We start from the raw sequence: 72,089 nt of genomic DNA on the forward strand, positions 1-72,089 counted from the left end.
GAAGTGTTCCGGGTGATTTCGGAGAAAACCGGAGTGCCGGAGGGTTACCGAAACCCCAGGGAGAAGTAATGGGCCTTATGGGCCCTAGTGGAGAGAGAGAGGGGCGGCCAGGGTGGGCCGCGCGCCCCCTCCCCCTCTGGTCCGAATTGGACTAGGAGAGGGGGGGCGGCGCCCCCTTTCCTTCTCCCTCTCCCACTTCCTTTCCCCCTCCTAGTAGGAGTAGGAAAGAGGGGAGTCCAACTCCTACTAGGAGGAGGACTCCTCCTCCTTGGCGCGCCCTAGGGCCGACCGGCCTCCTCCCCTTGATCCTTTATATACGGGGGCAGGGGGCACCCCTAGACACACAAGTTGATCCTTGTGATCGTTTTCTTAGCCGTGTGCGGTGCCCCCTTCCACCATACTCCTCGATAATATTGTAGTGGTGCTTAGGCGAAGCCCTACGACGGTAGAACATCAAGATCGTCACCACGCCATCGTGCTGACGGAACTCTTCCCCGACACTTTGCTGGATCGAAGTCCGGGGATCGTCATCGAGCTGAACGTGTGCTAAAACTCGGAGGTGCCGTAGTTTCGGTGCTTGATCGGTCGGGTCGCGAAGACGTACGACTACATCAACCGCGTTGTCATAACGCTTCCGCTGTCGGTCTACGAGGGTACGTAGATCACACTCTCCCCTCTCGTTGCTATGCATCATCATGATCTTGCGTGTGCGTAGGAATTTTTTTGAAATTACTACGTTTCCCAACAGTGGCATCCGAGCCTAGGTTTTATGTGTTGATGTTATATGCACGAGTAGAACACAAGTGATTTGTGGGAGATATAAGTCATACTGCTTACCAGCATGTCATACTTTGGTTCAGCGGTATTGTTGGATGAAGTAGCCCGGACCGACATTACGCGTACGCTTATGCGAGACTGGTTCTACCGACGTGCTTTGCACACAGGTGGCTGGCGGGTGTCAGTTTCTCCAACTTTAGTTGAACCAAGTGTGGCTACGCCCGGTCCTTGCGAAGGTTAAAACAACACCAACTTGACAAACTATCGGTGTGGTTTTGATGCGTAGGTAAGATTGGTTCTTGCTTAAGCCCGTAGCAGCCACGTAAAACTTGCAACAACAAAGTAGAGGACGTCTAACTTGTTTTTGCAGGGCATGTTGTGATGTGATATGGTCAAGACGTGATGAGATATAAGTTGTTGTATAAGATGATCATGTTTTGTTGAAGTTATCGGCAACTGGCAGAAGCCTTATGGTTGTCTCTTTATTGCATAAGATGCAAGCGCCAAATAATTGCTTTACTTTATCGTTATGCGATAGCAATAGTTACAAGAGCAATAGTTGGCGGGACGACCGTGTGATGACACATTGATATAGATCAAGATGATGGAGATCATGGTGTCATGTCGGTGACGATAGAGATCATGACAGTACTTTGGAGATGGAGATCAAAGGCGCAAGATGATGATGGCCATATCATGTCACATATTTTGATTGCATATGATGTTTATCTTTTATACATCTTATTTTGCTTAGTTTAACGGTAGCATTTTAAGATGATCTCTCATTTATTATCAAGAAGTGTTCTCCCTGAGTATGCGCCGTTGCGAAAGTTCTTTGTGCTGAGACACCACGTGATGATCGGGTGTGATAGGCTCTACGTTCAAATACGACAGGTGCAAAACAGTTGCACACGCGGAATACTCAGGTTATACTTGACGAGCCAAGCATATACAGATATGGCCTCAGAACACGAAGACCGAAAGGTCGAGCGTGAATCATATAGTAGATATGATCAACATAGTGATGTTCACCATTGAAAACTACTCCATCTCACGTGATGATCGGACATTGTTTAGTTGATTTGGATCACGTGATCACTTGGATGACTAGAGAGATGTCTGTCTAAGTGGGAGTTCTTAAGTAATATGATTAATTGAACTTTAATTTATCATGAACTTAGTCCTGATAGTATTTTACAAATTATGTTGTAGATCAATAGCTCGTGTTGTTGCTTTCATATGTTTATTTTGATATGTTCCTAGAGAAAATTGTGTTGAAAGATGTTAGTAGCAATGATGTGGATTGGATCCGTGATCTGAGGATTATCCTCATTGCTGCACAGAAGAATTATGTCCTTGATGCACCGCTAGGTGACCGACCTATTGCAGGAGCAAAAGCAGACGTTATGAACGTTTGGCTAGCTCAATATGATGACTACTTGATAGTTTAGTGCACCATGCTTAACAGCTTAGAATCGGGACTTCAAAGACGTTTTAAACGTCATGGACCATATGAGATGTTCCAGGAGTTGAAGTTAATATTTCAAGCAAATACCCGAATTGAGAGATATGAAGTCTCCAACAAGTTCTATAGCTAAAAGATGGAGGAGGATCGCTCAACTAGTGAGCATGTGCTCAGATTGTCTGGGTACTACAATCGCTTGAATCAAGTGGGAGTTAATCTTCCAGATAAGATAGTAATTGACAGAATTCTCTAGTCACCATCACCAAGTTAGTAGAACTTCGTGATGAACTATGATATGAAAGGGATAACGGAAACGATTCCCAAGCTCTTCGTAATGCGGAAATTGACGAAGGTAGAAATCGAGGAAAACATCAAGTGTTGATGGTTGACAAGACCACTAGTTTCAAGAAAAGGGCAAAGGGAAGAATGGGAACTTCAAGAAGAACAGCAAGCAAGTTGCTGCTCAAGTGAAGAAGCCCAAGTCTGATCCTAAGCCTGAGACTAAGTGCTTCTACTGCAAAGGGACTGGTCACTGGAAGCGGAATTACCCCAAGTGATTGGCGGATAAGAAGGATGGCAAAGTGAACATAAGTATATTTAATATACATGTTATTGATGTGTACTTTGCTAGTGTTTATAGCAACCCCTCAGTATTTGATACTAGTTCAGTTGCTAAGATTAGTAACTCGAAACGGGAGTTGCAGAATGAACAGAGACTAGTTAAGGGTGAAGTGACGATGTGTGTTGGAAGTGGTTCCAAGATTGATATGATCATCATCGCACACTCCCTATACTTTCGGGATTAGTGTTGAACCTGAATAAGTGTTATTTGGTGTTTGCGTTGAGCATGAATATGATTTGATCATGTTTATTGTAATATGGTTATTCATTTAAGTAAGAGAATAAATTGTTGTTCTGTTTACATGAATAAAACCTTATATGGTTACACACCCAATGAAAATAGTTCGTTGGATCTCGATCGTAGTGATACACATAATCATAATATTGAAACCAAAAGATGCAAAGTTAATAATGATAGTGCAACTTATTTGTGGCACTGCCGTTTAGGTCATATTGGTGTAAAGTGCATGAAGAAACTCCATGCTGATGGGATTTTGGAATCACTTGATTATGAATCACTTGGTGCTTGCGAACCATGTCTTATGGGCAAGATGACTAAAAACACCGTTCTCCGGTACTATGGAGAGAGCAACAGATTTGTTGGAAATCATACATACAGATGTATGTGGTCCGATGAATGTTGAAGCTCACGGCGGGTATCGTTATTTTCTGACCTTCACGGATGATTTAAGTAGATATGGGTATATCTACTTGATGAAACATAAGTCTGAAACATTTGAACAGTTCAAAGAATTTCAGAGTGAAGTGGAAAATCATCGTGACAAGAAGATAAGGTTTCCACGATCTGATCGCGGAGATGAATATTTGAGTTACGAGTTTGGTCTTCAATTAAAACAATGTGGAATAGTTTCACAAATTCATGCCACCCGGAACACCACAGCATAATGGTGTGTCCGAACGTCATAACCGTACTTTATTGGATATATTGCAATCTATGATGTCTCTTACCGATTTACCACTATCGTTTTGGGGTTATGCATTAGAGATAGCTACATTCACATTAAATAGGGCACCATCTAAATCCGTTGAGACAACACCGTATGAACTGTGGTTTGGCAAGAAACCAAAGTTGTCGTTTCTTAAAGTTTGGGATTGCGATGCTTATGTGAAAAAGCTTCAACCTGATAAGCTCAAACCCAAATCAGAGAAGTGCATCTTCATAGGATACCCAAAAGAAAATTTTGGGTACACCTTCTATCACAGATCCGAAGGCAAGATATTCGTTGCTGAGAATGGATCCTTTCTGGAGAAGGAGTTTCTCTCGAAAGAAGTGAGTGGGAGGAAAGTAGAACTTGATGAGGTAACTGTACCTGCTCCCTTATTGGAAAGTAGTTCATCACAGAAATCTGTTCCTGTGACTACTACACCAATTAGTGAGGAAGCTAATGATGATGATCATGTAACTTCAGATCAAGTTACTACCGAACCTCGTAGGTAAACCAGAGTGAGAGCTGCACCAGAGTGGTACGGTAATCCAGTTCTGGGGGTCATGTTACTTGACCATGACGAGACCTACGAACTATGAGGAAGCAATGATGAGCCTAGATTCCGCAAAATGGCTTGAGGCCATGAAATCTGAGAAAGGATCCATGTATGAGAACAAAGTATGGACTTTGATTGACTTGCCCATTGATCGGCGAGCCATTGAGATTAAATGGATCTTCAAGAGGAAGACAGACGCTGGTAGTAGTGTTACTATCTACAAAGCTAGAATTGTCGCAAAAGATTTTCGACAAATTCAAGGTGTTGACTACGATGAGAGTTTCTCACTCGTATCTATGCTTAAGTCTGTCCGAATCATGTTAGCAATTGCCGCATTTTATGAAATCTGGCAAATGGATAAACAAAACTGCATTCCTTAATGAATTTATTAAAGAAGAGTTGTATATGATGCAACCAGAAGGTTTTGTCAAATCTAAAAGGTGCTAACAAAATATGCAAGCTCCAGCGATCCATCTATGGACTGGTGCAAGCATCTCGGAGTTGGAATATACGCTTTGATAAGTTGATCAAAGCATATAGTTTTATACAGACTTACGGTGAAGCCTGTATTTACAAGAAAGTGAGTGGGAGCACTACAGCATTTCTGATAAGTATATGTGAAAGACATATTGTTGATCGGAGATAATGTAGAATTATTCTGCAAAGCATAAAGGAATGTTTGAAAGGAGTTTTTCAAAGAAAGACCTCGGTGAAGCTGCTTACATATTGAGCATCAAGATCTATAGAGATAGATCAAGACGCTTGATAAGTTTTTCAATGAGTACATACCTTGACAAGATTTTGAAGTAGTTCAAAATGGAACAGTCAAAGAAGGAGTTCTTGCCTATGTTACAAAGGTGTGAAGTTGAGTAAGACTTAAAACCCGACCACGGCAGAAGATAGAGAGAGAATGAAAGTCATTCCCTATGCCTCAGCCATAGGTTCTATAAAGTATGCCATGCTGTGTACCGGACCTATTGTATACCCTGCCTTGAGTTTGGCAAGGGAGTACAATAGTGATCTAGGAGTAGATCACTGGACAGCGGTCAAAATTATCCTTAGTGGAATAAGGAAATATTTCTCGATTATGGAGGTGACAAAAGGTACGTCGTAAAAAGTTACGTCGATGCAAGTTTTGACACATATTTGGATGACTCTAAGTCTTGATCTAGATACATATTAAAAGTGGGAGCAATTAGCTAGAGTAGCTCCGTGCAGAGCATTGTAGACATAGAATTCGCAAAATACTTACGGATCTGTATGTGACAGACCCGTTGACTAAAATTATCTCACAAGCAAAACATGATCACACCTCAGTATTCTTTGGGTGTTAATCACATAGCGATGTGAACTAGATTATTGACTCTAGTAAACCCTTTGGGTGTTGATCACATGTCGATGTGAACTATGGGTGTTAATCACATGGTGATGTGAACTATTGATGTTAAATCACATGGCGATGTGAACTAGATTATTGACTCTAGTGCAAGTGGGAGACTGAAGGAAATATGCCCTAGAGGCAATAATAAAGTTATTATTTATTTCCTTATATCATGATAAATGTTTATTATTCATGCTAGAATTGTATTAACCGGAAACATAATACATGTGTGAATACATAGACAAACAGAGTGTCACTAGTATGCCTCTACTTGACTAGCTCGTTAATTGAAGATGGTTATGTTTCCTAACCATGAACAAAAGAGTTGTTATTTGATTAACGGGATCACATCATTAGAAGAATGTTGTGATTGACATGACCCATTCCATTAGCTTAGCACCCGATCGTTTAGTATGTTGCTATTGCTTTCTTCATGACTTATACATGTTCCTATGACTATGAGATTATGCAACTCCCGTTTGCTGGAGGAACACTTTGTGTGCTACCAAACGTCACAATGTAACTGGGTGATTATAAAGGAGGTCTACAGGTGTCTCCAAAGGTACATGTTGGGTTGGCGTATTTCGAGATTAGGATTTGTCACTCCGATTGTCGGAGAGGTATCTCTGGGCCCTCTCGGTAATGCACATCACATAAGCCTTGCAAGCATTGCAACTAATGAGTTAGTTGCGAGATGATGTATTACGGAACGAGTAAAGAGACTTGCCGGTAACGAGATTGAACTAGGTATTGAGATACCGACGATCGAATCTCGGGCAAGTAACATACCAATGACAAAGGGAACAACGTATGTTGTTATGCGGTCTGACCGATAAAGCTCTTCGTAGAATATGTGGGAGCCAATATGAGCATCCAGGTTCCGCTATTAGTTATTGACCGGAGACGTGTCTCGGGCATGTCTACGTTGTTCTCGAACCCGTAGGGTCCGCACGCTTAAGGTTTCGATGACAGTTATATTATGAGTTTATGAGTTTTGATGTACCAAAGTTAGTTCGGAGTCCAGGATGTGATCACGGACATGACGAGGAGTCTCGAAATGGTCGAGACATAAAGATTTATATATTGGACGGCTATATTCGGACACCGGAAGTGTTCCGGATGATTTCGGAGAAAACCGGAGTGCCGGAGGGTTACCGAAACCCCCGGGAGAAGTAATGGGCCTTATGGGCCCTAGTGGAGAGAGAAAGGGGCGGCCAGGATGGGCCGCGCGCCCCTCCCCCTCTGGTCCGAATTGGACTAGGAGAGGGGGGGCGGCGCCCCCCTTTCCTTCTCCCTCTCCCCCTTCCTTTCCCCCTCCTAGTAGGAGTAGGAAAGAGGGGAGTCCTACTCCTACTAGGAGGAGGACTCCTCCTCCTTGGTGCGCCCTAGGGCCGGCCGGCCTCCTCCCCTTGCTCCTTTATATACGGGGGCAGGGGGCACCCCTAGACACACAAGTTGATCCTCGTGATCGTTTTCTTAGCCGTGTGCGGTGCCCCCTTCCACCATACTCCTCGATAATATTGTAGCGGTGCTTAGGCGAAGCCCTACGACGGTAGAACATCAAGATCGTCACCACGCCGTCGTGCTGACGGAACTCTTCCCCGACACTTTGCTGGATCGGAGTCCGGGGATCGTCATCGAGCTGAACGTGTGCTAAAACTCGGAGGTGCCGTAGTTTCGGTGCTTGATCGGTCGGGTCGCGAAGACGTACGACTACATCAACCGCGTTGTCATAACGCTTCCGCTGTCGGTCTACGAGGGTACGTAGATCACACTCTCCCCTCTCATTCCTATGCATCATCATGATCTTGCATGTGCGTAGGATTTTTTTTGAAATTACTACGTTTCCCAACACACCACGCCGTCGTGCTGCTGCTGGACGGAGTTTTCCCCAACCTCTCCCTCTCTCCTTGTTGGATCAAGGTGTTGGGGAACGTAGTAATTTCAAAATTTTCCTACGCACACGCAAGATCATGGTGATGCATAGCAACGAGAGGGGAGAGTATGATCTACGTACCCTTGTAGATCACAACGGAAGCGTTGACACAACGTAGAGGAAGTAGTCGTACGTCTTCTTCCCGATCCGACCGATCCAAGCACCGTTACTCCGGCACCTCCGAGTTCTTAGCACACGTACAGCTCGATGACGCTCCCCGGGCTCCGATCCAGAAAAGCTTCAGGGATGAGTTCCGTCAGCACAACGGCGTGGTGACGATGATGATGTTCTACCGACGCAGGGCTTCGCCTAAGCACTACAACGATATGACCGAGGTGGAATATGGTGGCAGGGGGCACCGCACACGGCTAAGGAACGATCACGAGGATCAACTTGTGTGTCCTAGGGTGCCCCCCTGCCCCGTATATAAAGGATCCAAGGGGGGGTGCGGCCGGCCTAGAGGAGGGCGCAGGAGGAGTCCTACTCCTACCGGGAGTAGGACTCCCCTCCCCGTTCCTTGTCCAACTAGGAGAGGTGGAGGGAGAGAAGGAAAGGGGGGGACGCCGCCCCTCCCTCCTTGTCCAATTCGGACTAGGGGGAGAGGGGGCGCGCGGCCTGCCCTGGCAGCTCCTTCCTCTTCTCCACATTAGGCCCATGAGGCCCATTAACCCCCCGAAGGGTTCCGGTAACCCCCCGGTGCTCCGGTTTTATCCGAAACTACCCCGGAACCCTTCCGGTGTCCGAATATAGTCATCCAATATATCAATCTTTATGTCTTGACCATTTCGAGACTCCTCGTCATGTCCGTGATCATATCCGGGACTCCAAACTAACTTCGGTACATCAAAATGCATAAACTCATAATAACTGTCATCGTAACATTAAGCGTGCGGACCCTACGGTTTGAGAACAATGTAGACATGACTGAGACAAATCTCTGGTCAATAACCAATAGCGGGACCTGGATGCCCATATTGGCTCCTACATATTCTACGAAGATCTTTATCGGTCAGACCGCATAACAACATACGTTGTTCCCTTTGTCATCGGTATGTTACTTGCCTGAGATTCGATCGTCGGTATCCAATACCTAGTTCAATCTCGTTACCGGCAAGTCTCTTTACTCGTTCCGTAATACATCATCTCACAACTAACATATTAGTTGTAATGCTTGCAAGGCTTATGTGATGTGCATTACCGAGAGGGCCCAGAGATACCTCTCCGACAGTCGGAGTGACAAAACCCAATCTCGAAATACGCCAACCCAACATGTACCTTTGGAGACACCTGTAGTACTCCTTTATAATCACCCAGTTACATTGTGACGTTTGGTAGCACCCAAAGTGTTCCTCCGGTAAACGGGAGTTGCATAATCTCATAGTTATAGGAACATGTATAAGTCATGAAGAAAGCAATAGCAACATACTAAACGATCGGGTGCTAAGCTAATGGAATGGGTCATGTCAATCAGATCATTCAACTAATGATGTGACCTCGTTAATCAAATAACAACTCTTTGTCTATGGTTAGGAAACATAACCATCTTTGATTAACGAGCTAGTCAAGTAGAGGCATACTAGTGACACTCTGTTTGTCTATGTATTCACACATGTATTATGTTTCCGGTTAATACAATTCTAGCATGAATAATAAACATTTATCATGAAATAAGGAAATAAATAATAACTATTATTGCCTCTAGGGCATATTTCCTTCAGTCTCCCACTTGCACTAGAGTCAATAATCTAGTTCACATCGCTATGTAATTAACACCAATAGTTCACATCTTTATGTGATTGGTTCACATCTTCATGTGACTAACACCCAAAGGGTTTACTAGATTCAATAATCTAGTTCACATCGCTATGTGATTAACACCCAAAGAGTGATCATGTTTTGCTTGTGAGAGAAATTTAGTCAACGGGCCTGCCAAATTCAGATCCGTATGTATTTTGCAAAATTCTATGTCTACAATGCTCTGCACGGAGCTACTCTAGCTAATTGCTCCCACTTTCAATATGTATCCAGATTGAGACTTAGAATCATCTGGATCAGTGTCAAAAACTTGCATCGACGTAACCCTTTATGACGAACCCTTTTTGTCACGTCCATAATCGAGAAACATATCCTTATTTTACTAAGGATAATTCTGACCGCTGTCCAGTGATCTACTCCTAGATCACTATTGTACTCCCTTGCCAAATCAGTGCAAGGTATACAATAGATCTGGTATACAACATGACATACTTTATAGAACCTATGGCCAAGGCATAGGGAATGACTTTCATTCTCTTTCTATCTTCTGCCGTGGTCGGGCTTTGAGTCTTACTCAACTTCACACCTTGTAATACAGGCAAGAACTCTTTCTTTGACTGCTCCATTTTGAACTACTTCAAAATCTTGTCAAGGTATGTACTCATTGAAAAAACTTATCAAGCGTCTTGATCTATCTCTATAGATCTTGATACTCAATATGTCAGCAGCTTCACCGAGGTCTTTCTTTGAAAAACTCCTTTCAAACATTCCTTTATGCTTTGCAGAATAATTCTACATTATCTCCGATCAACAATATGTCTTTCACATATACTTTATCAGAAATGTTGTAGTGCTCCCACTCACTTTCTTGTAAATACAGGCTTCACCGCAAGTCTGTATAAAACTATATGCTTTGATCAACTCATCAAAGCGTATATTCCAACTCCGAGATGCTTGCACCAGTCCACAGATGGATCGCTGGAGTTTGCACATTTTGTTAGCACCTTTCGAATTGACAAAACCTTCTGGTTGCATCATATACAACTCTTCTTTAATAAATCCATTAAGGAATGCAGTTTTGTTTATCCATTTTCTAGATTTCATAAAATGCGGCAATTACTAACATGATTCGGACAGACTTAAGCATCGCTACGGGTGAGAAGGTCTCATCGTAGTCAATCCCTTGAACTTGCCAAAAACCTTTTGCGACAAGTCGAGCTTTGTAGATAGTAACACTACTATCAGCGTCCGTCTTCCTCTTGAAGATCCATTTATTTTCTATGGTTTGCCGATCATCGGGCAAATCCATCAAAGTCCATAGTTTGTTCTCATACATGGATCATATCTCAGATTTCATGGCCTCAAACCATTTTGCAGAATCTGGGCTCATCATCGCTTCCTCATAGTTCGCAAATTCGTCATGGTCTAGTAACATGACTTCCAGAACAGGATTACCGTACCACTCTGGTGCGGATCTTACTCTGGTTTACCTACGAGATTCAGTTGTAACTTGATCTGAAGTTTCATGATCATCATCATTAGCTTCCTCACAAATTGGTGTAGGTGTCACAGAAACCGGTTTCTGTGATGTACTAATTTCCAATAAGGGAGGAGGTACAGTTACCTCATCAAGTTCTACTTTCCTCCCACTCACTTCTTTCGAGAGAAACTCCTTCTCTAGAAAGTTTCCGAATTTAGCAACAAAAGTCTTGCCTTCGGTCTTGTGATAGAAGGTGTATCCAATAGTTTCTTTTGGATATCCTATGAAGACACATTTCTCCGATTTGGGTTCGAGCTTATCAGGTTGAAGCTTTTTCACATAAGCATCGCAGCCCCAAACTTTCAGAAACGACAACTTTGGTTTCTAGCCAAACCACAGTTCATAAGGCGTCGTCTCAACGGATTTTGATGGTGCCCTATTTAACGTGAATGCAGCTGTCTCTAATGCATAACCCCAAAACTCTAGTGGTAAATCGGCAAGAGACATCATAGATTGCACCATATCTAATAAAGTACGGTTACGATGTTCGGACACACCATTACACTGTGGTGTTCCAGGTGGCGTGAGTAGTGAAACTATTTCACATTGTTTTAACTGAAGGCCAAACTCGTAACTCAAATATTTTACCTCTGCGATCATATCGTAGAAACTTTTATTTTCTTGTTACGATGATTCTCCACTTCACTCTGAAATTCTTTGAAATTTTCAAATGTTTCAGACTTGTGTTTCATCAAGTAGATATACTCATATCTGCTCAAATCATCTGTGAAGATCAGAAAATAATGATACCTGTCGCGAGCCTCAATATTCATCGGACCACATACATCAGTATGTATGATTTCCAACAAATCTGTTGCTCGCTCCATTGTTCCGAAGAACAGAGTTTTAGTCATCTTGCCCATGAGGCATGGTTTGCAAGCATCAACTGATTCATAATCAAGTGATTCCAAAAGCCCATCGGCATGGAGTTTCTTCATGCGCTTTACACCAATATGACCTAAACAACAGTGCCATAAATAAGTTGCACTATCATTATTAACTTTGCATCTTTTGGTTTCAATATTATGATTATGTGTATTACTACGATCGAGATCCAACGAACTATTTTCATTGGGTGTGTAACCATATAAGGTTTTATTCATGTAAACAAAACAACAATTTATTCTCTTACTTAAATGAATAACCATATTACAATAAACATGATCAAATCATATTCATGCTCAACGGAAACACCAAATAACACTTATTCAGGTTCAACACTAATCCTGAAAGTATAGGGAGTGTGCGATGATGATCATATCAATCTTGGAACCACTTCCAACACACATCGTCACTTCACCCTTAACTAGTCTCTGTTCATTCTGCAACTCCCGTTTTGAGTTACTAATCTTAGCAACTGAACTAGTATCAAATACTGAGGGGTTGCTATAAACACTAGCAAAGTACACATCAATAACATGTATATCAAATATACTTATGTTCACTTTGCCATCCTTCTTATCCGCCAATCACTTGGGGTAATTCCGCTTCCAGTGACCAGTCCCTTTGCAGTAGATGCACTTAGTCTCAGGCTTAGGATCAGACTTGGGCTTCTTCACTTGAGCAGCAACTTGCTTGATGTTCTTCTTGAAGTTCCCATTCTTCCCTCTGCCCTTTTCTTGAAACTAGTGGTCTTGTCAACCATCAACACTTGATGTTTTCCTCGATTTCTACCTTCGTCAATTTCCGCATTACAAAGAGCTTGGGAATCTTTTCCGTTATCCCTTGCATATCATAGTTCATCACGAAGTTCTACTAACTTGGTGATGGTGACTAGAGAATTCTGTCAATTACTATCTTATCTGGAAGATTAACTCCCACTTGATTCAAGCGATTGTAGTACCCAGACAATCTGAGCACATGCTCACTAGTTGAGCGATCCTCCTCCATCTTTTAGCTATAGAACTTGTTGGAGACTTCATATCTCTCAATTCGGGTATTTGCTTGAAATATTAACTTCAACTCCTGGAACATCTCATATGGTCCATGACGTTCAAAACGTCTTTGAAGTCCCGATTCTAAGTTGTTAAGCATGGTGCACTAAACTATCAAGTAGTCATCATATTAAGCTAGCCAAACGTTCATAACGTCTGCATCTGCTCCTGCAATAGGTCCGTCACCTAGCGGTGCATCAAGGACATATTTATTCTGTACAGCAATGAGGATAAACCTCAGATCACAGATCCAATCCGCATCATTGCTACTAACATCTTTCAACACAATTTTCTCTAGGAACATATCAAAATAAACACATGGAAGCAACAACGCGAGCTATTGATCTACAACATAATTTGCAAAATACTACCAGGACTAAGTTGCATGATAAATTTAAGTTCAATTAATCATATTACTTAAGAACTCCCCACTTAGATAGACATCCCTCTAATCTTCTAAGTGATCACGTGATCCAAATTAACTAAACCATAACCGATCATCACGTGAAATGGATTAGTTTTCAATGGTGAACATCATTATGTTGATCATATCTACTATATGATTCACGCTCGACCTTTTGGTCTCCGTGTTCCGAGGCCATATCTGCATATGCTAGGCTCGTCAAGTTTAACCTGAGTATTCTGCGTGTGCAAAACTGGCTTGCACCCGTTGTAGATGGACGTAGAGCTTATCACACCCGATCATCACGTGGTGTCTGGGCACGACGAACTTTGGCAACGGTGCATACTCAGGGAGAACACTTCTTGATAATTTAGTGAGAGATCATCTTATAATGCTACCGTCAATCAAAGCAAGATAAGATGCATAAAGGATAAACATCACATGCAATCAATATAAGTGATATGATATGGCCATCATCATCTTGTGCCTGTGATTTTCATCTCCGAAGCACTGTCATGATCACCATCGTCACCGGCGCGACACCTTGATCTCCATCGTAGCATCGTTGTCGTCTCGCCAATCTTATGCTTCCATGACTATCACTACCGCTTAGTAATAAAGTAAAGCATTACATCGCGATTTCATTGCATACAATAAAGCGACAACCATATGGCTCCTGCCAGTTGCCGATAACTCGGTTACAAAACATGATCATCTCATACAATAAAATTTAGCATCATGTCTTGGCCATATCACATCACAACATGCCCTGCAAAAACAAGTTAGACGTCCTCTACTTTGTTGTTGCAAGTTTTACGTGGCTGCTACGGGCTTAAGCAAGAACCAATCTCACCTACGCATCAAAACCACAACGATAGTTTGTCAATTTGACTCCGTTTTAACCTTCGCAAGGACCGGGCGTAGCCACACTTGGTTCAACTAAAGTTGGAGAGACAGTCGCCCGCAAGCCACCTATGTGCAAAGCACGTCGGGAGAACCGGTCTCGCGTAAGCGTACGCGTAATGTTGGTCCGGGTCGTCTTGTCCAACAATGCTGCCGAACCAAAGTATGACATGCTGGTAGGTAGTATGACTTATATCGCCCACAACTCACTTGTGTTCTACTCGTGCAAATAACATCAAACCATAAAACCTAGGCTCTGATGCCACTGTTGGGGAACGTAGTAATTTCAAAATTTTCCTACGCACACGCAAGATCATGGTGATGCATAGCAACGAGAGGGGAGAGTATGATCTACGTACCCTTGTAGATCGCAACGGAAGCGTTGACACAACGTAGAGGAAGTAGTCGTACGTCTTCTTCCCGATCCGACCGATCCAAGCACCGTTACTCCGGCACCTCCGAGTTCTTAGCACACGTACAGCTCGATGACGCTCCCCGGGCTCCGATCCAGCAAAGCTTCGGGGATGAGTTCTGTCAGCACAACGGCGTGGTGACGATGATGATGTTCTACCGACGCAGGGCTTCGCCTAAGCACTACAACGATATGACCAAGGTGGAATATGGTGGCAGGGGGCACCGCACACGGCTAAGGAACGATCACGAGGATCAACTTGTGTGTCCTAGGGTGCCCCCCTGCCCCCGTATATAAAGGATCCAAGGGGGGGTGCGGCCGGCCTAGAGGAGGGTGCAGGAGGAGTCCTACTCCTACCGGGAGTAGGACTCCCCTCCTCGTTCCTTGTCCAACTAGGAGAGGTGGAGGGAGAGAAGGAAAGGGGGGGCGCCGCCCCTCCCTCCTTGTCCAATTCGGACTAGGGGGAGAGGGGGCACGCGGCCTGCCCTGGCAGCCCCTTCCTCTTCTCCACATTAGGCCCATGAGGCCCATTAACCTCCCAGAGGGTTCCGGTAACCCCCCGGTGCTCCGGTTTTATCCGAAACTACCCCGGAACCCTTCCGGTGTCCGAATATAGTCATCCAATATATCAATCTTTATGTCTCGACCATTTCGAGACTCCTCGTCATGTCCGTGATCATATCCGGGACTCCGAACTAACTTCGGTACATCAAAATGCATAAACTCATAATAACTGTCATCGTAACGTTAAGCGTGCGGACCCTACGGTTCGAGAACAATGTAGACATGACTGAGACAAATCTCCGGTCAATAACCAATAGCGGGACCTGGATGCCCATACTGGCTCCTACATATTCTACGAAGATCTTCATCGGTCAGACCGCATAACAACATACGTTGTTCCTTTGTCATCGGTATGTTACTTGCCCGAGATTCGATCGTCGGTATCCAATACCTAGTTCAATCTCGTTACCGGCAAGTCTCTTTACTCGTTCCGTAATACATCATCTCACAACTAACATATTAGTTGTAATGCTTGCAAGGCTTATGTGATGTGCATTACCGAGAGGGCCTAGAGATACCTCTCCGACAATCGGAGTGACAAAACCTAATCTCGAAATACGCCAACCCAACATGTACCTTTGGAGACACCTGTAGTACTCCTTTATAATCACCCAGTTACGTTGTGACGTTTGGTAGCACCCAAAGTGTTCCTCCAGTAAACGGGAGTTGCATAATCTCATAGTTATAGGAACATGTATAAGTCATGAAGAAAGCAATAGCAACATACTAAACGATCGGGTGCTAAGCTAATGGAATGGGTCATGTCAATCAGATCATTCAACTAATGATGTGACCTCGTTAATCAAATAACAACTCTTTGTCTATGGTTAGGAAACATAACCATCTTTGATTAACGAGCTAGTCAAGTAGAGGCATACTAGTGACACTCTGTTTGTCTATGTATTCACACATGTATTATGTTTCCGGTTAATACAATTCTAGCATGAATAATAAACATTTATCATGAAATAAGGAAATAAATAATAACTTTATTATTGCCTCTAGGGCATATTTCCGTCACAAGGCGCGGGAGACGTCACCGGCTGCACGTGTGTTGAACGCGGAGGCATCGTTGTTCGGTGCTTAGATCAGAATCGGCCGCGATCTGAATCGCTTCGTGTACGACTCCACCGACCGCGTTCTTGCAACGCTTCCGCATCGCGATCTTCAAAGGTATGAAGATGCACTCCCCTATCGTTGCTAGTAAACTCCATAGATTGATCTTGGTGATGCGTAGAAATTTTTTAATTGCTGCAACGATCCCCAAAAGTGGCATCATGAGCTAGGTCTATGCGTAGTTTCTATGCACGAGTAGAACACAAGTTGTCGTGGGCGTCGATTTTGTCAATTTACTTGTCGTTACTAGTCTTATCTTGATTCGGCGGCATCGTGGGATGAAGCGGCCCAGACCGACCTTACATGTACTCTTACGTGAGACTGGTTGCACCGACTGACATGCACTAGTTGCATAAGGTGGCTAGCGGGTGTCTGTCTCTCCCACTTTAGTCGGATCGGATTCGATGAAAAGGGTCCTTATGAAGGGTAAATAGAAATTGGCATATCACGTTGTGGTTTTGGCATAGGTAAGAAACGTTCTTGCTAGAAACCTATAGCAGCCACGTAAAAATTTGCAACAACAATTAGAGGACGTCTAACTTGTTCTTGCAGCATATGTTGTGTGATGTGATATGGCCAAAAGGATGTGATGAATGATATATGTGATGTATGAGATTGATCATGTTCTTGTAATAGGAATCACGACTTCCATGTCGATGAGCACGACAACCGGCAGGAGCCATAGGAGTTGTCTTAATTTATTATATGACCTGCATGTCAATGAAAATGCCATGTAATTACTTTACTTTATTGCTAACCGTTAGTCATAGTAGTAGAAGTAATAGTTGGCAAGACAACTTCATGAAGAAACGATGATGGAGATCATGGTGTCATGCCGGTGACGATGATGATCATGGCGCCCCGAAGATGGAGACCAAAAGGAGCAAAATGACATTGGCCATATCATCTCACTATTTGATTGCATGTGATGTTTATCATGTTTTTACATCTTATTTGCTTAGAACGACGGTAGCATAAATAAGATGATCCCTCATTAAAATATCAAGAATTGTGTTCCCCCTAACTGTGCACTGTTGCTAAGGTCCGTTGTTCCGAATCACCACGTGATGATCGGGTGTGATAGGTTCTAGCGTTCGCATACAACGGGTGTAAGCCAGATTTACACACACAATACACTTAGGTTGACTTGACGAGCCTAGCATGTACGGACATGGCCTCGGAACACGGAAGACCGAAAGGTCGAACATGAGTCGTATAGAAGATACGATCAACATGAAGATGTTCACCGATGATGACTAGTCCGTCTCACGTGATGATCGGACACGGCCTAGTTGACTCAGATCATGTATCACTTAGATGACTAGAGGGATGTCTATCTGAGTGTGAGTTCATTAAATAATTTGATTAGATGAACTTAATTATCATGAACATAGTCTAAAACTTTGCAATATGTCTTGTAGATCAAATGGCCCATGCTAATGTTGCCCTCAACTTCAACGCGTTCCTAGAGAAAACCAAGCTGAAAGACGATGGTAGCAACTACACGGACTGGGTCCGTAACCTGAGGATTATCCTCGTAGCTGCCAAGAAAGCATATGTCCTTGAAGCAATGCTAGGTGATGCACCTGTTTTCCCAGCAACTCAAGACGTTCTGAACGCCTGGCAGTCGCGTAGTGATGATTACTCCCTAGTTCAGTGCGGCATGCTTTACAGCTTAGAACCGGGGCTCCAAAAGCGTTTTGAGCAGCACGGAGCATATGAGATGTTCCAAGCGCTGAAAATGGTTTTCCAAGCTCATGCCCGGGTCGAGAGATATGAAGTCTCTGACAAGTTCTACAGTTGTAAGATGGAGGAGAATAGTTCTGTCAGTGAGCACATACTCAAAATGTCTGGGTTGCACAACCGCTTATCTCGGCTGGGAGTTAATCTCCCAGATGATGCGGTCGTTGACAGAATCCTTCAGTCGCTCCCACCTAGCTACATGATCTTTGTGTTGAACTTCAATATGCAGGGGATGGAAAAGACCATTCCTGAGGTATATTCAATGCTAAAATTAGCGGAGATGGAGATCAAAAAGGAACATCAAGTGTTAATGGTGAATAAAACCACTAAGTTCAAGAAAGGCAAGGGTAAGAATAACTTCAAGAAGGATGGAAAGGGAGTTGCCGGGAAGAAGCCAAAGCATGGACCCAAGCCTGAGACTGAGTGCTTTTATTGCAAGGGAAACGATCACTGGAAGCGGAACTGCCCCAAGTACTTAGCGGATAAGAAAGCCGGCAATACCAAAGGTATATGTGATATACATGTTATTGATGTGTACCTAACCAACGCTCGTAGTAGCTCCTGGGTATTTGATACCGGTGCGGTTGCTCATATTTGTAACTCAAAACAGGAGCTGCGGAATAAGCGGAGACTGGCGAAGGACGAGCTGACGATGCGCGTCGGGAATGGTTCCAAGGTCGATGTGATCACCGTCGGCACGCTACCTCTACATTTACCTACGAGATTAGTTTTAAACCTCAATAATTGTTATTTAGTACCAGCTTTAAGCATGAACATTGTATCTGGATCTCGTTTAATGTGAGATGGCTACTCATTTAAATCTGAGAATAATGGTTGTTCTATTTATATGAGAGATATGTTTTATGGTCATGCCCCGCTGGTCAATGGTTTATTCTTATTGAATCTCGAATGTGATGTTACACATATTCATAGTGTGAATGCCAAAAGATGTAAGGTTGATAATGATAGTCCCGCATACTTGTGGCACTGCCGCCTTGGTCACATTGGTGTCAAACGCATGAAGAAACTCCATGCAGATGGACTTTTGGAGTATCTTGATTATGAATCATTTGACACGTGCGAACCATGCCTCATGGGCAAAATGACCAAGACTCCGTTCTCCGGAACAATGGAACGAGCAACCAACTTATTAGAAATCATACATACTGATGTGTGCGGTCCAATGAGCATTGAGGCTCGCAGTGGTTATCGTTATGTTCTCGCCCTCACTAATGACTTGAGTAGATATGGGTATGTCTACTTAATGAAGCACAAGTCTGAGACCTTTGAAAAGTTCAAGGAATTTCAGAATGAGGTTGAGAATCAATGTGACAGGAAAAATAAAGTTCTTATGACCAGATCGTGGGGGAGAATATTTGAGTCACGAATTTGGCACGCACTTAAGGAAATGTGGAATTGTTTCACAACTCACACCGCCTGGAACACCTCAGCGTAATGGTGTGTCCGAACATCGTAATCGCACTCTATTAGATATGGTGTGATCTATGATGTCTCTTACCGATCTACCGCTATCATTTTGGGGTTATGCTATAGAGACTGCCGCATTCATTTTAAATAGGGCTCCGTCGAAATCCGTTGAGACGACACCGTATGAATTGTGGTTTGGGAAGAAACCTAAGCTGTCGTTTCTGAAAGTTTGGGGATGTGATGCTTATGTCAAGAAACTTCAACCTGAAAAGCTCGAACCCACATCGGAAAAATGCATCTTCATAGGATACCCTAAGGAAACTATTGGGTATACCTTCTACCTCAGATCCGAAGGCAAGATCTTTGTTGCCAAGAATGAATCCTTTCTAGAGAAAGAGTTTCTCTCGAAAGAAGTGGGAGGAAAGTAGAACTTGATGAAGCATTGCCTCTTGAACCGGAGAGTGGCGCAGCTCAAGAAAATGTTTCTGTGGTGCCTGCACCGACTAGAGAGGAAGTTAATGACGATGATCATGAAACTTCAGATCAAGTTGCTACTGAACTTCGTAGGTCCACAAGGACACGTTCCGCACCAGAGTGGTACCGCAACCCTGTCCTGGAAATAATGTTGTTAGACAACGGTGAACCTTCGAACTATGAAGAAGCGATGGCGGGCCCAGATTCCAACAAATGTCTTGAAGCCATGAAATCCGAGATAGGATCCATGTATGAAAACAAAGTATGGACTTTGACAGACTTGCCCGATGATCGGCGAGCCATAGAAAATAAATGGATCTTCAAGAAGAAGACGGACGCGGATGGCAATGTGACCATCTATAAAGCTCGGCTTGTCGCTAAGGGTTATCGACAAGTTCAAGGGGTTGACTACGATGAGACCTTCTCACCCGTAGCGAAGCTGAAGTCCGTCTGAATCATGTTAGCAATTGCCGCATTCTATGATTATGAGATATGGCAAATGGACGTCAAAACGGCATTCCTTAATGGTTTCCTTAAGGAAGAATTGTATATGATGCAACCAGAAGGTTTTGTCGATCCTAAGAATGCTAACAAGGTATGCAAGCTCCAGCGCTCGATCTATGGACTGGTGCAAGCATCTCGGAGTTGGAACATTCATTTTGATGAGATGATCAAAGCCTTTGGGTTTACGCAGATTTATGGTGAAGTTTGTGTTTACAAGAAAGTGAGTGGGAGCTCTATAGCATTTCTCATATTATATGTGGATGACATACTATTGATGGGAAATGATATAGAACTCTTGGAAATCATAAAGGGCTACTTGAATAAGTGTTTTTCAATAAAGGACCTTGGAGAAGCTGCTTATATATTAGGCATCAAGATCTATAGAGATAGATCGAGACGCCTCATTGGTCTTTCACAAAGCACGTACCTTGACAAGATATTGAAGAAGTTCAATATGGATTAGTCCAAGAAGGGGTTCTTGCCTGTATTGCAAGGTGTGAGATTGAGCACGGCTCAATGCCCGACCACGGCAGAAGATAGAGAAAAGATGAGTGTCATCCCCTATGCCTCGGCCATAGGGTCTATTATGAATGCCATCCTGTGTACCAGACCTGATGTGAACCTTGCCGTAAGTTTGGTAGGAAGGTACCAAAGTAATCCCGACATGGAACACTGGACAGCGGTCAAGAATATCCTGAAGCACCTGAAAAGGACTAAGGATATGTTTCTCGTTTATGGAGGTGACGAAGAGCTCGTCGTAAAGGGTTACGTCGATGCTGGCTTCGACACGGATCCGGATGACTCCAAGTCACAAACCGGATATGTGTATATTTTGAATGGTGGGATAGTCAGCTGGTGCAGTTGCAAGCAAAGCGTCGTGGCAGCCTCGGGGGCCGCTGCCTCCCCCGGGGGGCGGGCGCCCCCCCCCCCTAGTTGGAAACCCTAAGGGGGCCGCTGCCCCCCCCCCCCCCGATGGGCCGCCGCCCCCCTCTAGATGGATCTATTGGGCTGGCACCCCCTCCCCTTCCCCTATATATAGTGGGGGTTTTGGGGCTGCCAGAGACACGAGTCTCCCTCTCTCCTGGCGCAGCCCTACCCCTCTCCCTCCTCGTCTCTCGCAGTGCTTGGCGAGCTCTGCTGGAGTGCCACGCTCCTCCTCCACCACCACGCCGTCGTGCTGCTGCTGGATGGAGTCTTCCCCAACCTCTTCCTCTCTCCTTGCTGGATCAAGGCGCGGGAGACGTCACCGGGCTGCACGTGTGTTGAACGCGGAGGCACCGTTGTTCGGTGCTTAGATCGAAATCGGCCGCGATCTGAATCGCTTCGTGTACGACTCCACCGACCACGTTCTTGCAACGCTTCCGCGTCGCGATCTTCAAAGGTATGAAGATGCACTCCCCTCTCCTTGCTAATAAACTCCATAGATTGATCTTGGTGATGCGTAGAAATTTTTTAATTTCTGCAACGATCCCCAACAGCGCCTACCCCCTGGGCACGCCCTCCCCCCTCATGGGCCCCTCGTGGCTCCACCGACCTACTTCTTCCTCCTATATATGTTCACATACCCCAAAAACATTCAGGAGCACCACGAAACCCTATTTCCACTGCCGCAACCTTCTGTACCCAAGAGATCCCATCTTGGGGCCTTTTCCGGAGCTCCGCCAGAGGGGGCGTCGATCACGGAGGGCCTCTACATCAACTCTATGGCCCCTCTGATGATGTGTGAGTAGTTTACTTCAGACCTTCGGGTCCATAGCTATTAGCTAGATGGCTTCTTCTCTCTCTTTGGATCTCAATACAATGTTCTCCTCGATCTTCTTAGAGATCTATTCGATGTAATTCTTTTTGCGGTGTGTTTGTCAAGATCCGATGAATTGTGGGTTTATGATCAAGTCTAGCTATGAACAATATTTGATTCTTCTCTGGAATCTTTTATGTATGATTGGTTATTTTTGCAAGTCTCTTCGAATTATCAGTTTGGTTTGGCCTACTAGATTGATATTTCTTGCAATGGGAGAAGTGGTTAGCTTTGGTTTCAATCTTGCGGTGCTCGACAGAAAGGGAAACGCCACGTATTGTATTGTTGCCAGCGAGGATAAAAAGATGGGGTTTATATCATATTGCTTGAGTTTATCCCTCTACATCATGTCATCTTACCTAATGCGTTACTCTATTCTTATGAACTTAATACTCTAGATCCATGCTGGGATAGCGGTCGATGTGTGGAGTAATAGTAGTAGATGCAGGCAGGAGTCGGTCTACTTGTCACAGATGCGATGCCTAGATATTCTCATAATTATTCGCTTTTCTATCAATTGCTCGACAGTAATTTGTTCACCCACTGTAACACTTATGCTATCTTGAGAGAAGCCACTGGTGAAACCTATGGCCCCGGGGTCTATTCTTCATTATATTAATCTCCCATCAACAAGTTATTTTCTGGCACCGTTTGTTTTGCAATCTTTACTTTTAATCTTTATCATAAAAATATCAAAAATATTATCTTATCATCTCTATCAGATCTCATTCTCGTAAGTGACCGTGAAGGGATTGACAACCCCTTTTATCGCGTTGGTTGCGAGGTTCTTATTTGTTTGTGTAGGTACGAGGGACTTGCGTGTGGCCTCCTACTGGATTGATACCTTGGTTCTCAAAAACTGAGGGAAATACTTACACTACTTTGCTGCATCACCCTTTTCTTTTCAAGAAAAAACCAATGCAGTGCTCAAGAGGGAGCAGTCCACACCGCCCGAGGCCGCCGCCCCGACATCCACCCACCGCACACATTCTGTCGAGACATGGAGGAAGACCCTCACCGCCGCCTCCAGGATTCACCACATCGCGAAAACACCAAGCTGGGCAGGATGAGGCGAGGCCACGACGGCCAGGTCCAAGCGGATCCGGCGAACCCTGGCCCACCAGCCGCCAGATCAGAGGATCTAGCTTCGATCCCAAGGCCGAGGCGGCCGGATCTGACAGGCGGCGCCATCCCACGTGAGTGCGCGGGGCGACAACACCGGAGGCAACGACCGCCGCAGAGGGCCGGTCTCAGCGGCCATCAGGGGCGACGCGGGCGGCGGCGCCCGATGCAGGGTGGTGGACTCACCAGAAGCCTAGGTGGGTGCGCGGGGAAGCCCCCGCCGCCGCCTACCGCCGAGCGGGCAAGCCCAACGACGGCTGTCCACGACGACAGGGGAGGAGGAGAAGGGGAGGCGGGGATATACAAATGGCATGCATGTCATAAGATAGGATCTTCCTATCAGCGACTATACATGACCTAAGTTTGTAATCTCCCCGCAATTATTGAAGTGTTGATTAACCTCCCCGCAGAAAGGAGCTCCTAATAAATGGCGATGTTTCATTTCGGTCCATGAAGAAATGCCTACGATCGCTGCCGTTTACAGGTTCATGTCGCACGTCAGCACGTGCGTGCATGCGTCGACGCCTCTAATCTAATCTAAGACCAACTCCACCGCGTGACTCATTTCTACCCTAAATCGTCCGTTTGTGTTCGTTTGGAGTAAAATGGACAAATCAAACGATCCAGCGCACGGGAGCATACGGACGTTTTGTCCGGCCCATGTCCGCTTTTGCCCCATTTCTAGACTAAAGTTGCTCTCGATTTGGGGCCAAAGCGGACGTCTTCGCGTTCTCGTCGTCCGTCTGTGTCCGCCTCGACCCCACATGTCACTCTCTCCTTTTCTGTACCTGGCCCATCACGTGCACCCACGACCACGACGTATGGGGTAAAAATGAGGTAGTAGCGCTGCGTGCAGCGAGTTTGTGTGGCCTCTGTCCGACGTTTGTTCTCCCTATTTCTATCCCATACAAATAAAATCCAAACAAAATGGGTATAGATTTAGGGTTGTGCGGTGGAGTTGGCCTAAGTCCTCCATGTCCCATGGCACCGCCACCAGCGCGCCAACAGACGGCGGTTGGTGCACATAATGATGGCCTAATCGCTTCTCCTACGGACAAACTATACTAGTGACAATTAAATTAGCAACCCCCGATCATCAATCAGCCACGATAATGATGCACCCATCATCATCACATGGTAAAGGCCGACGGGACGTGCACCGTGTACGTGTAAGTACATGCGAGCTGCCAGGCCGTGTCTCTCTTGTTTGAGGCCGAAAAGCAATTAGGTCATGCTAATTAATCCGGTGGTACTAGTACTAGCTTTTTGTTCGATTCCCCCGTTGACATGATTGAGCTCTGATGACAGTGGCCCAGAAGCTCTTTCTTCCTGGTGGCCTGGGACGTTCAAACTTGTCTGGGTGATCTGACAAAAAGGAAAGGCGAAAGCGAAGCGAGCGGCCAAGCGGCAGCTTCTGCTGGGCGCAATCATCGTGCCCGCTTGCTTCCTTCCTTTTCTTTTCCTTGTGCAGAATCGATCCATGGGAACCGGCTCGCTTTTCGTTTTCGCGCCGTCTGAGTTCCAAACATGAACCGCACACACGCTCCATGCATGCAGCCTTTGTTCAACATTCAAAAAAAAAAATGCATGCAGCCTTTGTTTGTTTCGTTGATGTGGATGTGTCTACTGCTGCTTGTGAACCTTGGCAGTGGTGCTTGGGCACGGGAGAGCGAGTTTTCTCGGCTTGTTCGCCGTGGCCAAGGCGGCGCTTTTGGTGGCTTTTGACTTTGTAAAAAGACATGTTAGGGCATGTATTAAAGCGTATCATTCTCACATGGTTAACCGAGTATAGTAATGCGGCTTCGTTTGAACAAGAATATTTATGGCAGGGAGCGTGATCGAATCACGACCCAAGTGCTTCGAAACGATCTTTTGCATCGTCCGGTGACTGCTTTCCAGGGATAGGCGATGCGGTGCAACCACCGTGCCCACCCGGAAGAAGAAGAAGAATCCCAACGGATTGATTTGACCTTATCAAAATCCCAACGGCAGTAATACCGTACTACTACTAGACGAGATCGAAGCATGGACCAAGAAGATTCAACCGGCGGCTAGGCTAGGCTAGGCTAGGTTTTCCTACCGTGACTGCGCACAGGAAGACCGTCTGGTGCTGGTGCCCAATCGCTCGCCGCGCGGTGCCCATCTGACCGACACCACACACGGCGCGGCGGACGCGGCAAGCCCAGAGCGCCTCGCCACGCCCCCCCGCCCATCACCCCGCCACTCCGCCGCACATGCAGCCCCCACAAATCCAGCACAAGCTCCACGAGTCCACGACCCCCCTACCGACTCGCTCCCGCCGCGCCGTCGTAGGCTCGTAGCGCCAACTCCCCAGACCCTCTCGCCCCGCCCCGCCTCCCACACCACAGCAGCAGCCACGCTTCCCCAGGCCGAGCACAAAGCAGCCACCTTCCCTTCCACTCCGCGCCTCCGTTACCCAGATCCAACTAAGTAGCAGCAGAGCAGCGCAGCTCCGTCCAAGAAGACCACCCCACCCGCACCAAGGGAGAGAGAGAGAGAGAGAGAGAGAACCCGCACCAAGGGAGAGAGAGAGAGAGAGAGAGAGAGAGAGAGAGCGCGGCGCCATGCCGCCCCGGCTGCTCACCCTGGCGGCGCTGCTGCTGCTGAGCGCCACGCTGGGCGCGCCGGAGCCGGAGGCCGACAGGGCGGCGCTGCTGGACTTCCTCGCGGGGGTGGGCGGCGGCGGGCGCATCAACTGGGCCGCCGCCCGCCCCGTCTGCGCCAACTGGACGGGCGTCACCTGCAGCGCCGACGGCGCCCGCGTCGTCGAGCTGCGCCTGCCGGGGCTCGCCCTCTCGGGCCCCGTGCCGCGCCGCACGCTCGCCCGCCTCACCGCGCTCCGGGTGCTCAGCCTCCGCGCCAACGACCTCTCCGGCGCCTTCCCGGACGACCTGCTCGCGCTCCCGGGCCTCGCGGGCCTCCACCTCCAGCGCAACGCCTTCTCCGGCGCCCTGCCGCCCGGCCTCGCGGGGCTCAAGAGGCTGCAGGTGCTCGACCTCTCCTTCAACGCCTTCGACGGGGCCCTGCCCGGCGCGCTCTCCAACCTCACCCAGCTCGTCGCGCTCAACCTCTCCAACAACTCGCTCTCCGGCCGCGTCCCCGACCTCGGCCTCCCGGCGCTGCAGTTCCTCAACCTCTCCAACAACCACCTCGACGGCCCCGTGCCCGGCTCCCTGCTCAGGTTCTCGGACGCCTCCTTCGCCGGGAACAGCATGACGCGGCCGGCGCCGGTGTCGCCGGCGGTCCCGCCACCGTCGCTCGCCCCGCCGGCGGCCGGCGCGCCCGCCAAGAAACGGGGCCGGCTCAGCGAGGCGGTCGTTCTTGCCATTATCGTCGGCGGGTGCGTCATGCTGTTCGCGGTCGTCGCGGTGCTGCTGATAGCCTTCTGCAGCAGGCGGGGCGGCGAGGAGGGGAGCCGGGCGGGGTCCGGGAAGGGCGGGGACAAGAAGGGGAGGGAGTCGCCGGAGTCCAAGGCGGTGACCGGCAGGGCCGGGGACGGCAACCGGCTGGTGTTCTTCGAGGGCCCGTCACTGGCGTTCGACCTGGAGGACCTTCTCCACGCCTCCGCCGAGGTTCTCGGGAAGGGAGCGTTCGGCACGGCGTACCGGGCGCTGCTGGAGGACGCCACCACCGTGGTGGTGAAGAGGCTCAAGGAGGTCAGCGCCGGGCGGCGCGAGTTCGAGCAGCAGATGGAGCTCATTGGGCGGATCCGGCACGACAATGTGGCGGAGCTCCGGGCGTACTACTACTCCAAGGACGAGAAGCTGCTCGTGTACGACTACTACAGCAGGGGAAGTGTATCCAACATGCTTCACGGTATGCTTCTTGCTCTCCCTTCTCCATGTCACTTTCACAGTTTCTTCTTCAGCACTACAGTGTGGCTAATGAATTTGCAATTTGTAGCTGTATGATAAATGGCATTGTTTGTTAGAACTGTGGTAACGGTGATGATAATGAGAGTGGTCCTCGTTGGGGGCATCCGATAAAATGGGAATGGCACTGAGAAGATTGCCATTGTCCCCTGGGCAAGATAGCGAGTGTTATAGAAAGGCTAACAGATGTACTGCAGGTCCTTGTTCTTGCTGTTGCTAATGGCTACTGTCATGTGTTATGGTTGTGCCCTATTTTTTATTTAAGTTTCACCTGAGCAGGACTTTTGTGGAAACAACTCATCTTTGCTCCTACTCAGTTTAGACTGTATTTCTCAGATTATATCTTTTGTCTTGCTTGAATAGTCTACTTGTGACTAGTTTTCCTTTCTTTCTTTTTTGAAACTTTACTTGTGACTAGTTTCCTTCACTAAAAGGTTGAAGTTACCATACTCAAGAGTAGCATATTCAATTTGTTTATACTTAGTCTTGGATTATTCCTTTTAGATTAAAATTCTCATATTCTTAGATCTAGCCGCTTGGTGTTCTTGAAGTGTCCATATCATGCTGAGCTGCATGGACTTTTAATATGTGCACGCGTATTCAGACCATGAGCAACCAGTTTAATTCTCGTTCACATGGCATGTTTGGTGTATGCTGGAGTAGTCATGTCAAGGCCAATATAGTAGCACTAGGATCTGTTTCATTACACCAAATCATGTATGATAATCACGGCATCTTGTTGTTAAAGCATTTCATTACTGTCACCGGAGTCTTGAAATACAAATTTCACATTGCATACAAATTTCACTTGTTTGCGCTTCCTCAGTTTTGACTGTATTGCTCCAAATACATCTGTTGTCTTGCTTGAATACTTGGGACTGGTTTCCTTCTCTAAAAGGTTGACCTTATTATACTCAAGAGTAGCATACTTAATTTGGTTATACTTCTCAATCTTGCATTATTATTTTTAGATTAAAATTATTTTCTTCCTCTATCTAGCCGCTTGGTATTCTTAAAGTGTCCATATCATGCTTATCTGCATTGGACTTGTAATATTTGCATGTGTATTCAAACCGTGAGCAACCAGTTTAATTCTAGTTCACATGACATGTTTGGTGTATGGGCAATATAGTAGCAATATGATCTGTTCCCTTACACCCAATCATGTAGTGTAATCACATCACTTACTGTTGAAGCACTTCTACCATTACCAGATTCCTGGAATACAAATTTGACATTTTGAGTGATGCATACTTTACATGTTAGTAGTGGCACGCTGAGAATATTTGCAAGAAATGAAACTGAAGATGGGGTCATGCACAAGAAAACTGTAAATGGGGGAAATGTTTTGGAAGATTAATGCAACAAATAGCGTTGGAGCTTTGTCACTAGCTAGAAAGTTAATCTTGTCTTGTTCATTGGTGAAACATCTGAAATTGCTAGCGTTGGTGTTCACTGCCATAACCCATCCCCCATTTCCCTATCAGAATCGGGACCAGAGGAGGACCACCGTTAGATGCATCAGTATCGTGATGGACAACAAATTAATACTAGACATCGGCCACAAGCATTAATTCTGGTGTGAGCTCGTGGCAGTAGTAATTCCGATAATTTGACATGAGATGCCTTTACAAGATGAGCCATTTGCATTTTATTGATATCCAAACTTGAATATGACGTACATCTCATAATTCTGCCAATTGTTTTCTCTTTGCAGGGAAGCGGGGTCTGGACAGAACACCATTGGATTGGGAGACTAGAGTAAGGATAGCCCTGGGCGCAGCAAGAGGGATCGCCCACATCCACACTGAGAACAATGGGAAATTTGTTCATGGCAACATCAAGGCGTCAAATGTGTTCCTCAACAGCCAGCAATATGGCTGCATCTCTGACGTTGGCTTGGCGCCACTGATGAACCCGATAACCGCAAGGTCCCGTTCTCTGGGATACTGTGCACCTGAGATCACCGACACAAGGAAATCAACGCAGTGCTCTGATGTCTACAGCTTCGGTGTCTTTGTGCTCGAGCTCCTCACTGGCAAGTCACCTGTTCAGATAACTGGCGGCGGCAACGAGGTTGTCCACCTTGTCAGGTGGGTGCAGTCCGTTGTCCGGGAGGAGTGGACCGCCGAGGTGTTTGACGGCGAGCTGATGAGGTACCCTAACATCGAGGAGGAGATGGTGGAGATGCTACAGATCGCCATGGCATGCGTCTCGAGGAACCCAGAGCGACGGCCGAAGATGAAGGACATGGTGAAGATGATCGAAGAGGTCGGCAGGAACGACAGTGGGACGCGGGCTTCGACGGAGGCCTCGACGCCGGTGGGGGAAGCTCGGAACAAGGCAGAAAGCTCATCTGCAGCCTCCTGATGGAGTTCTCTGAAGTATCATTTTTTTTCGTCTTTGCAAGGGTAGGAGCACGGATAGTTCTGTGTCTTGACGGCGCTGCATGATTCTTTTGTCTTATGATGATTTACATGTTACGAAATTGTAACACCTTGCCATGTGGAACTACGGAAATTGTTTGCTTATTATGCAGCACCTGCTCACTGCTTTTCTGCAAGCAATTGAACCAATATCTGATCTGTAAACACTTTGGTGGAAGCTACTCCTTATCTGAGCAATAGAACAGTGACTGCCAAATCTTGAGACTTGAATGCACTGATGGGTAAATTAGGGATGGCAATGGTTAGGGTATTGGCGGGTATAATCTCCTTCAACCCAAACCCATACCCACAGAAACGCAGGTAGCTCAGCAGGCGTGCTAAATTCCAGTGCGCACGCCCAGCACAAGCAACATTTTCCACTCAAACATAGAACCAAGAAGATCAAACACACAAAATAAATCAACAATAAATAGTTCAATTATTATTACAACTCAAACAAATAGTTTATCTTCAATACAACAAATAGTTCATAAACAATACAAGAAATAGTCAACAAATACAACAAGCGTACAACATCAAACTAGTTTTGTTGCTCATCCCATGACCACCACCCATCGACTAGATCCTTTTGAAGCTCATCATGTGTTTCGACACGTCGAATGGCATGATATAAGGCAACAAAGCGGGCCACCCTCGGAGCCCTCCTCCGCACTCGCACGAGATGTCCCATCAACTCATACTGAGAATAGTCTAAATCTTGCCCACGCTCATTCTCGATGATCATTGTTATGCATGATCACACAAGCGTTCATGATGTACCGAAGGATCTTTTGATCCCAAAATCTAGCCGGCCCTCTCACGATAGCAAATTGGGATTGCAAAATTCCAAAAGCTCTCTCCACATCTTTCCTAGCCGTCGCTTGAGCATTGTGGAAATCAAGTTTTTTCTTACCTTGCAGTGCCTTCAACGGCTTCACAAGTGTTTGCCACCTTGGGTAGATGCCATTCGCAAGATAGCAGCCACAATTGTATGTGTGGCCATTTGCTACAAACTCCACCGGTGGAGTTTCACCATTTGCAATCCTATTCATGAGTGGTGACCGTTGAAGAACCTTGATGTTGTTGCAAGATCCAGGCATTCCGAAAAAAACATGTCAAATCCAAGTCTCATGATCAGCCACCGCTTCAAAGATTATAGTGGAACCATTTTTTTGGTCGTGAAATTGTCCATGCCATGCCGTAGGACAGTTCTTCCAACTTCCATGCATGTAATCTGTTGACCCAAGCATACTTGAGAATCCGTGAGCTTTGTTGACCTCCAAAAGCCTTGCGGTGTCTTCAACATTGAGAGCTCTCAAATATTCCGGATCAAACACTTGCACAATTCCAATTCCGAAGCGCTTGACACACATGATGGCTTGACTCTCACCCATGACCAAGTGGTCATCAACTAGATCGGCCGGCATACCGTATGCCAACATACGCAAAGCGGCGGTCACCTTTTGGAAGGTGCGATGTCTGAGTTCTCCGGTGGCATTGCTCCTTTGCTGAAAAACCCGATCATGGCTCGCCAGTTTCTCCGCAATGTGTTTGAACAACTCGATGTGCATCCTAAAACGGCGCCGAAAGCAGGACTCGAGGTATGTGAGATTCTCCACAAAATAGTTCCTCATCAATCTGTTGTGGGCATCGATCCTTTCCCTCCATAATTTCTGACGACCGAAAACCGAGTCACCGTGCTTCAGCTTTTTATTGACGTGCATAGCTAGGATCATCGCGACGTCCTCTTCCTCTTGAAGATCAAATTCTTCATCGGAAGAATCGTAGGACGAACTCATCTCCAAACTTAAATTAAAACTAATTTGAAACTACAAACAATATGCACAAAATTCATCTACAAATATAAAGTTAGAAGCAAAATATACCTTGCAAGTGTTTTGTCAAATACCTTGTGGGCGCTGAGCTGCAAACGGCCGTCGGGCGCTGTTCATTAGAGGAACGATGCGCTCGAGGGGCGGTGGTGAGGAGAGAAGGTGAAGGAAGCAGCGGTGGCCACCGGGAGAAGCAGGGGAAGCGGCGGCGCGCTGGGGATAGGCGGGCGAAGCGCCGATGGGTCACCGGAGCGAATGAGGGAAGGTGCCGGTGGAGGCGCCAGCGCCTGGAGGTTTTAGATCCGTCGGTTGGTGAGATTCGCGTGCACGATTTGCTTGTCCAGCGCGCGTGAGCAGGCACACCAAATACCCAGCGCGCTGGCGCCTTTTTACCGCGCGTGGGATTATAGCGCGACTGTTGGAGCGCTACTTTCGACAGCACGAGCGTCATATAGCCCTTTTTTCAGCGCACGACTTATTTAGCGCGTTTCTTGGAGATACTCTAACACCCCTACCCATACCCATCGGGTATCCTATACCCAATGGCTACCCAATGGGTAAAATGTATAACATTTAAATTTTTAAAAGGCAGAGAAATGAGTTTAAAAATCAAGTGATGATGGGCAAGTAGTATAGCACATACACATCCTCCTCATGTGGGAGGCATCAATGAAGTATGCGCAACGGTTCGTGGAGATAGTTTGATCGTTGGAGAGGAATCTAAGAGAGAAGTGTCGATATTTCATCTTTTTGGGGAGTCACATAGGTCGTAGGAGGAGTGGCGAGCAGGTGATTGCGGGCCAATGAGCTATGAACGGTTTCGGGAATACAAGATTTAGGGTTGGGCCATAGGAGTTGTATGTTGACCCACATACGAACTATTTTTATTATTTATTATTTTCTGGGTATCCATTTGATTACCCATGGGCACAAGTTCATACCCATGTCTTACCCTTATATTTTGCGGGTACGGATACCCATTATCCATGGGTACAAAATCTCTTCAAGTCTTGCCATGCCGTTTGTTTTTGGGTAGGGTACACGCGGGTACCCATACCCATGGGCAAAACTGCGATCCCTATGGTAAATAAACTTGTCGACCAGGAAAAACTCAGTTGTTTAGCTCTAGGAACTCAGCCGCCCTCCCTCCCGCGTCGCCCCCGTGCGGTGTCGGGGAGGAAACCCTAAATCCCTCCACCGTCCATCCCCCTCCCCTCCCTCCACCTCCCTCGCCGCTGCCAGAGGGTGTGCTTGGGCGATGCCCGGTGGGCACCGGTGGCGGCGGGGTATTTTTCGTCCTCTCACGCGGTGAGACAGACATGGGCCGTCTTCCCCTAGGCCGAGCGTGGTGCGGGCACTGGGCATCACGACGACGATGTGTAGGCGCGTCTGTGTCGTCGACGCGTCAGGCGCCATGGTGGCTGGCGGTTCACGTGGGTTGGCCTCGGTCAAATCCGTCCAGGATCTGACGCTGACGGCTCATCTGGCGGCGAGGGCTGGGACAAGCAGGGGCCGCGGGCGGCAAGCGCTGTTGTGCATAGGGCGGCAGGGCTGGTGGCGTGGTTGAGGTGGAGGTGGCGCGTACGTGGCCAGGTGTCCGGTTGGCCCTCCTTCTCGGCTTTAGGACGACGGTGTGCGATGCAGGAGGACTGATACGCCTCCAGCGTATTTATAATTTTTGATTGTTCCATGCTATTATATTATCAACCTTGGATGTTTTATATGCATTTATATACTATTTTATATGATTTTTGGGACTAACCTATTAACCTAGAGCCCAGTGCCAGTTTCTGCTTTTCCCCTTATTTTAGAGTATCGCAAAAAAGGAAAATCAAACGGAGTCCAATTAACCTGAAACTTCACGAAACTTATTTTTTGACCAGAAGAAGCCCACAGAGTATCAGAATTGGACCAGGAGAGTCCCGGGTTGCACACGAGGGTGGGGGGCGCGCCCCCTGCCTCGTGGACAGCCCGGAGGTCCACTGACGTACTTCTTCCTCCCATATATACCCATATACCCTAAAAACTTCAGGGAGCAGAATAGATTGGGAGTCCCGCCGCCAGAAGCCTCCGTAGCCACCGAAAACCAATCTAGACCCGTTCCGGCACCCTGCCGGAGGGGGAATCCCTCTCCGGTGGCTATCTTCATCATCCCGGTGCTCTCCATGACGAGGAGGGAGTAGTTCTCCCTCGGGGCTGAGGGTATGTACCAGTAGCTATGTGTTTGATCTCTCTCTCTCTCTCGTGTTCTTGAGGTGGCACGATCTTAATGTATCACGAGCTTTGCTATTATAGTTGGATCTTATGATGTTTCTCCCCCTCTACTCTCTTGTAATGGATTGAGTTTTCCCTTTGAAGTTATCTTATCGGATTGAGTCTTTAAGGATTTGAAAACACTTGATGTATGTCTTGCGTGGGATACCCATGGTGACAATGGGGTATTCTGTTGATCCACTTGATGTATGTTTTGGTGATCAACTTGCGGGTTCCGCCCATGAACCTATGCATAGGGGTTGGCACACGTTTTCGTCTTGACTCTCCGGTAGAAACTTTGGGGCATTCTTTGAAGTACTTTGTGTTGGTTTGAATAGATGAATCTGAGATTGTGTGATGCATATCGTATAATCATACCCACGGATACTTGAGGTGACATTGGAGTATCTAGGTGACATTAGGGTTTTGGTTGATTTGTGTCTTAAGGTGTTATTCTAGTACGAACTCTTGAATAGATCGATCCGAACGAATAACTTTGAGGTGGTTTCGTACCCTACCATAATCTCTTCGTTTGTTCTCCGCTATTAGTGACTTTGTAGTGACTATTTGTTGCATGTTGAGGGATAGTTATGTGATCCAATTATGTTATTATTGTTGAGAGGACTTGCACTAGTGAAAGTATGAACCCTAGGCCTTGTTTCCCAGCATTGCAATACCGTTTACGCTCACTTTTATCATTAGTTACCTTGCTGTTTTTATATTTTCAGATTACAAAAACCTTTATCTATTATCCATATACCACTTGTATCATCATCTCTTTGCCGAACTAGTGCACCTATACAATTTACCATTGTATTGGGTGTGTTGGGGACACAAGCGACTCTTTATTATTTGGTTGCAGGGTTGCTTGAGAGAGACCATCTTCATCCTACGCCTCCTACGGATTGATAAACCTTAGGTCATCTACTTGAGGGAAATTTGCTACTGTCCTACAAACCTCTGCACTTGGAGGCCCAACAACGTCTACAAGAAGAAGGTTGTGTAGTAGACATCAAGCTCTTTTCTGGCGCCGTTGCCGGGGAGATTAGCGCTTGAAGGTATATCTTTAGATATTGCAATCGAATCTTTTAGTTTCATGTTTTATCACTAGTTTAGTCTATAAAAGAAAACAAAAAAAATAATGGAATTAAGTTTGCCTCATACGCTTCATCTTTTTAATATCTTTCATGAGTACGATGGAAAGAAAAATTGTGCCAAAGTGTTAGAAACAGAATGCATTAGAATGTTCGGCACTAAATAGTTGAATGATAAGCATGATTGCAATGTTGTTAGTATGAATTCCTTGAATATCCATGACGCTAATGATATGCAAAGCCACAAACTTGGGGAAGCTATGTTTGATGAAGATGATATTTTTTGTCCCCTAAGTTTTGATGAGCAAATTTATTATGATGAAAGCATGCCTCCTATTTATGATGATTATATTGATGAAAGTGGATTTGGAGAGGCCATGACTTTATTTTGTGATGAATCCACTATTCCAGAAGAGGTTCCAATTGATAATGAGAACAAAGTTGCTATCTATGATGATTATTGTGATGACTTGTATGCTATAAAGAAAAATGATATCCATGAAACTTGTCATCATGATTTTAGTTTTCAATTGGATTATGCCTCACATGATAATTATTTTGTTAAGTTTGCTCCCACTATTATTCATGAGAAGAATTTTGCTTATGTGGAGTAATAAAACTTATATGCTTGTGATACGTCTCCAACGTATCTATAATTTTTGATTGCTCCATGCTATATTATCTACTGTTTTGGATTATATTGGGCTTTATTTTCCACGTTTATATTATTTTTGGGACTAACCTATTAACCAGAGGCCCAGCCCAGAATTGTTTTTTTTGCCTATTTCAGTGTTTCGGATAAACGGAATATCAAACGGAGTCCAAACGGAATAAAATCTTCGGGAACGTGATTTTCTCACCGAACGTGATCTAGGAGACTTGGACCCTGCTCCAAGGAACAAAAGAGGCGGTCACGAGGGTGGGGGGCGCCCCCCTAGGGCGCGCCCCCTGCCTCGTGGGCCCCTCGTTATTCCTCCGGCGTACCTCTTCCTCCTATATATACACACGTACCCCCAAACGATTAGAACAGGAGCCAAAAACCTAATTCCACCGCCGCAACTTTCTGTATCCATGAGATCCCATCTTGGGGCCTGTTCCGGAACTCCGCCGGAAGAGGGCCGTCATCACGAAGGGCTTCTACATCATCATAGCCTCTCCGATGAAGTGTGAGTAGTTTACCTCAGACCTTCGGGTCCATAGTTAGTAGCTAGATGGCTTCTTCTCTCTCTTTGAATCTCAATACAAAGTTATCCCCCTCTTTTGTGGAGATCTATTCGATGTAATCTTCTTTTTGCGATGTGTTTGTTGAGATCGATGAATTGTGGGTTTATGATCAAGTCTATCTATGAATAATACTTGAATATTCTCTGAATTCTTTTATGTATGATTGGTTATCTTTGCAAGTCTCTTCGAATTATCTGTTTGGTTTGGCCAACTAGATTGGTAGTTCTTGCCATGGGAGAAGTGCTTAGCTTTGGGTTCGATCTTGCGGTGTCCTTACCCAGTGACAGAAGGGGCAGCAAGGCACGTATTGTATCGTTGCCATCGAGGATAACAAGATGGGGTTTATTTCATATTGCATGAATTTATCTCTCTACATCATGTCATCTTACTTAAGGTGTTACTCTGTTTTTAACTTAATACTTTAGATGCATGTTGGATAGCGGTCGATGAGTGGAGTAATAGTAGTAGATGCAGAATCGTTTCGATCTACTTGTCACGGACGTGATGCCTATATACATGATCATGCCTAGATATACTCATAACTATGCTCAATTCTGTCAATTGCTCAACAGTAATTTGTTCACCCACCGTAGAATACTCATGCTCTTGAGAGAAGCCACTAGTGAAACCTATGGCCCCCGGGTCTATTCTCATCATATCAATCTCCATTACTTTAATCTTGCTTTGCTTTTTTACTTTGCCTTTGCTTTTTACTTTGCATCTTTATACCAAAAATATTATATCGATCAGATCTCACTCTCGTAAGTGACCGTGAAGAGCTTGACAACCCCTAATCGCGTTGGTTGCGAGTAGCTATCGCTTTGTGCAGGTACGAGGGACTTGAGCGTGGGCTCCTACTGGATTGATATCTTGGTTCTCAAAAACTGAGGGAAATACTTACGCTACTCTGCTGCATCATCCCTTCCTCTTCGGGGAAAACCAACGCAAGCTCAAGACGTAGCAAGAAGGATTTCTGGCGCCGTTGCCGGGGAGTCTACGCAAAAAGTCAACATACCAAGTACCCATCACAATCCCTATCTCTCGCATTACATTATTTGCCATTTGCCTCTCGTTTTCCTCTCCCCCCAATTCATCCTTGCCATTTTATTCGCCTTCTCTCTCTCCCTATCCCCCCTCTCAATTTGCCTCTTGTTTGCTCGTGTGCTAGTTTGCTTGCTTGTCGTTATGTCTGAAATTGGGGAAGTTATCGCCAATATGAGCGATAACAATATCATGGAAAATTCTGATGCTCCTGCTAAAGAACCTACCATCTTTCATACAAAAAAATCCCGTGTTGGTAGTGGTAATATTATTCGCGCGTCTCAGGTGCGGGCTGGCAACCATGGCACGCGGGTGGCGTGGTTGCGGGGGGTTGACTATGGTAGGGTGCGACGGCGGGGTGTGAGCGCCGGGGTACACCACTTGCCCTGTCCTTTGACCGACCGACGGTGGTGGCGGCCGTTGACGTCGCATCCTTCCTGAAGACTCTGTCGTGGTGTTCCACTCGTGTCGTCTTGTTCCGCGTGAAAACCTGATCTTCGGGATCGAGCGGTGGCGGCTATCTATAGTCATACCCTTTTTGGAGGCGCCGCTTTGGAGTCACGGCTTCGTTGTTGTCCGGCTCATCTCTTTATTATGGTTGCTTATGGTGGAGGTCTCTGTCGGTTTCAAGCGATTTTTTTAGTTTGATTGTTGATCCATGGGATGATGTGTCAGTGCCTAACACCTTTATATCTTGCCTTGGGTGTTTGCTGTGTGTGATGGTGCCGTTTGTTTGTACGGCTCTTAGTTGTAATGGTTGCTTTATAATATAAATATAAATTGAGGGGAAATCCATTTTTGGTAACTCGTGGACAACAACGCTTACTTGCTCTGATTTTGATGGGAGAAATTTGAGGCAGCCTCCAGCTGCGGGAGCTGCTCCCCGCTGAATCGTAGGCCGCGGCGAGGTGTCGTCAGGCCATGGCCACCAAGATGCGCAAGCTGCCGAGCGCCGTTTTGCTGTTCCTCTTGGTCGCGGACCTGGGATGGGCATGGGCGCTGATCCCTTCTTCCTCCCCCGCAGGCCTCTCCGCCAGGCGCTACGACTCCATCTTCAGCTTCGGCGACTCCTACGCCGACACCGGCAACAACCCCGTCGTCTTCGCCGCCAACTCCGTCTTCAACGTTGTGACGCGCCCACCCTACGGCTCCACCTTCTTCGGCCGCCCCACCGGCCGCAACTCCGACGGCCGCCTCATCATCGACTTCTTCGGTACACATACGCACTGAACAAACTCTCCTGATCTGAGGTGGTCAACTCAACTGGTCTGCTTCGCAGCTCAACGCCTGGGCCTGCCGCTCGTCCCGCCGTCCCTGGCGCACAACGGGAGCTTCCGCAGAGGCGCCAACTTCGCCGTCGGGGGCGCCACCGCTATCGACGCCGCTTTCTTCCACGACGGGTCCGATCCCGGCAACAAGTTCCCTCTCAACACCAGCCTGGGCGTCCAGCTGCAGTGGTTCCAGGCTCTCAAGCCTTCCCTCTGCCGCACCACCCAAGGTTGGTACTACTACTTCTCAAGTCAATCGACGCAAATGTTTATTCAGCTAGCCGCGCTGCCTGCAGAGTGACATTTTTCTTCCGGTGCAGAGTGCAAAGCATTCTTCGGCAGATCCCTCTTCTTCGTGGGCGAATTCGGGGTCAACGACTACCACTTCTCCTTCCCCACCAAGAGCCTGCAAGAGATCACGGCGTTCGTTCCAGATGTGATCAGGGCCATCTCAATGGCAATCGAGGTACCTACCTCAGGTCGTCAACCTGCATTTCACCTTCGGAACAGGGGCAGTTTAACATGGTATTGATCCAGCTATGGCAATGGTGACAGAGGCTGATCAAGCACGGGGCGACGAGTTTCGTCGTCCCCGGGACAATCCCCTCAGGGTGCACGCCGCAGTTCAGCAGCTACCTCGCCAAAGACAACCCGGCAGAATACAACTCCACCACCGGCTGCCGGGAAGATTATAACAAGCTAGGGATGCACCACAACCTGCTGCTGCAGGAGGCCCTGGAGAAGCTCCGGGGCAGGCACCCGGACGCCATGATCGTCTACGCCGACCTCTTCGGCCCCATCATGGACATGGTTGAGTCACCTCGCAAGTATGGTAAGCACTTTCAGAGCTGTTGTCTGCAGGCTGCTTGCAGTTGCAGCAGGTCAAGGCTGATGGTTGTCATTCTGCAGGGTTTGAAGAAGACGTTCTTACCAGCTGTTGCGGAGGGCCCGGGACACTTGTCTGCGGCGACGAAGGTGCCAATGTATGTGAGAAACCGGCTGCTCGTCTGTTCTGGGATGTCGTCCACTTGACGGAGGCGGCTTACCGCTACATCGCCGATGGCTGGCTGGGCAGCATAGACTCCCCTGAAGCTGCAAGAGAGAGCAGGTATCAGTTAGTGAGGTAGCAGAAGCTGCTCTGCTTCATGGACTGTTGGCTATGTGGAGTCTGGCCTGTCTGAACCGAAATACACTGGAGATGAAATGTAAGCATGCAAGTTTATTTTGGAAACCACTTGCTGTTCTTTTCGGAGCTACATTTCTCGGTTAAGTTGATCGGCTGGATCTGATCTGGAAATTCCTGATTACAACATTGAGACACTTATCTTGGATCGAAGGGAGTAATATATTTTAGAGCCAAAAACGTCATTGTATTGTTCAGCCTTTCATGCCATTACTTAGATATTCAGGAGAATCTACAATCATACATCATCTCAAAAGAAACCCTACTTAAACGCAGGGCAAATGGCATAACTGTGATCCTTGTATTCTGCAAACGTTTGTATTGCTGCGGTAACCATGGAAGACACTTCTTCAAACATGAGGATTTATTCGGTCTATGCAAATACCGCAATCTGCGGTGCAATGCATAGATCTGCTAGAATTGAGTTAATTGCATAAAACCTCCATATTTCGGGCTTCTTCAAGAAAACCACATGGTTCTTAATCATTTGCAAAAATCACCGTGCATTCAGTAAACTTTTTGCAAATAGCACTGATCGCTCGCTTTGCAGTGTTGGGGGCGTTTCCGATAGGTGGAACCCAAAATAGGTGACGTGGCGTAACGGCCTGGCGGACCGCGCCGTTAGGCAGTAGCTGGTCGAACCGACGAGGTATGAGTGTCCGACTGCACCAGCTATGGATGGCTTGAAGGCAGCGCTAAACTTAAAGTACTAAATAAAGTGGCAATTTCGTTTCTTTTTTTACCTTTTAAATATTTCTTGGAAACAAAATTTCATGAAAATGCGAACAATGTTTCGAAATCATAAAACAATTCGAATATTCTTTTCTTAAATGTGAACAATTTTTAAAATTGTGAACAAATTTTGGAATCTAACAATTTTTTAAAAAGAAAAAAATACACACTGAACATTTTCTTAGTATACGGTGAACTTTATTCAAATACACACCGAACATTTTTTAAATATATGATGAACTTTTTTGAAATTCACGCTGAACAAAATTTCTGTAGACAATGAACATGTATTTATACACGGTAAACATTTTTTTTCAATACAATGAACTTTTTTTTAACAAGAACATTATTAGGAAAATGAACACAATTAGAATTCTGAACTTTTATTGGAATTTGGAATTCCAAACTTTTTGTTAACATGAATAAATTTGGAAAACACAAACAAAATTTGGAATTTCAAACATTTTTTGAAAAAATTGATTTATGGAAAACAAAAAAGAAAAATAATTAGGTTAAAAACAGATGAAAAAGAAGAAGTAATAAGCAGAAAAAAAACATGAAGAGAAGCGGGAAAAAATGTAACAGAAAATAAAACAGTAAAAAAGTCAGAGAACTTCTAAAAGGTTTCCAAAACCGGTTGCTCGCTCGAAGTGGGTCAACCCGTATCGCGTCGGTCGCTCGTTTCGCTTCAGCGAAGCTGCGATAGTTTGATGCTCATACGCGGCAAATAGGTTTCGCCGTTTGGGGAGAAGAGTCATATAGACGGCGCCACGCGTAGGAGGCCGTCCAACTAGGTCAGACTATTGTCGCACACGGAAACATCGAAGATTTTATCGAAAAAGAATGACAGTGCGAGAGATCGAACTATGTAACTCACACTACTGACCGCTCGTCGCTAGGCACTTGAGCTGATAAGCTTCAATGTCTAACTACAGAAATGCGGACTAGTAGAACTATACCTCAGCGATTGGTTTACTTTGGCGAACCGGTCTTTTTCCCTGTTTTCTTTTCTTAATTATTTTTTGTTTCTTTTTTTCTTTTTCGTTTCTCTCTTTTCTTTAAAAAAATGCTCGCCCTTATAAAAATTTGTCCAAAATTTCGAAAACGTTTGCCTTTTCAAATTTTATTCAGAAAATACAAATATTTGCATTTTAAAAGATTCTATAGAAATTTCAAATAAATGTTTGTGTCTTTCAAAATTGCCTACATATGAAAAACATGAACATTTTTAAAAATAGCATGCAAATTTTGAACACGAATATTTTCTAAACATTTTTCGAAAAGTACGAACAAATAGGGAGTTTAAAATAGAAAAAATTGAACGAAAATTTGAAATCATTTTTTAACTTCCCTGAATATTTTTTGTATTTACATAGAAAAAAACACCATGTTCACGTAGGGTGTCCTGGTAGGCCAGAAGGCTCCGTCTGAGAGCACATTTTTTAACATCCTTTATGATGGAAATATGCCCTAGAGGCAATAATAAAGTTATTATTTATTTTCGTATATCATGATAAATGTTTATTATTCATGCTAGATTGTATTAACTGGAAACATAATACATGTGTGAATACATAGACAAACAGAGTGTCACTAGTATGCCTCTACTTGACTAGCTCGTTGATCAAAGATGGTTATGTTTCCTAACCATAGACACGAGTTGTCATTTGATTAATGGGATCACATCATTAGGAGAATGATATGATTGACTTGACCCATTTCGTTAGCTTAGCACTTGATCGTTTAGTTTGTTGCTATTGCTTTCTTCATGACTTATACATGTTCCTATGACTATGAGATTATGCAACTCCCGTTTACCGGAGGAACACTTTGTGTGCCACCAAACGTCACAACGTAACTGGGTGATTATAAAGGTGCTCTACAGGTGTCTCCGAAGATACTTGTTGGGTTGGCGTATTTCGAGATTAGGATTTGTCACTCCGATTGTCGGAGAGGTATCTCTGGGCCCACTCGGTAATGCACATCACTATAAGCCTTGCAAGCATTGCAACTAATGAGTTAGTTGTGGGATGATGTATCACGAAACGAGTAAAGAGACTTGCCGGTAACGAGATTGAAACTAGGTATTGAGATACCGACGATCGAATCTCGGGCAAGTAACATACCGATGACAAAGGGAACAACGTATGTTGTTATGCGGTCTGACCGATTAAGATCTTCGTAGAATATGTGGGAGCCAATATGAGCATCCAGGTTACGCTATTGGTTATTGACCGGAGACGTGTCTCGTCATGTCTACATTGTTCTTGAACCCGTAGGGTCCGCACGCTTAACGTTTCGATGACAGTTATATTATGAGTTTATATGTTTTGATGTACCAAAGGTTGTTCGGAGTCCCGGATGTGATCACGGACATGACGAGGAGTCTCGAAATGGTCGAGACATGAAGATTGATATATTGGAAACCTATGTTTGGATATCGGAAGTGTTCCGGGTGAAATCAGGATTTTACCGGAGTACCGGGAGGTTACGGGAACCCCCGGGAGGTTAATGGGCCTCGGTGGGCCTTTACGGAGAAGAGGAGAGGCGGCCAGGGCTGGGCCGCATGCCCCTCCCCCTAGTCCGAATAGGACAAGGAGAGGGAGCGGCACCCCCCTTCCTTCCTCTCTCCCTCCTCTTTCCCCTCCCCCCAAGTCCTAATTCAACTAGAAAAGGGGGAGGGGGGAGTCCTACTTCCGGTGGGAGTAGGACTCCTCCTGGCGCGCCCTCTCTCCTGGCCGGCCGCACCCCCCTTGCTCCTTTATATACGGGGGCAGGGGAGCACCCTAGAGATACAACAATTGATCGTTTGATCTTTTAGCCGTGTGCGGTGCCCCCCTCCATCATAGTCCATCTTGATAATACTGTAGCGGTGCTTAGGCGAAGCCCTGCGTCGGTAGAACATCATCATCGTCACCACGCCGTCGTGCTGACGAAACTCTCCCTCAACACTCGGCTGGATCGGAGTTCGAGAGACGTCATCGGGCTGAACGTGTGCTGAACTCGGAGGTGCCGTGCGTTTGGTACTTGATCGGTCGGGTCGTGAAGACGTACGACTACATCAACCGCATTGTGCTAACGCTTCCGCTTTTGGTCTACGAGGGTACGTGGACAACACTCTCCCCTCTTGTTGCTATGCATCACCATGATCTTGCGTGTGCGTAGAATTTTTTTTGAAACTACAACGTTCCCCAACACTTTAATGACCCCTTTTTCCTGTGGCTTGTATGATGAATTTAAGGTATCATGTCAAGTTGTTTCGGCTTTTGAATTGTTTTACATTTTCTGGAGTTCGGTAAAAAAGCTAATAAATGACCGAACATGTCGCAACATGGAAATGGTATCAGAATTTGTTCAAATCTTGCATGGAAGCCGCATATGTCCGTGCATGGAAGCCGCATATGTCCGTGCGGAGCTATTGCAAGAAATTAGTGTCATTTATGTTTAGTCCAAAAAAACCATCAGTTGAGAGGAGTGCGTTAGACTAGGCAGGACGTGTGCATCCGTGAGCATGCAATTTTTCCTCGGTTAGTTGTAATTTCCGTCATTATCTATCAACATGAACATATTCTTATATGCTAACCATTTCTTGAGATTTGTCAACAATTTTGGAATTTTAATTGTGTATGAAAATTTTCTAGGCTTAACACTTTTAAAAATTGTTATCAAATTCCCAACAACTGATGGTGAAAACAAATTGCATACCACACACTTTTTTTAGTAAAATATCGACTTTTTTGAAACACAAACATTTCTTAAATTTCTGAACAATTTTTTTGGAAACAGGAATATTTTTTAAATTCCAGACCATTTTATAAAATTGTAAACAATATTTGAACACAAAAACTTTTTTTAGTATTTGAAACAGTATTTAAAGGCTTTAAAAAGAATAATTAAGTTCAAGAAGGAGGAAAAATGAATGAACGGGAAAATGAAAATTGTCGTTGCAGCGAGTGGAGCCTAGGACACAACCGGACAAGCCCACGCCAAGTAGTGAGTGGAGCTCGCTCTGTGCACACCACATGGGCTGACCCCGATTTAAAGAAGTTCACAAATTTGAAAAATGTTCATCGCTTTTTAAAAAAGTTCATCACTTATAAAAAAAGTTCAAGGATTTTCACGAAAACGTTCATGAACTCGAAAAAACTTCACCAATTTTTAAAAATATTCAGGAATCTAAAAAAATACTCACCGGATTTTGACAGTAGATCACGATTTTTAAAAGTTCATGGATTTTGATAAAAAATCTACGCAAATTGGAAAAAAGTTCATAAATTTTGAAAAAAATCACAATAATAACTGAAAAAGTTTAGTAACTTGAAGAAACTTTTGCGAACTAAGAAAAGGGAAAAAGGGAAAAATGAAAGAAAAAACGTCGAAGAAAAAAGTGCGAAAGAGAACAAAAACAGCCACAAAAGAAAACCATACACGTTACATTTGTTGAAAGGATGGAAGAAGATGAAAGAGTACACAGCAAAGTAACCTGGCGCAATGGTTAGCAGCTGTAGAGGTCTCAAGTTTGAATCTCCCCAGTGCATGCCTCCCGTATTTTTTGAATTCTTACAAAGAAAAAAAAACTAAATGGGCGAAAGCCCAAGACGGCGAGTTGGTGTGCGCCAAATCTGGAAAATCACTGCGTAGCTTTGCTAAAGAAAAACATATACAGCAGGCATTTCAATATATGACCATCATATCTTTTCTTATGAAAAGATATGGGCTAATCTGAGCCGTCCTTTCTGTTTAGGGGGGAGGGGGTACCGAAGAAGTGTTTTATCAATTTTGTTGAGCTATCATCTTCCCCAAGCATCATTGCGGAGATTGTAGGGAAGATTCGGGACCCTTGCCCATAAACTGAGCCGATCAAACTGTACCTCATCCGGCCTCATGCAGTCCATGAACTCAGCCAAGATGACCATGTTCTTACTAACATGCAGTTTGTTGCGTAGTTTTACGCGCCCCTTCAAATCGGTGTATATTTATACATCCCTATATATATAATTTACAGGTATAAGCCACCGGCCACACGGATGCAAAGTTACAGCTCCCGAGCACATTTGGACCCGGATGACCAGTAACACCGAAATACACTGAAAAAAGTTCAAAAAAAAATCTGATTTTTTTGGTGGCAAACATTTACAAATGTTCTAAGTGCTTGCAAAGTTTCGTCGTGGAATCACATTCGTGGAAGCCATGCCAAAAAGAAACAAAATCGATGCTCCTAAAATGCTACTTTCAAAAGCATTTTGAAGCATTGATTTTGTTATTTTCAACGACTTCTACAGATGTAATTTCATCATGAAACTTTGCAAACACATGAAAAATTTGTCAAAGTTTGCCAAAAAAAATTCAGAATTTTTGAAACTTTATTTAAATATGTTTTTTGGTGTTATTGTTCACCACGCGCTCATTTGAGAGCGCAAGCAGAAGGGGACTTCCGTTTTGTACTTTTCTGGGTTGGTAGAGCAGTAGCAATGGTGTCAAGTTTTTACTTTGTTCAGCCTGTACTCTTTGCTTCTACAATCTGTTCACATTTAATTTACTTAGTTTCTACAGCAGTAGCACTTGCTTTGATGTCAAGTCTTCTTCATATTTCCCTCGCAAAAAAAAGTCTTCTTCATATTTAATTAAAAACCATATTTGCAACGAATACCAGTTATCTGTTGTACAATTTTCGTAGCGTGGAGGGCATAGTTGCTGCTGTTTTATCACTGAATCTGCTGAAAAACTACAAGTCTAGAAAGTCAGGGCTTCAGTTTTGACTTTATAAGACCTGGGCCTTTGGATCACGTGTAGAACCTCAATGGAGAGTCAGTCGACCGGTCCTTGGACATCTTTGTCAGTCCATGGTAGAGGGATGCATTGGAGAGTCTGCAAGAAGACTGTTTCTTCTTGTTCCGACTTCGCTGAATCCCTACAACATTCCACAGAGGGAATTTGTACGGTGTACAAATGAGTTTTCAATACTTTTTAGTAGAGGGCTTGTAGTCTGTAATTGGAAACAAATCTGAACACATATTCAGATTCAGATCCAACAAATCCGGAATTGGATTTCTCTAGCAACCTTCTTCAGGAATCAGGATATATATCACTTCCATCACCCTCCATAAGGTCCTGAAGCGAAGTTGGTATTGGAGGCATATCAACGTCCACGACACCTTCCAACATGCGAACAGCTTGCCCCATTGACGGCCTATCGTTCTCCTGGTCCTGGATGCACCAGCAGGCGACCCTACAGATGACCTCCAGCTCCTCCACATTAGCATCGCCTTCCAGCCGAGCGTCCAGCAGGCACAGAACCTCCCCTTCGTTCACCTGCGCAGCCGCGTGGAGAGGAAAATACCGATGGCTCCCAATTTTCACCACCTCAGTGCACCTTCTCCCCGAGACGATCTCGAAGAGCACAATGCCGAAGCTGTACACGTCGGCCTTCCTGGTGATGGGCAGCCCGGACAGCCACTCCGGCGCGAGGTATCCCATGGTTCCTCGCATGGTGGTCAGCGCGGAGTTGAATTCCCGTCCCAGCAGCTTCGCCATGCCGAAATCGGCGATCTTGGGACAGAACTCCGCGTCGAGCAGTATGTTCTCGGGTTTGATGTCGCAGTGTATGATGCAGTCCTCACATTCTTCATGCAGATAGGCGAGACCCTTGGCGGTGCCCAGTGCAATTTGGTAGCGAACGTTCCAACTCAACACACCAGATTTCTCCCTAAAGAGATGAGCGTCCAAGGAGCCATTTGGCATGTACTCATAGACGAGCAACCTTCTGTCCTCCTTGACACAGAATCCCAGCAGACGGACCAGCTTATTATGTTGGATCGCTCCGAGTGTCTGCACCTCTGTTCTGAACTGCTTCTCTGCTTCCCCGATTACTTTGAGATTCTTCACAGCGATGTCTGTTGATCCCGGCAGCGTTCCCCTGAAAACACTTCCGAATCCCCCCTGGCCGATTTTATCGGAGAAATTCATCGTGGCTTTCTTGATCTGTGCATAAGTGTAGACCACAAGAGGGCCTTCCACTTCAAACTTCCCGGCGGCAAGCGAATTCCTCCTGAATCTCCATAGCAGCACCATTATCAGTATCAAGGAAGCAAAGCATATCAATCCAGTGACCAATAATGCAATTCCTCTTGCTTGCAAGCCTTTCTTGTTCCTGGGCGCGGGGCCCAAACGGAGGTAGATCTTGCTGTACGGTGGCCTGGCAGCCAAGCTCAGATTATACAGGTTGTGGTACCATAGCTTGCATCCATGGCCGCCATACGAGTAGGCGATGCAGTAGCATTTGCTCCGGCAAGCCTCTCTGCAGACTTCATCAGTTCCGGCCATCTCTTCCTGGGCGTCGTAAGGAAGCCCTTGCAGCTTGTCCAACGGGGCGAAGGAGTCATCGTGCTCCGTCTGGCCGTCGGACTCGCAGCTCAGCGGGAGAGACCTCGAGCAGCCGGTGACGAAGTACCCAAGCCCCCACTCAATCGGGTACGACGGCGTGAACCCGCCCACACAGCCGCACTTCCCGCTGCTCGTGCAGGCGCCGAACTTACCGCAGAAGAACCCGCCGGACTTGCAATTGGAAGGGAAGGACCAGCGAGCAACCCAACCACCGGTGCCGTTTGCGGCGGGATCCGGTTCCGAGTACCGCATTAGGCTGACTTGCCCCAGATGGAACTGCAAGAACTCGGTACTGTTCAGGCCCTCCCTGTGATTGAGCAGCAGCGAGCTGCCATTGTCTTGAGAGGACACCATCCAGTCCGGGAAGGTGCCGCGGTTGGCATGGCCGTCGGTGGTGAGCACGAACCCGTTCCTGCGGTTCGCGTCGACGCTGAGGCTGCCGTTGTGCGAGAAGCTCCTGAACGTCAGCGAGACGTTCTTCCCGGTGTCCTTGTCGAGCCCGAGCCTAGCTCCGGGGAGCAGCGCGTCGCTGGGGTAGTCGAAGCTCTGCCACAGGACCAGGGAGGAGTTCCCCTGGTCCCTCACCACCAGGTTGCCGTTGTCGAGGAGGACCGCCACGGCGGCGGACGACACATTGCCGCCCGGCGACGGCATGCACCGGAGGCTGGCTCCATTCTGCTTGATGCAGAGACTGTCGGCGAAGATCTCCAGCGACGCGGCGGGCAGGTCGGTGATGACGACCCTGTCCCCGAGCCAGAAGGTAGGGCTGTGGCCCATATTCCGGAACCGGACACCCAGGAAGTAGTGGATGCCGGGGCCTGGGGAGAAGAAGCCCAGCTCGAAGCCGCCGCTCCTGGAGACCAGGGTCTTGTTCCCGGAGATGCCCTCGCCGGGGAGGATGGTGTCCGTGGTGGCAGACGCGGCAAGCAGGGCACCGTCAATGAGCAGGAGGAAGAGAAATACCAGCGCCGCCCCTTTGGTTGGGGAGAGGCCGAGGCCGAGCGAACGCGCCGCGCCGCCGCCATTGGTGTGCATAACTTTCCGAGGAACGAACTGGGAACTTCCCCCAATCCTCCAGCCCGACCAGTGGTGACGGTGAACGCCCGTCACCGCCGCCATTGGCGCCGCCGGCTCGTCTTGCTCTCAAAGCTTGCTCCAGTTCAGCAAGCTTCAGAAGTTCAGAGCAGAGAGTGGTTTGCACTTCAGGTTTGCGGTGTAAATATCGCCCGCACCCGCCCATGTCACCTTCAATCACTTCCCTTTTTTTTGAGGGGATTCAATCACTTCCCTTCACAGAGTGACAGTTCAGCTTTTGTCTTTTCGTGTGTGTTTGTGCGTGCGGACGCTGTAGTGGACGGTGAAATTATGTGGAAATCGGCTTATCTTTCTTCTTATAAACTGACATGATATAGTGGTTGACAAGTTTAAATTGCACCGCTTTGCGAGAGCCTTTGACAGTCTCGTCGCCTTTTCTGTTGCATGTCATGAGGAAACGTGGGTTTGAAAGAAGGTGGCTCTTGGATCTCTCTAATCCTCTCCTCCCAGAGAAAAGAATTAGGCGTGCAGGGAGGTCCTGTTGGAATGAGTGGAATATTAGGTAAATTTGTAATTAATTTTAATAAATAATTCATGACTGGAACAGTAACTAGAATGCAACAATCTAACATACTAGATGAACTGAAAAACATGCAAGACAGCAATACACATGTCACATCAACCATAATTAGGGATATGAACATATCAGGATGCACGTACTGTTCGTTAGTAGCCATGCCGCTAGCGATATTGTTGACGACGATGTTGGTGAATGTCGGACGATGCAGATGAGGTTGGAGACGTCGGTACGTGGCGCCGTCCGACATAGATAGAAGACAACCCACGGTGACAAACTCGAGCAGTTGTGTGGAGCGCTTTCCAAAAACCTAATTCGCTCTCCCTGGTGTAGGATCATAAAGACAAACAGTTTCGAAGACATGCTCTTCCGCACTCCTGCAAATGCACTGACCAGATTACGCACGCCTGTGCACATGGCCCCGACCCCCACCTGCCATGCCCCGGCGAGGCGCGTCCGGGTCCTTCTTCTCTCCTCGACACAACAGTTAGCGAAGTGGGGAGGACCCATTATATAAAAGGTCTCACACATCCTTAACTTTCGGGTTGGATCTAAACTTAGACCCTTTACTTGGAAGAAACGTGGGTTTGGAACAAAGTGGCTCTTGGATCTCTCTAGTCGAGCTAAAAAAACCTGACGTCCATGGCAATTAGTCGTTGATGTGTGGAAATTTTTCTGTTTATTTTTAGTGCTACATGACACGGCAAATCCTTTGCTACATGAAATGGCAAATCCTTTGCTACATGAAATGGCAAATCCTTATAATGCATATCAGATGACATGGGAACTTAAATGCTCCCACGCTAGGATGTGATCTCAGTTGTTGGATCTCAACCTGACATTTTTTTCCCAATCCTTATACATAAGCATGGCAATTTTATCAGTTTTCACATGGTAAATCTGGTCGTCGAATTTTTAGCGCTAAAAAGTTGGTGTTAGATTTTTTACACTTTTGGCATGCGCACGGTCCAAGGCATGTGAAAGGATCAGTATGATCGACTAACCGGTGTGAATAGCCGACTAACAATTTTTAACTTCTTCTCTAAATTTTAGGCTTAACAAGAAAATAGGTTGTTAGATATGCAAATAAGTGGACAATCGGTCGGAGGGGGGACAGGATTGGAGGGAATGGGATGGAATGGGAGTGGATTGAGTGAGAGTACAGTGGACTGTGAACTAGGATTTTGTCCGGCAGATAGGGATTTTGTGGGGTCGTGACGAGCACATCCGAGCGTCCTCATATCCGTCCAAAATATGGACGGGTATGGGAAGTGCCGAATAGTCCAAACATTTGGGTTGGATTTGTCAGGCCCGGTTGGATGGCAATTTAGTCAACCTAGGATTGGGTGGCAATTTTGAGTCCCATTGTGACTGGGCAGCCAACCTAGGCTTACAACACATATGTCTAAAACCCTTAAAAAATTCAGATCTAAACTTGAAATACACATTGAGAAAAAAAGGCAAATTTATCTTGAATAGTCAAAATAAGACAAAATTAAATTGACACTATCTACATCTGGATTAATTTTTTCTCATTGCGTATTCCAAATTTTGATTTGAATGTTTTAGGTGTTGTGCATAGTTATCTTGTGAACACACATTAGTTTTACAGAATTTTAGAAATGTGCAAATTCGTTTTTTTTTTGGAAAAAATAGTACTAGCATGTAAGGGCTGGTACTTTTGGATATTTTCTGGTAAAATGAACCTCGCCTCGAAATCTCTTTGAAGTACGTACTTGTCCGCTGTGATCCTAGTCATTTTTAACTTATGGCTATATCCAAACGAGATTTTAATATGAAAATATTATAGAGTTGACGTTCCCAGTGAGCGGTTTTTGAAGGACATGGTATGTCCGATTCCGCGGGTGAATCTCAAAGCGGTGACACATAACAATAACGACGTGGCCACAACATTCACACCACACCTTCTCAACGTAACAGCTCAGGCCTCCTTTGATTCATAGGATAGGAATGTTATAGAAATAGGAAGATCATAGGAAGTGAGATGACATGTATCTCAATTCCTATAGAGAAAGAGATGTCATTTGATACATAGGATATGAACTTTTCCATTAAGTCTTAGCTAATATTCTTTTCCTCCAAAATGTGAAGGATTGATTTCTATCCTACATATGAATAGAAATCTAGTCCCACAAACCAAAGAGATTGAAAGAAAATTTTTCTATGCAAATTCTATCCTATAGAAATCCTATGAGATTCCTACAAACCAAAGGATGCCTCAAATGTTTGCTCCCATAGACCCTCCTAAAGGAATGACCCATGTGTAGTATGACATTCACTTATGATGTAAGGGCTTCTTCAACGTCGACCCTTAACTACCCGCATACGTCCAGACAGCACGGTCCGAACAGATTGTGTCATCCAACACAGGTCCTATATCGGTCCGCTCGACGGTCCGGACGTATTTTCTCCTGCAATCCGGAGACAAACTAGGGAGAGGGGGCTTTACGGGCGTCCGAAAAGCACCCACGCCCGCTTCTGACCACCCTGGCCAACCCAAAACCCTCCTTCCTCGCCTGCGCGCGTTCCCGCCCGAAGCGGCCAGTGCCGCTCCAGAGCGCCAGTGCCGCATTCATGCCCGGCCAGAGCGGACGTGACCTCTCACTGCCACCGGCATTGAAGCGGCGCGTCGGCCGAGAGAGCACCGCCCATGCTGCTTCCGGTGCACACGACTGCTTCGTGTTCAAACGGCACCACGACCGTTCGTCTGTCCATCTGACGCCCACATTAATGACACGCTGATACGTCTTCAATGTATCTATAATTTTTGATTGTTCCATGCTATTATATTATCTATCTTGGATGTTTTATATGCATTTATATGCTATTTTATATGATTTTTGGGACTAACCCATTAACCTAAAGCCCAGTGCCAGTGCCAGTTTCTGTTTTTTCTTGTTTTTGAGTTTTATAGAAAAGGAATATCAAACGGAGTCCAAATGACCTGAAACTTTACGACGATTGTTTTTGGACCAAAAGAAGCCCACGGAGTACCGGAGATGCACCAAAGGAGTCCCGAGGCCTCCAAAAGGGTGAAGGGCGCCCCACCCCCCTAGGGTGCGCCTTCCGACCTTGTGGGCCCCTCGTGGACTCCCCTGACTTGTTCTCGACGCCAACACCTTTTACATATCCCCAAACCTCCAGAATAGAATCAAGATCGGGAGTTCCGCCGCCGCAAGCCTCTGTAGCCACCAAAAACCAATCGGGGCCCTGTTCCGCCACCCCGTCGGAGGGGGAAACCATCACCAATGGCCATCTTCATCATCCTGGCGGTCTACATGACGAGGAGGGAGTAGTTCACCCTCGGGGCTGAGGGTATGTACCAGTAGCTATGTGTTTAATCTCCCTCTCTCTCTCTCGTGTTCTTGATATGGCACGATCTTGATGTACCACGAGCTTTGCTATTATAGTTGGATCTTATGATGTTTCTCTCCCTCTACCTTCTTGTAATGGATTGAGTTTTCCCTTTTAAGTTATGTTATTGGATTGAGTCTTTAAGGATTTGATAACACTTGATGTATGTCTTGCATGTGCTTATTTGTGGTGACAATGAGACATTCACGTGATCCACTTGATGTATGTTTTGGTGATCAACTTGCGGGTTCTGTGACCTTGTGAACTTATGCATAGGGGTTGGCACACGTTTTCATCTTATCTCTCCGATAGAAACTTTGGGGCACTCTTTGAAGTTCTTTGTGTTGGTTCGATTAGATGAATCTGAGATTGTGTGATGCATATCGTATAATCAAACCCGCGGATACTTGTGGTGACATTGGAGTATCTAGGTGACATTAGGGTTTTGGTTGATATGTGTCTGAAGGTGTTATTTTAGTATGAACTCTAGGACTGTTTGTGACACTTATAGGAATAGCCCAATAGATCGATCAGAAAGAATAACTTTGAGGTGGTTTTGCACCCTACAATAATCTCTTCGTTTGTTCTCCGCTATTAGTGACTTTGGAGTGACTCTTTGTTGCACATTGAGGGATTGTTATATGATCTAATTATGTTATCATTGTTGAGAGAACTTGCACTAGTGAAAATATGAACCCTAGGCCTTGTTTCGAAGCATTGCAATACCGTTTTCGCTCACTTTTGTTACTAGTTACCTTGCTGTTTTTATATTTTCAGATTACAAAAACCTATATCTACCATCCATATTGCACTTGTATCACCATGTCTTCGCCGAAACAGTGCACCTATACAATTTACCATTGTATTGGGTGTGTTGGGGACACAAGAGACTCTTTGTTATTTGGTTGCAGGGTTGTTTGAGAGAGACCATCTTCATCCAATGCCTCCCACGGATTGATAAACCTTAGGTCATCCACTTGAGGGAAATTTGCTGCTGTCCTACAAAACTCTGCACTTGGAGGCCCAACAATGTCTACAAGGTCAAAGTTCCGTAGTAGACATCACACGCGGTTGCCAGAAACCTAATCCAGCACCACCCATTCGTCTATCTTTCGCCCACCATTCCCATTCACCGGCTATATAAACTGCAGCCTCGACCATATCTGCATTCATTCTCCTCTGGTCCCTTTCTCCTCTCCACACCACTCCCACCATGGCCTCCTCGCGTTCTAAAACTCTCCGGGATGGACTGTCGCCGAAGCATAAGAAGGAGATGGCAGTCTGGGCAGCCGAAGGCCGACGATGTCCCAATGGAGGAGGTGACTGAAGATGAGTCAACACAACCCTCCTCGCTGGCGCCACCCTTGTTGGTGCGTTGCACCATGACCATCGCTGAGGCACGTGCGCATACGTGGACATGGTGGGAGGAGCGGGAGGAGCATTTCCGGGAGGCGCGGGCCAACGCGGCCTACAACCTCTAGCTCCTCCAGGAGCACCAGCAGGTGGAAGAGTAGCTCGACATCGACAGAGTGATTGCGCCGGATGCAAACGTGGTGGAGGAGGTGGTTGTGACACCCTCGTTTATAATTGTGCACTAATCATGCATGCATCATGCACGATCACGAACGGTGACCCATGTTAATTTCACAACACGACTCTACACACAGAGGTAAACATAAATCTTTATATTACAAACCAGGGCCATGAGGACCCATAATACATCGGTCATGAAAGAAAATATTATTTGAGTACACACATAGTTAGACAAGTTTTCCTTAAGAAGGCTGAGCAAAACAACGACACTAGATCGAAAGGCAAGGCCTCCTGCATGGTACCTCCGAACTACTCATGGTCAGCGGTCTCCATGTAGTACCCACCATCAGGGTAACCTGCATCCGCGGTGCTACCAGCTGTTGCAGCAACCGGGTCGAATGAAAAGAGTAGCAAAGCAACAGTGAGCACTCATCCAAAGTACTCGCAAGACTTACATCAGAACTATACTATAAATGCATCGATGTGAAAGGAATGAGGTTATATCTTTGAACTAAACTACAGAAATGCAAGAATAAGGGGACGAAGGTCATCCTATCGAAGAAAACATCTTTCAGCAGTAGAAGAGAGGAGCATTGATGTCGCTTGAAGCTACGTCGTTATTTCCCCAAAGAGGAAGGCATGATGCAGCACATCGGCGATAGGTATTTGCCTCAGATGTGAAACCAAGGTTATCGAACCAGTAGGAGAACCAAGCAACACAACGTAAACAACACATGCACACAAATAACAACTTCTCGCAACCCGACGTGTTAAAGGGGTTGTCAATCCCTTCCGGGGTACAGCGCCTCTAGATAGGCAAATGTACATGAGGTAAATTTGTAGTAGATTGATAGATCAAACGCCAAATAGAATAAATAAGAATAAATTGCAGCAAGGTATTTTTGGGTTTTTGGTTTAGTAGATCTGAAAATAAAAGCAAAGGCAAATAGATCGCAAAGGTAAATAATATGAGAAAGAGACCCGGGAGCCGTAGGTTTCACTAGTGGCTTCTCTCGAGAAAAATAGCAAACGGTGGGTGAACAAATTAATGTTGGAAAATTGATAGAACTTCAAATACTCATGATGATATCCAGGCAATGATCATTACATAGGCATCACGTCCAAGATTAGTAGACCGTCTCCTGTCTGCATATACTACTATTACTCCACACATCGACCGCTATCCAGTATGTATCTAGTTTATTAAGTTCATGAAGAAACGGGGTAATGGAATAAGAACGATGACATGATGTAGACAAGATCTATCTATGTAGAGATAGACCCCATCGTTTTATCCTTAGTAGCAACGATACATACGTGTCGGTTCCCCATCTGTCACTGGGATCAAGCACCGTAAGATTGAACCCACTACAAAGCACCTCTTCCCATTGCAATATAAATAGATCAAGTTGGCCAAATAAAACCCAAATATCAGAGAATAAATACGAGGCTATAAGAAATCATGCATAAAAGAGATCAAAGAAACTCAAATACTTTCATGGATATAAAAAGATAGATCTGATCATAAACTCAAAGTTCATCGATCCCAACAAACACACCGCAAAAGAGTTACATCATATGGATCTCCAAGAGACCATTGTATTGCGAATCAAGAGAGAGAGAGGGAGAGAGAGAAAGCCATCTAGCTACTAACTACGGACCCGAAGGTCTACAAAGAACTACTCACACATCATCGAAGAGGCACCAATGGAGGTGGTGAACCCCATCCGAGATGGTGTCTAGATTGGATCTGGGGTTCTGGACTCTGCGGCGGCTGGATGAATATTTTGTTGAGTCCGCTAGGGTTTTGGGAATATTGGGGTATTTATAGAGCAAAGAGGCAGTCCGGGGGGCACCCGAGGTGGGCACAACCCACCAGGGCACGCCTGGGCCTCCTGGCGCGCCCTGGTGGGTTGTGCTCTCCTTGGAGCACCCCCAGGCGCAGCCAGGGCCCATTATGTTCCTTTTGGTCCAAAAAATCTCTGTAAAGTTTCGTTGTGTTTGGACTCCGTTTGATATTGATTTCCCGCGATGTAAAAAACATGCAGAAAACAGCAACTGGCACTTGGCACTATGTCAATAGGCTAGTACCAAAAAATGATATAAAATGACTATAAAATGATTATAAAACATCCAAGACTGATAATATAAAAGCATGGAACAATAAAAAATTATAGATACGTTGGAGACGTATCAAGCATATATGGTATCATCTTGCATGCACATATAGCAATATCTTGATCGGAGATCCTCTCCTCGTCTCCCTGTGGGAAAGCGATCTTCGGGTATTCCTACCTGTATCTGGGTGTGTTTTATCAAGTATCCGGTTTTAGTTTTAAGAGGTAGGGATACAACTCCAAGTCATCCTATTATAGTGGACATGGCTATTCGAATAGTTTAACTTCCCTACAAAGGTGCACCACATAACCCAACACCCTCGATTACCGCTGGCTGGACACACTTTTTTGGGTAATGTTCGGCCTAGGATAATCGACACACTGAAGTACTACCTAGACTCTCCAGAGAGGTCAACACGTTTGTCTACATCCTAAGCGCGAAGGGGTCATCGACCGATCACCCTAAGCACTGCTGCATGTTGCGTGACTAGCCGGGACCAAGCCACCTCTACATACACAGCAGGCAATACTACACTGATACGTCCATTTTGCATCATGTTTTCTTACTGTTATTTATAATATTTTATCCATAATAATGCTTTTTGGAGTAATTCTAATGCCTTTTCTCTCATAATTTGCAAGGACCACACCAAGAGGGAGAATTCCGGCAGCTAGAAATCTGGACCTGGAAAAGCTACGACAGGCCACCTATTCTACATAACTCCAAATGATCTGAAACTTTACGAATAATTCTTATGAATTATTTGAGGAATATTGGAGTCAATAAACACTAGAGGGGGGCCACCAGGTGGGCACAACCCACCTGGGCGCGCCATCCCCCCCAGGCACGCCCTGGTGGGTTGTGGCCTCCTCGGCCCACTTCCGGTGCCCATCTTTTGGTATATAAGTGGTTTTGACCTAGAAAAAATAAGAGGAGGACTTTCGGGACGAAGCACTGCCGCCTCGAGGCGGAACTTGGGCAGGAGCACTTTTGCCCTCCGGCGGAGCAATTCTGTCGGGGGAACTTCCCTCCCGGAGGGGGAAATCATCGTCATCATCATCGCTAACAACTCTCCCATCTTGGGGAGGTCAATCTCCATCAACATCTTCACCAGCACCATCTCATCTAAAACCCTACTTCATCTCTTGTATGCAATCTTGTTACCGGAACTATAGATTGTTGCTAGGGGGTGACTAGTAGTGTTGATTACATCTTGTGGTTGATTACTATATGGTTTATTTGGTGGAAGATTATATGTTCAGATCCATTATGCATATTAATACCCCTCTGATCATGAGCATGTTTGTTGTTTGTGAGTAGTTACCTTCGCTCTTGGGGTCACGGGATAAATCATGTTGCAAGTAATCATGTCAATTTGATATGTGTTTGATATTTTGATAGTATTTATGTTGTGATTCCCTTAGTGGTGTCATGTGAACATGGACTACATGACACTTCACCATATTTGGGACTAAGGGAATGCATTGTGGAGTAGTAAATAGATGGTGGGTTGCGAGAGTGACAGAAACTTAAACCCCAGTTTATGCACTATTCCGTAAGGGACCGATTGGATCCTAGAGTTTAATGCTATGGTTAGAATTTATTCTTAATACTTTTCTCGTAGTTGTCGATGCTTGCGGGAGGGTTAATCATAAGTAGGAGGTTTGTTCAAGTAAGAACAACACCTAAGCACCGGTCCACCCACATATCAAATTATCAAAGTAGCGAACACAAATCAAACCAACATGATGAAAGTAACTAGATGAAATTCCCGTGTACCCTCAAGAGCACTTTGCTTACTATAAGAGACCGTTTTGGCCTGTCCTTTGCCTCAAAAGGATTGGGCTACCTTGCTGCATACTTGTTACTATTATTTTTACTTGCTCGTTACATATTATCTTGCTATCATACTACTCGCTACTTACAATTTCAGCACTTGCGGACATTACCTTACTGAAAACTACTTGTCATTTCCTTCTGCTCCTCGTTGGGTTCGACACTCTTACTTATCGAAAAGAGCTACAATTGATCACCTATACTTGTGGGTCATCAAGGCTATTTACTGGCGCCATTGCCGGGGAGTGAAGTGCTTCTGGTAAGTGGAACTCAGTAAGGAAACATTTATATAGTGTGCTGAAATTTATTTTCACTTGTTACTATGGAAAACAATCCTTTGAGGGGTATGTTCGGGGTATCTTCACCTCGTCCAGAACCACAATTAATTGCTCCTCAACCTATAGCACCTACTGAAAATATTGAATATGAAATTCCTTCGGGTATGATAAAACAACTGCTAGCTAATCCTTATGCAGGAGATGGAACTGAACATCCTGATATGCACTTGATATATGTGGAAAACATTTGTGGATTGTTTAAGTTTGCAGGTTTACCCAGAGATGAGGTGATGAGAAAGGTTTTCCCTTTATCTTTGAAGGGAACAACATTTGCATGGTATAGGCTATGCGATGATATTGGATCATGGAATTGGAATCATCTGAAATTGGAGTTCCACCAAAACTTTTATCCTATGCATCTAGTTCATCGTGATCGGAATAATATCTATAATTTTTGGCCTCGTGAAGGAGAAAGTATCACTCTAACTTGGGGGAGGCTTAAGTCAATGTTATATTCATGCCCCAATCATGAGCTCTCAAGAGAAATTATTATCCAGAATTTTTATGCTCGGCTTTCTCGTAATGATCAAACCATGCTTAATACTTCTTGTGCTGGTTCTTTTCTGAAGAAGACTATTGAATTCCGATGGGATCTTTTGGAAAGAATTAAACACAACTCTGAAGATTGAGAACTCAACAAAGGTAAAGAGTCAGGTATTAAACTTAAGTATGGTTGTGTTAAATCTTTTATGGATACCGATGCTTTTCAAAAGTTTAGCACTAAATATGGACTTGACTCTGAGATAGTAGCCTCCTTTTGTGAATCATCTGCTACTCATGTTGAACTCCCTAAGGAGTGGCTTAAGTATTACCCACCTATTAAAGAAGAAATTAAAGAACCGGTACCAGTTAAAGAAGAATCTATACTTTATAATGTTGATCCAGTTGTTCCTACTGCTTATTTTGAGAAACCTCATTTTCCTATTATGATAAAGGAACATGCTAAAGTTTCAACTGTGGTTAACAAAAGCTCTGTTAGAACACCTAAACCAGATGAACAAATTAGAGTTGAACCTAATATTGCTATGGTTAAAGATCTCTTGGAAGAAGATGTGGATGGGCATGTTATCTACTTCTATGCAGAAGCTGCTAGAATTGCCAAACCCGAAAAAGGGATAAAAATAGACCAGTTGTTGGCCTGCCTGTCATTTCAGTTAAAATAGGAGATCACTGTTATCATGGTTTATGTGACATGGGTGCTAGTGTGAGTGCTATTCCTTACAAGTTATATCAAGAAATTAGGGAAGACATAACACCTATAGAGTTAGAAGACATAGATGTTACTATTAAACTTGCAAATAGAGACACCATATCACCTTGTGGGATTATTAGAGATGTTGAAGTCTTGTGCGGGAAAATAAAATACCCTACCGATTATCTTGTTCTTGGTTCGCCACAAGATGAATTTTGTCCCATTATCTTTGGTAGGCCTTTCTTGAACACCGTTAATGCTAGGATATATTGTCAGAAACATACTATGGGTGTTAGCTTTGGAGATGAGTCTCATGAGTTTAATTTTTCCAAGTTTAGTAGGAACCATCATGAAAAAGAATTGCCTAGTAAGGATGGATTAATTTGTCTTCTATTGCTGTGCCACCTACTGATCCTTTAGAACAATATTTGCTAGACCATAAGAATGATTTACATATGCATGAAAGAAATGAAATACTCCCTCTGTCCCAAAATATAAGAACGTTTTCAACACTACACTAATGGCAAAAACGTTCTTATATTATGAGACGGAGGGAGTAGATAATATTTTCTTTGAACAACGTCCTCTACTTAAGCACAATTTTCCTATTGAAACTCTTGGAGGTCCTCCTCCACCTAAGGGTGATCCTGCGTTTGAATTAAAACAATTGCCAGACACTTTGAAATATGCTTATCTTGATGAAAAGAAGATATATCCTGTTATTATTAGTGCTAACCTTTCAGAACATGAAGAAGAAAGATTATTGAAAGTTCTAAGGAAGCACCGGGCTGCTATTGGATATACTCTTAATGATTTAAAGGGCATTAGTCCCACTCTATGTCAGCACACAATTAATATGGAACCTTATGTTAAACCCGTTGTTGATCACCAACGTCGGTTAAATCCGAAGATGAAAGCGTTGATAAGAACGGAAATATTGAAACTTCTGGAAGCAGGTATAATTTATCCAATAGCTGATAGTAGATGGGTAAGGCATGTTCATTGTGTCCCTAAGAAGGGAGGTATACTGTTGTCAGTAATGATAAGAATGAACTTATTCCACAAAGAATTGTTACGGGCTATAGAATGGCAATTGATTACAGAAAATTAAATAAGGCAACTAGAAAGATCATTACCCTTTGCCTTTTATTGATCAAATGCTTGAAAGATTATCTAAGCACACATACTTTTGCTTCCTTGATGGATATTCTGGCTTTTTACAAATACCTGTTTCTCAACCTGATCAAGAAAAGACCACTTTTACTTATCCTTTTGGAACCTATGCTTATAGATGTATGCCTTTTGGTTTATGTAATGCACCTGCTACCTGTCAAAGATGTACGACTGCTATATTCTCTGACTTTTGTGAAAAGATTGTTGAGGTTTTCATGGATGACTTCTCTGTTTATGGGAAGTCTTTTGATGATTGTTTAAGCAATCTTGATCGAGTTTTGTAGAGATGTGAACAAACAAATCTTGTCTTGAATTGGGAGAAATGCCACTTTATGGTTAATGAAGGCATTGTCTTGGGTCATAAAATTTCTGAAAGAGGTATTGAAGTGGACCAAGCTAACATTGATGCTATTGAGAAAATGCAACGTCCTAAGGACATCAAAGGTATTCGTAGTTTCCTAGGTCATGCTGGTTTCTATAGGAGATTTATCAAAGACTTCTCTAAAATTTCTAGGCCTCTTACTAGTCTCTTGCAAAAGGATATTCATTTTGTTTTTTTATGATGATTGTCTGGAAGCCTTTGAAACACTCAATAAAGCCTTAATTTCTGCACCTATTGTTCAACCACCTGATTGGAACTTGCCTTTTGAAATTATGTGTGATGCTAGTGATTATGCTCTTGGTGCTGTCCTAGGACAAAGAGTTGATAAGAAATTGAACATTATTCATTATGCTAGTAAAACTCTAGATAGTGCCCAAAGAAATTATGCTACTACTGAAAAAGAATTCTTAGCAGTGGTGTTTGCTTGTGATAAGCTTAGACCTTATATTGTTGATTCCAAAGTAACTGTTCACACAGACCATGCTGCTATTAAATATCTTATGGAAAAGAAAGATGCTAAACCTAGACTTATTCGTTGGGTTCTCTTGTTAAAAGAATTTGATTTGCATATTATTGATAGAAAAGGAGCTGAGAACCCAGTAGTTGATAACTTGTCTAGGCTTGAAAATGTGCTTGATGACCCACTTCCTATTGATGATAGTTTTCCTGATGAGCAGTTAGCTGCAATAAATGTTGCTAATGGTACTCCTTGGTATGCTGACTATGCTAATTACATTGTTGCTAAATATTTGCCACCTAGCTTCACATATCAACAAAAGAAAAAATTCTTTTATGATTTAAGACATTACTTTTGGGATGACCCACATCTTTATAAAGAAGGAGTAGATGGTATTATTAGATGTTGTGTACCTGAGCATGAACAGGGACAAATCCTATGGAAATGGCACTCCGAGGCTTATGGAGGGCATCATGCTGGAGATAGAACTGCTCACAAGGTATTGCAGTTTGGATTTTATTGGCCTACTCTCTTCAAGGATGCTCGTAAGTATGTCTCATCTTGTGATGAATGTCAAAGAATAGGTAATATCGGTAAGCGTCAAGAAATGCCTATGAATTATTCACTTGCTGTTGAACCATTTCATGTTTGGGGGTTTGATTACATGGGACCTTTTCCTCCCTCTAATGGGTATACACATATTTTGCTTGCTGTTGATTATGTTACTAAATGGGTAGAAGCTATTCCACCTAGTAGTGCTGATCACAACACCTCTATTAAAATGCTTACGGAAGTTGTTTTCCCTGTTGGGGAACGTAGTAATTTCAAAATTTTCCTACGCACACGCAAGATCATGGTGATGCATAGCAACGAGGGGAGAGTGTGATCTACATACCCTTGTAGACCGACAGCGGAAGCGTTAGCACAACGCGGTTGATGTAGTCATACGTCTTCACGGCCCGACCGATCAAGCACCGAAACTACGGCACCTCCGAGTTTTAGCACACGTTCAGCTTGATGACGATCCCCGGACTACGATCCAGCAAAGCGTCGGGGAAGAGTTCCGTCAGCACGATGGCGTGATGAAGATCTTGATGTTCTACCGTCGCAGGGCTTCGCCTAAGCACCGCTACAATATTATCGAGGATTATGGTGGAAGGGGGCACCGCACACGGCTAAGAAAACGATCACGTGGATCAACTTGTGTGTCTAGGGGTGCCCCTTGCCCCCGTATATAAAGGAGCAAGGGGAGGAGGCCGGCCGGCCCCTATAGGCGCGCCAGGAGGAGTCCTCCTCCTAGTAGGAGTAGGACTCCTACTAGGAGGGGGAAAGAAGTGGGGAGGGAGAAGGAAAGGGGGGCGCCGCCCCCCCCTCTCCTAGTCCAATTCGGACCAAGGGGGGAGGAGGCGTGCGGCCCACCCTGGCGCCCTTCTCTCTCTCCACTAAGGCCCATATGGCCCATTACTTCTCCCGGTAGGGTTCCGGTAACCCTCCGGCTCTCCGGTTTTCTCCGAAATCACCCGGAACACTTCCGGTGTCCGAATATAGTCGTCCAATATATCAATCTTTATGTCTCGACCATTTCGAGACTCCTCGTTATGTCCGTGATCACATCCGGGACTCTGAACTAACTTCGGTACATCAAAACTCATAAACTCATAATATAACTGTCATCGAAACCTTAAGCGTGCGGACCCTACGGGTTCGAGAACAATGTAGACATGACCGAGACATGTCTCCGGTCAATAACCAATAGCGGAACCTGGATGCTCATATTGGCTCCCACATATTCTACGAAGATCTTTATCGGTCAGACCGCATAACAACATACGTTGTTCCCTTTGTCATCGGTATGTTACTTGCCCGAGATTCGATCGTCGGTATCTCAATACCTAGTTCAATCTCGTTACCGGCAAGTCTCTTTACTCGTTTCGTAATACATCATCTCGCAACCAACTCATTAGTTGCAATGCTTGCAAGGCTTATGTGATGTGCATTACCGAGAGGGCCCAGAGATACCTCTCCGACAATCGGAGTGACAAATCCTAATCTCGAAATACGCCAACCCAACATTTATCTTTGGAGACACCTGTAGAGCTCCTTTATAATCACCCAGTTACATTGTGACGTTTGGTAGCACACAAAGTGTTCCTCCGGCAAACAGGAGTTGCATAATCTCATAGTCATAGGAACATGTATAAGTCATGAAGAAAGCAATAGCAACATACTAAACGATCGGGTGCTAAGATAATGGAATGGGTCATGTAAATCACATCATTCTTCTAATAATGTGATCCCGTTGATCAAATGACAACACATGTCTATGGTTAGGAAACATAACCATCTTTGATTAACGAGCTAGTCAAGTAGAGGCATACTAGTGACGTTTAGTTTGTCTATGTATTCACACAAGTATTGTGTTTCCGGATAATACAATTCTAGCATGAATAATAAACATTTATCATGATATAAGGAAATAAAATAATAACATTATTATTGCCTCTAGGGCATATTTCCTTCAGTCTCCCACTTGCACTAGAGTCAATAATCTAGATTACACTGTAATGATTCTAACACCCATGGAGCTTTGGTGTTGATCATGTTTTGCTCGTGGAAGAGGCTTAGTCAACGGGTCTGCTACATTCAGATCCGTATGTATCTTGCAAATCTCTATTTCTCCCACCTGGACTAGATCCCGGATGGAATTGAAGCGTCTCTTGATGTGCTTGGTTCTCTTGTGAAATCTGGATTCCTTTGCCAAGGCAATTGCACCAGTATTGTCACAAAAGATTTTCATTGGACCCGATGCACTAGGTATGACAGCTAGATCGGATATGAACTCATTCATCCAGACTCCTTCGTTTGCTGCTTCCGAAGCAGCTATGTACTCCGCTCCACATGTAGATCCCGCCACAACGCTTTGTTTAGAACTGCACCAACTGACAGCTCCACCGTTTAATGTAAACACGTATCCGGTTTGCGATTTAGAATCGTCCGTATCAGTGTCAAAGCTTGCATCAACGTAACCATTTACGATGAGCTCTTTGTCACCTCCATATATGAGAAACATATCCTTAGTCCTTTTCAGGTATTTCAGGATGTTCTTGACCGCTGTCCAGTGATCCACTCCTGGATTACTTTGGTACCTCCCTGCTAGACTTATAGCAAGACACACATCAGGTCTGGTACACAGCATTGCATACATGATAGAGCCTATGGCTGAAGCATAGGGAACATCTTTCATTTTCTCTCTATCTTCTGCATTGGTCGGGGATTGAGTCTTACTCAATTTCACACCTTGTAACCCAGGCAAGAATCCTTTCTTTGCTTGATCCATTTTGAACTTCTTCAAAACTTTGTCAAGGTATGTGCTTTGTGAAAGTCCAATTAAGCGTCTTGATCTATCTCTATAGATCTTAATGCCCAATATGTAAGCAGCTTCACCGAGGTCTTTCATTAAAAAAACTCTTATTCAAGTATCCCTTTATGCTATCCAGAAATTCTATATCATTTCCAATTAGCAATATGTCATCTACATATAATATCAGAAATGCTACAGAGCTCCCACTCACTTTCTTGTAAATACAGGCTTCTCCAAAAGTCTGTACAAAACCAAATGCTTTGATCACACTATCAAAGTGTTTATTCCAACTCCGAGAGGCTTGCACCAGTCCATAAATGGATCGCTGGAGCTTGCACACTTTGTTAGCTCCCTTTGGATCGACAAAACCTTCCGGTTGCATCATATACAACTCTTCTTGCAAAAATGCATTCAGGAATGCAGTTTTGACATCCATCTGCCAAATTTCATAATCATAAAATGCGGCAATTGCTAACATGATTCGGACAGACTTAAGCATCGCTACGGGTGAGAAGGTCTCATCGTAGTCAATCCCTTGAACTTGTCGAAAATCTTTTGCGACAAGTCGAGCTTTGTAGACAGTAACATTACCGTCAGCGTCAGTCTTCTTCTTAAAGATCCATTTATTCTCAATTACTTGCCGATCATTGGGCAAGTCAACCAAAGTGCATACTTTGTTCTCATACATGGATCCCATCTCAGATTTCATGGCTTCAAGCCATTTTGCGGAATCTGGGCTCATCATCGTTTCTCCATAGTTCGTAGGTTCATCATGATCTAGTAGCATGACTTCCAGAACAGGATTACCGTACCATTCTGGTGCGGATCTTACTCTGGTTGATCTACGAGGTTCACTAGTATCTTGTTTTGAAGCTTCATGATCATCATCATTAGCTTCCTCACTAATTGGTGTAGGTGTCACGGAAACTGGTTTCTGTGATGTACTACTTTCCAATAAGGGAGCAGGTACAATTACCTCATCAAGTTCTACTTTCCTCCCACTCACTTCTTTCGAGAGAAACTCCTTCTCTAGAAAGTTTCCGAATTTAGCAACAAAGGTTTTTCCTTCAGATCTGTGATAGAAGGTGTATCCAATAGTTTCCTTTGGATATCCTATGAAGACACATTTCTCCGATTTGGGTTCGAGCTTATCAGGTTGAAGCTTTTTCACATAAGCATCGCAACCCCAAACTTTCAGAAACGACAACTTTGGTTTCTTGCCAAACCACAGTTCATAAGGCGTCGTCTCAAAGGATTTTGATGGTGCCCTATTTAACGTGAATGCGGCCGTCTCTAGAGCATAACCCCAAAACGATAGCGGTAAATCAGTAAGAGACATCATAGATCGCACCATATCTAGTAAAGTACGATTACGACATTCGGACACACCATTACGCTGTGGTGTTCCGGGTGGCGTGAGTTGCGAACCTATTCCGCATTGTTTCAAATGTACACCAAACTCGTAACTCAAATATTCTCCTCCACGATCAGATCGTAGGAATTTTATTTTCTTGTTACGATGATTTTCAACTTCACTCTGAAATTCTTTGAACTTTTCAAATGTTTCAGACTTATGTTTCATTAAGTAGATATACCCATATCTGCTTAAGTCATCTGTGAAGGTGAGAAAATAACGATATCCGCCACGAGCCTCAACATTCATCGGACCATATACATCTGTATGTATGATTTCCAATAAATCTGTTGCTCTCTCCATAGAACCGGAGAACGGTGTTTTTGTCATCTTACCCATAAGGCACGGTTCGCAAGTACCAAGTGATTCATAATCAAGTGATTCCAAAAGTTCATCAGTATGGAGTTTCTTCATGCGCTTTACACCGATATGACCCAAACGGCAATGCCACAAATAAGTTGCACTATCATTATCTACTCTGCATCTTTTGGCTTCAACACTATGAATATGTGTGTCACTACTATCGAGATTCAATAAGAATAGACCACTCTTTAAGGGTGCATGACCATAAAAGATATTACTCATATAAATAGAACAACCATTATTCTCTGATTTAAATGAATAACCGTCTCGCATCAAACAAGATCCAGATATAATGTTCATGCTTAATGCTGGCACCAAATAACAATTATTTAGGTCTAATACTAATCCCGAAGGTAGATGTAGAGGTAGCGTGCCAACCGCGATCACATCGACTTTGGAACCATTTCCCACGCGCATCGTCACCTTGTCCTTAGCCAATCTTCGCTTAATCCGTAGTCCCTGTTTTGAGTTCCAAATATTAGCAACAGAACCAGTATCAAATACCCAGGTGCTACTGCGAGCATTAGTAAGGTACACATCAATAACATGTATATCACATATACCTTTGTTCACCTTGCCATCCTTCTTATCCGCCAAATACTTGGGGCAGTTCCGCTTCCAGTGACCAGTCTGCTTGCAGTAGAAGCACTCAGTTTCAGGCTTAGGTCCAGGTTTGGGTTTCTTCTTTTGAGTAGCAACTTGCTTGCTGTTCTTTTTGAAGTTCCCCTTCTTCTTTCCTTTGCCCTTTTTCTTGAAACTAGTGGTCTTGTTGACCATCAATACTTGATGCTCCTTCTTGATTTCTACCTCCGCAGCTTTCAACATTGCGAAGAGCTCGGGAATAGTCTTATTCATCCCTTGCATATTATAGTTCATCACGAAGCTCTTGTAGCTTGGTGGCAGTGATTGGAGAATTCTGTCAATGACGCAATCATCTGGAAGATTAACTCCAAATTGAATCAAGTGATTATTATACCCAGACATTTTGAGTATATGCTCATTGACAGAACTGTTCTCCTCCATCTTGCAGCTATAGAACTTATTGGAGACTTCATATCTCTCAATCCGGGCATTTGCTTGAAATATTAACTTCAACTCCTGGAACATCTCATATGCTCCATGATGTTCAAAACGTCGTTGAAGTCCCGATTCTAAGTCGTAAAGCATGGCACACTGAACTATCGAGTAGTCATCAGCTTTGCTCTGCCAGACGTTCATAACATCTGGTGTTGCTCCAGTAGTAGGCCTGGCACCCAGCGGTGTTTCCAGGACGTAATTCTTCTGTGCAGCAATGAGGATAATCCTCAAGTTATGGACCCAGTCCGTGTAATTGCTACCATCATCTTTCAACCTTGCTTTCTCAAGGAACGCATTAAAATTCAACGGAACAACAGCACGGGCCATCTATCTACAATCAAACATAAACAAGCAAGACACTATCAGGTACTAAGTTCATGATAAATTTAGGTTCAATTAATCATATTACTAAAGAACTCCCACTTAGATAGACATCCCTCTAATCCTCTAAGTGATTACGTGATCCAAATCAACTAAACCATGTCCGATCATCACGTGAGATGGAGTAGTTTCATTGGTGAACATCACTTATGTTGATCATATCTACTATATGATTCACGCTCGACCTTTCGGTCTCCGTGTTCCGAGGCCATATCTGTATATGCTTGGCTCGTCAAGTATAACCTGAGTATTCCGCGTGTGCAACTGTTTTGCACCCGTTGTATTTGAACGTAGAGCCTATCACACCCGATCATCACGTGGTGTCTCAGCACGAAGGACTTCCGCAACGGTGCATACTCAGGGAGAACACTTCTTGATAATTAGTGAGAGATCATCTTATAATGCTACCGTCAATCAAAGCAAGATAAGATGCATAAAAGATAAACATCACATGCAATCAATATAAGTGATATGATATGGCCATCATCTTCTTGTACTTGTGATCTCCATCTCCGAAGTACCGTCATGATCACCATCGTCACCGGCGCGACACCTTGATCATCATCGTAGCATCGTTGTCGTCTCGCCAATCTTATTCTTCCACGACTATCGCTACCGTTTAGTGATAAAGTAAAGCATTACAGCGCAGTTGCATTGCATACAATAAAGCGACAACCATATGGCTCCTGCCAGTTGCCGATAACTCGGTTACAAAACATGATCATCTCATACAATAAAATTTAGCATCATGTCTTGACCATATCACATCACAACATGCCATGCAAAAATAAGTTAGACGTCCTCTACTTTGTTGTTGCAAGTTTTACGTGGCTGCTCCGGGCTTAAGCAAGAACCAATCTTACCTACGCATCAAAACCACAATGATAGTTTGTCAAGTTGGTGTTGTTTTAACCTTCGCAAGGACCGGGCATAGCCACACTCGGTTTAACTCAAGTTGGAGAAACTAACACCCGCTAGCCACCTTTGTGCAAAGCACGTCGGGAGAACCGGTCTCGCGTAAGTGTACGCATAATGTCGGTCCGGGCCGCTTCGTCCAACAATACCGCCGAACCAAAGTATGACATGCTGGTAAGCAGTATGACTTATATCGCCCAAAACTCACTTGTGTTCTACTCGTGCATATAACATCAACACATAAAACCTAGGCTCGGATGCCACTGTTGGGGAACGTAGTAATTTCAAAATTTTCCTACGCACACGCAAGATCAGGGTGATGCATAGCAACGAGGGGAGAGTGTGATCTACGTACCCTTGTAGACCGACAGCGGAAGCGTTAGCACAACGCGGTTGATGTAGTCGTACGTCTTCACGGCCCGACCGATCAAGCACCGAAACTACGGCACCTCCGAGTTTTAGCACACGTTCAGCTCGATGACAATCCCCAGACTCCGATCCAGCAAAGCGTCGGGGAAGAGTTCCGTCAGCACGACGGCGTGATGACGATCTTGATGTTCTACCGTCGCAGGGCTTCGCCTAAGCACCGCTACAATATTATCGAGGATTATGGTGGAAGGGGGCACCACACATGGCTAAGAAAACGATCACGTGGATCAACTTGTGTGTCTAGGGGTGCCCCCTGCCCCCGTATATAAAGGAGCAAGGGGAGGAGGCCGGCTGGCGCCTATAGGCGCGCCAGGAGGAGTCCTCCTCCTAGTAGGAGTAGGACTCCTACTAGGAGGGGGAAAGAAGTGGGGAGGGAGAAGGAAAGGGGGGCGCCGCTCCCCCTCTCCTAGTCCAATTTGTACCAAGGGGGGAGGAGGCGCGCGGCCCACCCTGGCACCCTTCTCTCTCTCCACTAAGGCCCATATGGCCCATTACTTCTCCCGGTAGGGTTCCGGTAACCCTCCGGCTCTCCGGTTTCCTCCGAAATCACCCGGAACACTTCCGGTGTCCGAATATAGTCGTCCAATATATAAATCTTTATGTCTCGACCATTTCGAGACTCCTCGTTATGTCCGTGATCACATCCGGGACTCCGAACTAACTTCGGTACATCAAAACTCATAAACTCATAATATAACTGTCATCGAAACCTTAAGCGTGCGGACCCTACGGGTTCGAGAACAATGTAGACATGACCGAGACATGTCTCCGGTCAATAACCAATAGCGGAACCTGGATGCTCATATTGGCTCCCACATATTCTACGAAGATCTTTATCGGTCAGACCGCATAACAACATACGTTGTTCCCTTTGTCATCGGTATGTTACTTGCCCAAGATTCGATCGTCGGTATCTCAATACCTAGTTCAATCTCGTTACCGGCAAGTCTCTTTACTTGTTTCGTAATACATCATCTCGCAACCAACTCATTAGTTGCAATGCTTGCAAGGCTTATGTGATGTGCATTACCGAGAGGGCCCAGAGATACCTCTCCGACAGTCGGAGTGACAAATCCTAATCTCGAAATACGCCAACCCAACATTTATCTTTGGAGACACCTGTAGAGCTCCTTTATAATCACCCAGTTACGTTGTGACGTTTGGTAGCACACAAAGTGTTCCTCCGGCAAACGGGAGTTGCATAATCTCATAGTCATAGGAACATGTATAAGTCATGAAGAAAGCAATAGCAACATACTAAACGATCGGGTGCTAAGCTAATGGAATGGGTCATGTCAATCACATCATTCTTCTAATAATGTGATCCCGTTGATCAAATGACAACACATGTCTATGGTTAGGAAACATAACCATCTTTGATTAACGAGCTAGTCAAGTAGAGGCATACTAGTGACGTTTAGTTTGTCTATGTATTCACACAAGTATTATGTTTCCGGATAATACAATTCTAGCATGAATAATAAACATTTATCATGATATAAGGAAATAAAATAATAACATTATTATTGCCTCTAGGGCATATTTCCTTCATTCCCAAGGTTTGGAGTCCCTAGATATTTAATGGCTGATGGTGGTTCACACTTTATCCATGGTGCTTTCCGTAAAATGCTTGCCAAGTATGATGTTAACCGTAGAATTGCATCACCCTATCATCCTCAGTCCAGTGGTCAAGTTGAACTTAGCAATAGAGAAATAAAATTAATTTTGCAAAATATTGTCAATAGGTCCAGGAAAAATTGGTCTAAGAATTAGATGATGCACTTTGGGCTTATAGAACAGCATATAAAAGTCCTATGGGTATGTCTCCTTATAAAATGGTTTATGGAAAAGCTTGTCATTTGCCTCTTGAGTTAGAACATAAAGCATATTGGGCAGTTAAAGAACTCAATTATGATTTCAAACTTGCTGTTGAAAAGTGGTTATTTGACATAAGCTCATTAGATGAATGGAGAACCCAGGCCTATGAAAATGGAAAGTTATTTAAAGAAAAAGTTAAAAGATGGCATGAAAAAAGAATCCAAAAGCGTGAGTTCAAACTTGGAGAATATATTCTTTTGTACAACTCTCATTTTAGATTTTTTACAGGGAAGCTCCTCTCGAAATGGGAAGGCCACTATGTCATCGAGGAGGTTTACTGGTCTGGAGCCATCAAAATAAATAATTTCGAAGGCACTAACCCGAAGGTTGTCAATGGGCAGCGAATGAAGCATTATATCTCAGGTACGCCTATTAATGTTGAAAGTAATATTATCCAACTTTGACGCCTGAAGACCACATAAAAGAGTCCTTCCGGAACACTCCAGAATCTTGAAAATAAGGAGGTACGTGATATGGTAAGTAAACGGACTCTGAAAAATCTGCAAAAATATTTTTTATCAGTTTTGGAATATTTTAAAATTTTGAA

At 44.9% G+C, this 72,089-nt stretch overlaps 3 protein-coding genes across 3 annotated transcripts; 2 read left to right on the forward strand and 1 right to left on the reverse strand.

Annotated features, from left to right (window-relative positions):
- The first annotated feature begins 25,486 nt into the window (after nucleotides 1-25,486).
- LOC125543373 (putative inactive receptor kinase At4g23740) lies at nucleotides 25,487-29,863 on the forward strand. Its single transcript, XM_048706698.2, has 2 exons — nucleotides 25,487-27,216; nucleotides 28,990-29,863. The coding sequence occupies exons 1-2, from the start codon at nucleotides 25,965-25,967 to the stop codon at nucleotides 29,640-29,642; spliced, it is 1,905 nt and encodes a 634-aa protein (XP_048562655.1). The 5' UTR covers nucleotides 25,487-25,964; the 3' UTR covers nucleotides 29,643-29,863.
- An 8,070-nt stretch (nucleotides 29,864-37,933) lies between these two features.
- On the forward strand, nucleotides 37,934-39,722 carry LOC125543372 (GDSL esterase/lipase At5g45910). Its single transcript, XM_048706697.2, has 5 exons — nucleotides 37,934-38,355; nucleotides 38,422-38,640; nucleotides 38,731-38,876; nucleotides 38,966-39,242; nucleotides 39,320-39,722. The coding sequence occupies exons 1-5, from the start codon at nucleotides 38,064-38,066 to the stop codon at nucleotides 39,535-39,537; spliced, it is 1,152 nt and encodes a 383-aa protein (XP_048562654.2). The 5' UTR covers nucleotides 37,934-38,063; the 3' UTR covers nucleotides 39,538-39,722.
- Nucleotides 39,723-46,004: 6,282 nt separating this feature from the next.
- On the reverse strand, nucleotides 46,005-48,962 carry LOC125543371 (G-type lectin S-receptor-like serine/threonine-protein kinase At2g19130). Its single transcript, XM_048706696.2, has one exon. The coding sequence runs from the start codon at nucleotides 48,825-48,827 to the stop codon at nucleotides 46,392-46,394; it is 2,436 nt and encodes an 811-aa protein (XP_048562653.2). The 5' UTR covers nucleotides 48,828-48,962; the 3' UTR covers nucleotides 46,005-46,391.
- Between the last annotated feature and the right edge of the window lie 23,127 nt (nucleotides 48,963-72,089).

Source organism: Triticum urartu, chromosome 3A (genome assembly GCF_056163025.1).
Source record: "Triticum urartu cultivar PI428250 chromosome 3A, HENAU_Tu73, whole genome shotgun sequence".
Lineage (NCBI taxonomy): Eukaryota > Viridiplantae > Streptophyta > Magnoliopsida > Poales > Poaceae > Triticum > Triticum urartu.

What these genes read in the sequence shown, in the direction of transcription:
- LOC125543372 (XM_048706697.2), top strand. Translation starts at nt 38,064, where the DNA reads ATGGCCACCAAGATGCGCAAGCTGCCGAGCGCCGTTTTGCTGTTCCTC. An exon ending in CCTCATCATCGACTTCTTCG is followed by an intron (nt 38,356 to 38,421) that starts GTACACATACGC and finishes TCTGCTTCGCAG; the next exon opens with CTCAACGCCTGGGCCTGCCG. An exon ending in TGAGTCACCTCGCAAGTATG is followed by an intron (nt 39,243 to 39,319) that starts GTAAGCACTTTC and finishes GTCATTCTGCAG; the next exon opens with GGTTTGAAGAAGACGTTCTT.
- LOC125543371 (XM_048706696.2), bottom strand. Translation starts at nt 48,827, where the DNA reads ATGGCGGCGGTGACGGGCGTTCACCGTCACCACTGGTCGGGCTGGAGG.
- LOC125543373 (XM_048706698.2), top strand. Translation starts at nt 25,965, where the DNA reads ATGCCGCCCCGGCTGCTCACCCTGGCGGCGCTGCTGCTGCTGAGCGCC. An exon ending in TGTATCCAACATGCTTCACG is followed by an intron (nt 27,217 to 28,989) that starts GTATGCTTCTTG and finishes TTCTCTTTGCAG; the next exon opens with GGAAGCGGGGTCTGGACAGA.